At 33.4% G+C, this 60,285-nt stretch overlaps 3 protein-coding genes across 5 annotated transcripts; 1 reads left to right on the forward strand and 2 right to left on the reverse strand.

The window, feature by feature from the left end:
* The first annotated feature begins 14,502 nt into the window (after positions 1-14,502).
* On the forward strand, positions 14,503-33,029 carry LOC137835446 (phospholipid-transporting ATPase 2). 3 transcript variants are annotated; one of them, XM_068643963.1, is made up of 25 exons: positions 14,503-14,602; positions 16,136-16,360; positions 17,159-17,372; positions 18,591-18,707; positions 18,883-18,975; positions 19,307-19,481; positions 19,580-19,746; positions 20,435-20,539; positions 20,839-20,936; positions 21,373-21,515; positions 22,136-22,232; positions 22,372-22,481; positions 22,566-22,730; positions 25,761-25,915; positions 25,994-26,074; positions 26,247-26,367; positions 28,042-28,148; positions 28,440-28,571; positions 28,850-29,003; positions 29,335-29,452; positions 30,122-30,295; positions 30,433-30,484; positions 31,352-31,479; positions 31,780-31,930; positions 32,481-33,029. In XM_068643963.1, the coding sequence occupies exons 2-25, from the start codon at positions 16,236-16,238 to the stop codon at positions 32,811-32,813; spliced, it is 3,315 nt and encodes a 1,104-aa protein (XP_068500064.1). In that variant the 5' UTR covers positions 14,503-14,602; positions 16,136-16,235; the 3' UTR covers positions 32,814-33,029. The 3 variants fall into 3 exon arrangements, with proteins under 3 accessions (XP_068500064.1, XP_068500065.1, XP_068500066.1); XM_068643964.1 differs by having other exon boundaries at positions 14,565-14,643; XM_068643965.1 differs by having other exon boundaries at positions 14,595-14,891.
* A 2,983-nt stretch (positions 33,030-36,012) lies between these two features.
* LOC137835447 (zinc finger CCCH domain-containing protein 2) lies at positions 36,013-37,493 on the reverse strand. Its single transcript, XM_068643967.1, has one exon. It carries the CDS (start codon positions 37,391-37,393, stop codon positions 36,218-36,220), a length of 1,176 nt encoding a protein of 391 aa, XP_068500068.1. The 5' UTR covers positions 37,394-37,493; the 3' UTR covers positions 36,013-36,217.
* A 12,867-nt stretch (positions 37,494-50,360) lies between these two features.
* LOC137834323 (uncharacterized) lies at positions 50,361-51,137 on the reverse strand. Its single transcript, XM_068642382.1, has one exon. It carries the CDS (start codon positions 51,135-51,137, stop codon positions 50,361-50,363), a length of 777 nt encoding a protein of 258 aa, XP_068498483.1.
* Positions 51,138-60,285: the final 9,148 nt, after the last annotated feature.

Here is a 60,285-nt window from a genome sequence, read left to right on the forward strand (position 1 = left end):
GATAGTTTTCCAGCCATAGAAATTTTTTTTTAGATCAACTTGAATAACTTTCAAGAACCAAGCTCTTGATGCCAATTGTTAGAATATATGGCCTTAAACGAAGGGGGGGGGGGTGAATTGTTTAAGAAAGATTTTTGTAAACTTTTAGCCTTAGAATGAAAATTCTTCAAAAGAACCTTGATTAAGGATTTAGTTTTTCAAAACAAACAACAAAAGCACAAAGCTGGAAAAATAATCGGTTGTTTTAGCGAAGATGTATATGGTCCAAGAATAAAATGTTTTTCATCTGGTCAATCTATTTTGAAATTGGTTAAAAAGTTTTTCAATTGATTTAATTTTGTTTTTCAGAAATTTATAGTTTTTTAATCTGTTATCTTTTAAATAATTGATTGAAAATACTAAAATGTTTTTAGATTTTTCTATAATATGTTCTATATACTGAAAACCATATTTTGATATGTAAGATAATAAATATTTTCAGTTTAAGTACATTCTATTTGAGAAAAATCAGTTTTTATAGAAACTACAATTTTAAGTAAAATCAATAGATTGTTTTAATTTTTAATTGATTGATTTTACTAATTGCACCATTTTTGTTTTAAAATAATTTTAGTTTTAACTTCTATAAAAGGAATTGTTTGTTTTCAAAAGAATGTTACTTACACAGTTTATACTTTTGCAATATGTGAGAACCTATATGTGAGTAGTTTTTGAAAGAGTGAGTTTTTGATTGATCTTTGATAATTCTTGGAGCCAAATTTTTATCATCTAAATAGAGGTAAAAGATTCTTCAAGTGTTGTTTTGAATTGAGAGATCCTGTTGCATTTCTTGGTTCACAGTTAAGGTTTTTTCTTTCCTTTATTACTGTTTTGTAATTATGTGTTTGTTGGTGATGGAAGAAGGCCAAGCTCAGGCCCAACCACTAGGTCCATGATAAGGAATATTTTAGAAGACTGAGACTCTACTACTGATGGCAGAGACAACCTTCTATACATATTCAAAAATGCCATAACCTAGTGTAAAATTTCTAGAGTATAATATATTTTCTTGCTAAAATTAGAATATGAATTTTACTTGTAATTGTTTCTTAAATCAAATTAGGGTTGGATTTAGACATCTAAACACCAACCTAAGTTAAATTAGGATTTCTAGAAGACTCCTAATTAACTTAGACCGGTCGTTTAGACCTAAAAGAGTAACATGAAACACAACTTGTCATGCTTTCCTTATTAGGTCATTTTAGGCGCCTAATACAAACTTAATTGGTTTGAATTTTCACTCTTTTCCTTGTACAATAGTTGGACCTCATCACTATATATTTAGGTGCTTGACTGTCATTTTTCTAAGATCAATATATGAGTGAATTGCTGCCAAGTTTGCAACCTTCCTCACTCTCTTGTTTAGACCTCTCTAGGATAGACACCTTGATCTTCTTCTTCACCTCTCCAAGTGATATGACCCAATCAATCACTCTCTTTACCTCTCATGCACCTTTAAGAAAACCATAACTCCATTGGAGCCCTCCATGTTCCATCTCCTTCATCAAGCTTCCTTCAACTCCAACAAAAGTTCTACAAAACTAATTGATCATGAAGGAAACACCATCATTTGGTATCTAGAGCTTTGGTTCTTCAAGAGATAAGTGTCTTCTCTTCATTTTATTTTGCTTTTTCTTCATTTCCATGTTGTTCATATGTTGTTTTGATTGTCTTGTGTTTTTAATTCAAGTTAAAAATCATTTTATGATATTTTTTTTTTGCCATTTTAATCAGTTGAAACTCTTCCAATTCTTGAACGGTCCATTTCTATGTGTTTTAGGTTTCCATTGAGTGAGTTATGTTGTTTTTGCTTTTATTTGAGTCTTATTGTTAATTCAATCAGTGTAATTAAGTGTGGTTGAGTCATTTTAATTTTTGAATCCATTCAAGTATTGTAAATGTCATGTTCATCCAAAATTGTCATCAATTCTATGTAGTACTTTTGTTGCTAATTTTGGTTTCCTATTTTTAATTTGAGTATAAGTTATATTATGAATTTGAGCTTTGGTGAATTTTAATTTTTCCAAATTTGAGTTCATACTTCTTGTTAGTTCCATAAAAGTTCAATTTTCATTAAATTCCATTATGTTTTTGAAGTTTCTAATGCTGTTTTTAATTCTAGTTTAGGATTTCCATGTTTTCCAGTTTTTGTGCTGGTTGAAAACGTTTATAAAAAATAATTGTGTTGGTGTAAAATTATGACATTCTGGATTTGATCAGTTTGATGTGTTAAGAAAAAGTGAAAAAAAGTACATCAAAATTCAAAATAGAAAAAAAAAATGAAAAACAGACAAAGTGTAAGAAAAATCTAACTCTGGAAAATTTGAATCGGCAGTGAATTTGAAAAAATTATTCAATTATTTGGCGCACTGTTTTTGTGAAATTCCAGCGCCTATTTTGAGCTTAAACATTGAAGTTTTTGTGTTTAAAATTCAAATTTTAAGTAATCTCTTTAGCATAAATTCGACAAGTTGAAAAAAAAATTACATAAAAATTATGTAGTGTTGTTTTAGTTTTATTCATCTAATCTAGTTCCATTGTCTAGGATTCACTTTGTTTGCTACCTTTTTCTTGTGAACTTTAATTTTTTTGCTTGTCAATTTCTTGATCAATCTTTCAAGTCATGTCAATTACCAACTCCATTTGTAGTAGTCTTTTATTTTAAATTTGAGTTTTGTTGCTTTGAATTTGTTTGACCTCTCTTGGTGGAAGTGAACTAAATTGCTTTGGTGAGTTGTGGAGCATAAATTTTTTGGTGCAAGCTACATTACTAAAGAGGTAAAAATAGAATACCTAAGGTTGAATATCCTAAAGAGGAAAAGCAAGGGAGAACATCAACCTCATACATAAACATACACAAAATACCAACAGGAGCTACAAGTGAAGGAGTGCATATAATGGACACTTAATTTTTGTGCATAAAAATTTGTTGCCTAATTTTCTTTGTATTTCTTTAAGTTATAATTTGCAAGAATTTGATTAATTAGTGGATTAAATTCATTTTAGTCGATGAGTGTGTTTTCAAGGTTCAAAGTGCCAAAAAGCTTCACCTTAGGAATCACCTAGTTTAAAAGCTTTCAAGTTTAGCAATTTCTTTCAAGTGCTTTATTGCTTTGCATTTTTCTTGCATAAAATTTTGTAATCTTTGATTGTGTTCTAAGTAAATTAAGTAGAGAAAGGTTTGTGAAAGTGTTGTGGGATAGTATCTGGCAAATAAAGGTTTGGTACTTAAGAAATCCTAGTGATCCACCTCCATTTCCTAGGAAATTACCTACGTCCCTCCACTTATTTTTCTCTTTGGGAATTACTTTTATCACATAACTCTAAACATGTCTACTCATTCTTCAAGTCATAGTGAAAGTAATAGAAAATTTACAAAATCTCTTTTGAAACAATTGGCTAGAGATTTTCAATCACTATCGCTAAGACAATTGCAACATGAGGCTCAAAATTTGGAAGAAAAGAAAGAAAGAGATGCTCATCTTGGAATCTTAGAAGAAGAGCTGAAAATTGTTAGAGAAAAAGATGAATGCATAAGGAAATTAAAAAAAAAATCTTCACATGCCTCTAGTTATAGGTCGAGTGACTCACATGCTGAGGGGAGTCTTAGAGTAAATGAATACTATCAACCTCCACCAAGAAGAACTAGAAGATAAAGCACACCTAAAGAGACTAGGGTAGACCTACCTTATTTTTATGGGAAGGAAAATGTTGAAACTTACTTAGATTGGGAAATGAAAGTAGTGTTGAACAAGGTGCTTTGATGTCTCCAAATCCAAGAGGAATGCATGAAGACGTTTCTGTTGGTTGTGTGTGTCTAGTAGTCTTTGAATTTGTTAATCCACTCATTATGATGATCCAAGGTTAATGGAATCTTAATCCTTTTGAAAAAAAATGAGTTTTCTAAAGAGTGTGAGATTTCAACCTGTTGAATGTCGATTCAATCGGTTGTTTGACACTTAGTGGATTTTAAAATGAGTTTGAAAAGCTTGGCTTTGTTTTGACTTTGCTATCAAACCAATTCAACAGTTTTTTTTTAGAATTCAACTGGTTGTTTTTTTGAAAACCTTAACATAATTTTGTTAAGTTGTACCAATTTGTTTTAAATGATTCAAACCGATTTTGGTTCTTGATTTAACTGCTTTGACCATCTAATTGGAGTATAAAAAGGTTGTTTTACACTCTTGGTCATTAACTAAGAAAGAGAGATTAATCAAAAACAGTTTTCAAGATTTCAAAGAGCTTTTGGATCATCTCAAGTGTGGAATAGGATTGTCTTGTTATTCTGAACTTTAATCTTTGATTTACCCAAGTGTATTCTATTCCCTTCTTCTCTTAACATTATATTTTTGTGTGATTTGGTGTGGTGCAGTTTCAAAGGGTTGTTATGAAAACTGTGTGTTTTTCCAAATAGTAGTGTGTGTTCTTGAGGGGTTCAATATCGTCACTCTTGATGTGTGGTTTGTAATCTAGGTTTGATTACATAGTGAATTCTCAGTGGTTAGCTGAGGACTGGATGTAACTATTGGTTAAGAGTGAACTAGTATAAACATATTGTGTGAATCTCTCTATCCTTACACTCATTAAACTGCTTTAGCTTTGATATTAACAACTAGTTGATTTTATGAAATCAAACCAAGAAAACAATTTTCTTTTTGGCTGAACAGTTTTCTAATTGATTGATTCTTCATAGTCTTTCACTCTACCTTCAATACTTGCGAAAATATTTCAAAAACAATTCACCCCCTCTCTAATTCTAACAAGTAGAACAAATTTTTTGCTTGCCATCATGTTAGTGAGGAAAGGAAGGTACCCCTAGCCACCTTAAGTTTTCAATCTAATGCAATGTATTGGTGGACTACCCTAGAGAGAGAGACGTCTCCACAAGGACCCTCCCATTACATATTGGAATGACCTTAGGGGAACCTTGATACGCTGCCATATTCCCTCATACTACAATAGGGAGAGTTTGGACAAGCTCCAAAGACTCCAACAAAAGAACATAAGTGTAGAGGAGTATAGGCAAAAGATGGAGCTTTATATGATAAAAGCCTTTATTGGGGAGGAAAAAACCACCACCATATCTAGGCTCTTAAGTGGTCTCAATCTTGAGATAAGAGACAAAGTTGAACTTTTACCATATAGAGATTTAAATGACTTGATTGAACTTTGCATTAAAGTTGAACAACAAATTTTGAGAAAAGAATCAAGTCAAAAACAAAGTTCATACGTTGTACCTTATGACAAGGGTGAGTTCCAAAGGGGGGGGGGGGTATGATGCAATCCTAACTTGCATCTTCATTTGTAGATCTTCTTCTTCATTGTTTTGATTTGAATATCTTCTATTCATGATGAAGACTACTGCGGAAGCATGAAGAATTGTAGAAATTTGGAAGAGATGAAAATTATGATTGTGAATCTAAGTGAGGTTAGACCAACACTTAGTTTCTAGAGTGAGGTTAGGCCAACACTACTAGAAGGAGTCTAAAAATTTGTCTAGCAAGAAGACAACTCTAGAGAGAACTTTGAACAAGTAAAAGTGTCTCAATTGGACAACATTTCATTACTCAAATCAAAGTTAAAAATCATGTACAAGAGACTCCTATTTATAGGAGAAATTCTCTCAAAACCTCTCAAACGAGAGTGTGACAAGTGTCACAACCTTATTGGTGCAAATCCTCTCCATTGAAGAAAAGACATGTGGAGCATCATGCCTTCCTTGCCTACATTTCTATTTGCACCCCTCTTTTACTATTTTACACTTTACTTTCTTTTCTATTTACATCATTATCTACTTTGGCCCAAAATACAAGGCCCAAAACTTCCTAACTACTCTATACAATTTTTACAAGGCTGAGAAGAAGAAAAAGACTTTACAATATCTCCAGTAAGTCTCAATCTTCGTCTATCTTCTTAGCCAAAAGTTTCTAGGCCGGATGGTTTTCATTAGGGTAGAACATATAAAAGAAACCTATCTAAATATGAGCACATCTCACACACTCGAACTAGAGAAATTTAGTGTTTTAAGTGTCTTAGTAGGGGTCATTTAACATCTCAATGTCCCAATATAAGAAATATGATCTTGAGGGACAAAGATGAATATAGTAGCCAAGAAGAAGAAACAAGTAAGAATGAAGAAAATGAGGATAAAATAAGTGAGAAAACCTATCCTTGTGAGGGTGAATTACTCATGATTTAGCTTAACCCTGACAACAAGTCTAGTCCTCTATCTGATTCACAAAAAGAGAATGTATTTCATACACATTATAAAAGTTTAGAGAATATTTGTTCTCTCATTGTGGATAACGGCTCGTGCTGTAATTGTTGCAGTACTAGACTGGTTGAAAAGTTAAATTTTCCTGCCATTCTCCATAAGCTTTAGTGGCCAACACCACAAAATGTAGGAGATGTTAGGAGCTTTCATGGCTTAACAAGTTTTTATAGAAGATTTTTCCCTAACTTCTCAAGTCTAGCTTCACCACTAAATGAGTTAGTGAAGAAAGACACTCCATTTTGTTGAACGGAGAAACATGAGAAATTGTTTCAAATGTTGAAAGCTCAACTCACTAATGCACCCATTCTAGCTTTACCAAAATTTTCAAAAACCTTTGAACTACATGGTGCAACCCTTAATTACCCCACTTGTGACAAAGAGCTATATGCACTTGTGAGGGCCCTACAGACTTGGGAACACTATCTAGTTTCAAACGAATTTTTCATACGTAGTGATCATGAGTCTTTGAAATATTTGAAGGGTCAACACAAGTTGAACTAAAGACATGCAAAGTAGATGAAATTTCTTAAGCAATTTTCATATGTTATCAATTACAAGAAGGGCAGTACAAATATTGTGGTGGATGCTCTATCTAGGAGACATGCCCTCTTTTCTAAACTTGGAGCCCAAATTCTTGGATTTGAAAACATACCTGAACTTTATAAAGAAGATCAGGATTTTGCACCCAATTTTGCTAAGTGCCAACATAAAGCACAATGAAGTTTTTATGTTTTTGAGGGGTACTTATTTAAAGAAGGAAAACTTTGCATACCTCAAGGAACACATAGAAAACTCCTTGTGAGAGAATCACATGAAGGAGGACTCATGGGGCATTTTGGAGTTGATAAAACTTTTGAGCTTTTAAAAGGAATTTTTTTTTTGCCACACATGAGGAAAGAAGTTCAAAGACATTGTCATATATGCATTTCATGTTTAAAAGCTACGTCTAACACAATGCCTCATGGACTTTACACTCCTTTACCTTTTGCAAGTGCTCCTTGGGAAGATATAAGCATGGATTTCATATTAGGACTTCCTAGGACACAAAGAGGTTTTGATTCCATCTTTGTGGTAGTGAATAGGTTTAACAAGATGACTCATTTTATACCCCCCCATAAAGTGGATGATGTTAACAATATCTCTAGACTCTTCTTTAGAGAAGTAGTAAGACTACATGGTTTGCCTAAGACCATAGTTTCGGATAGAGATCCTAAATTTGTTGGCCATTTTTTAGAACTCTCTAGGAAAGGCTAGGAACTAAGTTAAACTTCTCAACTTGTCATCCTCAAATAGATGGACAAACTGAAGTTGTAAATAAATCTCTTTTCGCTATGCTTAGGTCAATCATGAAGGGAAACCACAAATCTTGAGATGGGTACCTTCCACATATTGAGTGCATATAATAGAGTAGGTCATAAAACTACTAATATTTCTCCATTTGAGGTTGTGTATGGATTTAATCGTTTTACCTTTTTGGATTTGTTGCCTTTACCTAATTCACAATAATTTGTGCATAAGGAAGGAGTAACAAAAGCCGAATTTGTAAAGAAAATTCAAGAGAGGATTAAAAACCAAATAGAGAAATATATGAAACATAGCAATAAGGGGAAGAGAGAGATGACTTTTGAAGAGGGAGACTGGGTTTGGCTTCACCTTAGAAGAGATAGATTCCCTAATTCGAGGAAGTCTAAGCTTATTCCCCGAGGAGATGATCCTTTCCAAGTCCTCAAGAAAATCAATAATAATGCATATTAATTAGAGTTGCCTAAAGAATATGGATTACATGCTACCTTCAATGTTATGGGTCTAACCCCTTTTACAGAGAGTGAAGATGAAAAGGAAGAAGCATGTGATTTGAGGACAAATCCTCTTCAAGAGGGAGAGGATGATGGAAGAAGGCCAAGCTCAAACCCAACCACTAGGTCCATGGCAAGGAAGATTCAAGAAGATTAAGACTCTACTACTAATGGTAGAGACACCCTTCTATACATGTTCAAAAATGACATAACCTAATGTAGAATTTCTAGAGTAGAATTTATTTTCTTGCTAAAAGTATAATATGAATTTTACTTGTATTTTTTTCTTGAATAAAATTAGGGTTGGATTTAGGCATCTAAAAACCAACCTAGGTTAAATTAGGATTTCTAGAAGACTCTTAATTAACCTAGGCCGATCATTTAAACCTAAAAGAGTCACATGAAGCACACCTTGTCATGCTTGCCTTGTGAGCTCATTTTAGGTGCCTAATTCAAAAATTAATTGGTTTGAATTTTCCCACTCTTTTCCTTGTACAATGGTCGGACCTCATCACTATATATTGAGGTGCTTGACTCTCATTTTTCTAATATCAATATATGAGTGAATTGTTGTCAAGTTTGAAAGTTTTCTCACTCTTTTGTCTAGACCTCTCTAGGATAGACACCTTGATCTTCTTCTTCACCTCTCCAAGTGATATGGCCCAACCAATCATCCTCCTACCTCTCATGCACCTTCAAGGAAACCATAGCTCCATTGGAGCCCTCCTTGTTCCATCTCCTTCTTCATGCCAACTCCATAAAAAATTCTACAAAACCAATCGGTCATGAAGGAAATACCATCAGTTGGGGGCCAAGATAGGGTTTCTTGGTGGGAATCACAACTATGACAGGGTGTTGTAGTGCGTGGTTTGGTTCTTGTAGTGTTTAAGAACTGTTTTTGCTTTTCTTGTAAAAGAATTGTGTTAGTTTAGTGAATTCCATCTTGGTGTGAGGTGGAAATAGATGCAACTTTGTTGTGAATGAACTAGTATAAAATATTGGTGTCTTTTATGCTTTCTTTGTCACTGCATTTTAATTTTTTTTTGCATAATATTTTGTTTTGGTTTAATCAATTGATTATTTGTAAAAATCAATTTGTTGTTTTGTTCTTTGTAGATCTGCTTGTTTTTCTAGAATAACCGAAACAGTTGTGTTAAACAATATTGAGTTTTACATTGAGAATTGGTTTTGTTTGTGTTAATTAATATTCATTATTGGTTAAACAAGTTAATGGTTTCTTGAAAAACACTGTTTAATACCTTTTTTGCATGTTTCTTGAAATTTGTAAAATCTCTTTTATGTCATTGTTAATCAGAAAAACAATATGTTATTTCCAAATATAATTTGTTAAAAATTAATTTAGAAATTTATTCTTAAAACAAATTCAAATCTTTTTAAACTGTGATTTTGATTTACAAGATCGTGCTTTAAGATTTGTGTGTTAAAAAATTAATCAATTATTTTTTAATAAAACAAATTCTTTTTTTTTCTTAATTAGTGCACTTCTGTAAAAATAATTTGTTGTTTTAAGAAAACAATGAGTTAAAAGTTCGTCAAATTTGTTATAAACCATTTATTGCGAAAATCTAACGTATTTCGTAAAATCGTGGCAAGTCCTTTTTTCAACTTGTGTTCATAAATTGGGGCTTTTTGATTGGAGGTGTGGTTGTTAGGGTTTAAGATAATTGGTTCTTTGTCTGGAATGACATTTCATTGAAAATGTATGAGTGTTAATAAAGTTAGCTTTTTTGTTTAGGTTTGTTCTATTTTTTTGAATGACATTTTAATATAAATGTAGGAAATGATGTTTTCACTAATTGTTCATCATATTAGAAAGTTTATAACATCTCTGGTGTTGCACTATAAGAAAGGTGAAAAAATATATTTTTCTAGGTCTGATTCAGATAGGTGGTCATATTTTGAAGCACCTATGATAGTTAAGGAGTTCAATTATAATTTTGAGGTGCAGTTGTGGTGGAAATCTAAGAAAGGTAGGATGAACAAAGATTTGAAACAATTATGTTTGGATAGAGATGCTACGAAAGTGACTAACTATGCAGAATATAGAAAAAAGAAAGTATAAGTTTATGTTAAACACATTCTTGTTAGTGAAACACATAAAATTAAGTACGTTAGACCAATTGAAAAGTGATAGAATGAAGGGCGATGGGGGTGATAATATGAAAGGTTTTGGAACTAATGTTGTGGATGGTATTATGGAGGACGTTGAGACTGAATTTCATGGTGTACCTCATGAACTGAAGGATGTTGGGATTGAAATGCATGGTGTAGGTGATGATGTGGAGGATGTTAGGATTAAAATGGATGAAGAGGGGGCTAGTGTGTTTGTGAGGGTGGTCAGTCAGGAATGGAGAGTGAATAAGGTGTTGATGTGAATATTTATGAGGGTGGTCAATCTAGAATTGAGGTTGTCAGTGAAAATGATGGGTTTGTTGAAGATTTGGAACTTGATGATAGTGAAGAATATAGAAATGTGGATGAAGATGATAAATTTTGAATGGAATGTAGTGCATACAAAAATATGGATGATGTCAGCAAAAGATGAGAAAATTGATTAAAAGAGGACAAGAAAGGAGTGAGTAAAGATACCAGTGAAGCTAGTTTCAAGAGTAAAACTATTGATAATCATGAAATAAACGAAGATTATAGTAATGAAGACTTAATGATGTCGATGTTGATGGTGATTATGTGGAGAAATTTCCCAAGTTTTGACATGTGCAAGAACTTTAAATTCAAATTAGGAATGAAATTTTGTTTGTTGAAGGAATTCAATGCAATTATGGAACATTCTATGTTGAATGGAAGAGAAGTTGAATTTGTGAAAAATGACCATGTCAAAGTTAAGGTTGTATGCAAGAAAAGGTGAGTTTGTTATGTTGGTTAGTAAGGTGGGTGATAGTCATAATTTTAGAGTGAAAACAATTTTTGAGACTTATAAATGTGGGAGAATATTTGTGAACAAAAATGCAAATAAGGAATGGGTGTTAGAACTGTAGAAAACATGATAGCTAATGAAATTAATGATGATGTTAAAAAATCACGCAATATTTGAATCACTATATGGAGGACTTTGAAAGCAAAACATAATATTCACTGCAATTTGATTATATGAATAAATTAAGAAGGGTATGTTCATGAAATACTTGTCAAGTTCTACTCAACCAATCTAATCAGAATTTACAACCACGGTTTGGAAGTTTTTATGTGTTTGGATGGTTGCAAGAAAGGTTTTTTAGTTGGTTATAGACCTTTTATTAGGGTTAATAGGTGCCACTTGAAAACTAAATATGGTGGGCAATTGTTGGTAGTAGAAAGAGATCCAAATGACCAATATTTTTCGCTTGCATTTGCAATTGTGGAAAATGATAGCAAAGAAACTCGAAGATGGTTCCTTACCTTATTATTAGAGGATATTGGTGATATCTAAACCAACCATCGGGTGTTTATATCTAATCAACAAAAGGTACCAAATTTGCGACTATATAGTTACTAGTGATTATACTTGCTAAAAAAGATACATTAATTACAATTTCATCATTTTCATTTTACAAGGTGTGATGTCCTTATGAACAACCTGTCAAATTCCTTTAATAATACCATATTGTTAGCTATAGATAAACCAATAATTACAATGATGGAGTGAATTAACACATATTTAATGAGTAAATTTACAACTTTGAGGGAAAATTATGTAAACATATCGGTAATGTAATGCCAAAGGCAAGGAAAAGGTTAGGTAGGGAAGTTTTTTTGGTTTGGATTGGAGAAGAAGTTACACCTGATTTTACTTTTAAAAAATGTGTAACTAACCTTAAACACCATACTTGTACACGCTATTTTTGGGACTAAGTGAATATACCTTGTAGATAAGTTGTTGTTGCAATTAACTATAAGTTAGAACAACCTGAAGATTATGTGCATAAATACCATAAGAGGGATGCATATGAAGCTTGCTATAACCAACAAATTTTTGCCATAAATAAATAGCAGTTGCGGCCAAGAAATTTTTTGCATGAAATCTTACCTCTCATATAAAAGACCCCCAACAAGGCCTAAAAAATTAAGGAGGAAGTTGATGAAAATGTGAGTCGTTTGAAACTTATCAGAAAAAACAAATGTTAAGATGAAGGATAATATACGTTAATAGTATGGTCACAAAAGTAGAGACGGTAGAAAGTCACGTGGAAACGAGACTAAAAAGCCTGCATTATGGAGAAGTTCCTTGTTAATTTGAAATGTTTTCATTAACAACTAATTACTTGTATTACTATTTACATTTTACTTATTCAAATGTATTGCCTAATATGATCACAATTAATAATGATTTCGTTAAATGGGAAAAACATGTACTTCAACTTAATACAATTTCATTCATAACAACTATTTCAATACAATTTTTTTAAACTTGCACTTAAAAGGGGAAAATATTACATACTACACATTACAATTGCTTTTTAGTAGAAATATGAAACAAAGCATAAATGTAAATGTCCAAGACACAACCAAAAAATCATATTCATTTTCTTCAATTTTTTCTTCCTATCACTAATTTTTGCTTCAACCTTAGAATTCTTGCTAAGCAATTCCTCTATCATTTGTTCAACAAGAGAGGAGAAAAAAAATACATACTACACATTACATGATAACAATATTAGTTTCTGTTATTTAATAATAACAATTTTTGTTTATTTTTTGTTATAACAGTTTCTTAGTTATGGGCCCATTAGGTTCTGTTTATTGTACCCTTAGGCCCAACTCTATTAGCAAGAGTCTTCCTTTAAATCTTCTTTACCTTGTAATGAAAGACACGTAATACAATCTTCTCAGTTTTTTACTTTCTTCTCCAAAGTTGTGCCTATCTCAATTACGTGCCTTTGTCGGTTCACGCTTCTCTATCACTTATCATTCTGCATTCATCTAATGGCACCGCTATGTTAGATAGCTTAAAAGTGGCTACCGTGTTATTATTACAATTGCATTTTAGTAGAAATATGAAATAAGACATACTTGTAAATGTCCAAGACACAATAGAAAACATATTCATTATACTTGTAAATGTCCAAAACACAATAGAAAACATATTCATTTTCTTCAATTTTTTCTCTTTGTCACTCTTCTTCTTAGCCGTCAGACAAAACATATGAATCAATTTAATTTAGATTGAGGTTTAACTTGACTTGTTTTATAAATTAGTCTATAAATCAGTAATATTAGAGAAAGAAAAAAACTCACTAATAACATTCCAGTAGTGTATTATTTATAGTTTTTTTATTGTTTATTATCTCATACTTACTTATTTTGTGATATTTAGTTTATGTTATTTTGTACTAGTTTATCTTATATTGATTTTTTTTCATAGAATTGTCTATACTTACTTGGATGTATTCTATATTTTTGTCTCATTTTTATTTATCAAATTATTCAAAAAATAAAAATTAGTATCAAATTTAAATTAAGTTAATTTATATTTATTTATCTTATAAAAAACTATTAAAATAGTAAAGATATTTTAAAAAATACATAAAAATGAAACGAGTTTCCATTATTATATATTTAAGTCAAAGTAGACCACATGGAATTTCTGTTGCGCAGTATTTGGCACGGGAAACTGTCAACCAAAACATTTTAGTTTTGTATTTGGACGATTCAACCACTATTCTCATAATTGTTTTAGGAAAATAAATACTTTTTTTAATATTTATTACAGTTATAAAAAATATCTAAATGTATTAAAAATTATGAATTATATACGTTTTGAAGGTATTATAGGAAAATATGTATTTATTTTAAATGGAATATTCTAAAATATTTCATAATAAGATTTATTAGTATAGAATTACTTATTCAGAAAAAATTAAAATGTATTAGGAATATATTTTTTTATCAAAAGTGTAAAAATAAAAATAAAAATCGAAATCGGTTTAAGCGTTAAGATGAAATAAAAAGGTTTTGGAAGAAAATATGATATTTCTTCCTGTACTCCTACATTTATCTCTCTGCACCCTTATATTCTTTGAAATATAGAATTATTTTTAATAATTTTCGATGATTTTGGAATAGACTTTTTGTAAAATAAAATGTGTTTATGGAATAAGAGTTCTGTAAGCAAAGTGTGTTTATGGAATAAAAAATCTGTTGGGACAAAAAAATTATTTTGAAATATTTTTTCTAAAACACATTTTTTTAATTTTCAAAACGTTAAATCCGGAATTCATCAAATGTGTTCCAAAAAATATGGTCATTTCAGAAATATTTAAAAATAATAATTTAAAAATCATTTTTAAAAAGGGTAAAATAGTCATTTATGAAAATGATGGGTGCAGGGAGAAATTTCCGGATATTAGTACAGCCAATTATTCATTCTAACGGCCCATTAGGAAAATTTGAAATCGGATCATATGTATTGAATACGAATCACGCGTATACTATTTCGTATAGGTGCAGAACAGAAAGGAAACAAGGTCCTTCACAGGTACGGTATCTCATCATCTTAGAACCAACTCTCTCTGCGATGTAAGCGAACCAGTTTAGGGGCTGTGATTTCGATTTCGACTTCGATCGCTCTCCATTTTCGTGAATTCATAGCTGATTGACACTTCCTTGAAATTTCGTTTATATGTTTCTGATGAGCAAAACGACTTCACTGCTGATTTCATTTTCATTCGTATTTGGAGCTTTGAGCTTCCCAATTAGGGATTAGTTGAGATGAACGCCGAAGAAGTTTCATATCGTATTATTATTCGTAGATTCATAGCTGATTTGTACGTCCTTCGAATTTCATTGAAATATGTCTAGGATGAGCAAAACGACTTCACTGTTGATTTCATTTTCCTTCACATTAGGATGTTTGATCTTATCGATTGGGAATTAGTTTAGACGAGCACCAAATGAGTTTCATATTTTATATTATTATTCGTAGATTCATATCTGATTGGTACATCTTTCGAATTGCATCGATATATGTTTAGGATGAACCAAACGACTTCACTGTTGATTTCATTTTTGTTCATATTAGGAAATTTGAGTTTTCAATTTGAAATTAGTTGAGATGAGCCCCGAAAAACTTCTATATCATATTAATATTCGTAGATTCATTGTGGATTGGTACTTTCTTCGATTTCTTTGATATATATTTAGGGTGAGGAAAGCGGTTTCACTATTGATTTCAATTTTGTTCGTATTAGGAAGTTTGAGGTTTCAAGTAGGAATTAGTTGAGATGAGATGAGCACTGAGAACATTTTTTATCGTCTTACTATAGTAATTATCCTTGTTGACCGAGTTAAAATTGGTGCCATACAATCTTGGGGAGAGTTAGTGTTGATCCCCGGGGCTAGTTCATTTTCGATAATTTTTTTTATTGTTCTACTAGCATACAATTTTTCAGTCTTGTAGGAATTCTTCCTCAGTGTACGACAGTTGGAACACTGAAAAGGAATAAAAATAATATCTATTTTGCTATTGTAATGTTGGAACCTTGTGCGTGCTGTCTTCGCAGCATGTACTCAACATGATGGTTATTCGAGTGATTTCTTAATTTGTTTCCTCCATAAAAGGATTAAATGTACTTTATGTGATATGGCATGCATGACATGCTATGAATTATGGATGCTATTCTTCTGCGATACTTACTGTCTTTGTTATTCACTGTGAAGCATTTCTCTGATATTTAGTTGACTATAAGATTGATCAGTACCTTTTGCATGTTAAATTACCTGTTTCTTTCAATGAATTTTGTCATTCGGTGGTGCTTGGGCATAATTACCATAAGATAAAGGTATTACACACAACATATTTTGATTTGCATGCTGAATATTATGATAGTATTTGCATTTAGATATGTCAAGAACGTATTGAGATGCTCAGTTTATTTTGAGAGTCAGAAAATGTATTTTTTAATTGGGTGCAATCCTTTAATCTTGTTATCTTTGTTTGGGGATGTTTCTTGGTTTTATTTTTCATGATAGCAAGTTTTATCTGAAATTCTGAATTTTCTCTCTCTTGCAGGATGTGACTGGTTGAGGTTTCTTCAAAATCGTTTTATTTGAGCATTGCAATGAAGCTGTAGAAGATAATCTATACACAAACAGATGCTCATAATTCAACAATGAAGCGTTATGTTTATATTGATGATGATGAATCATCTCATGATATATACTGTGATAATCGTATATCAAACAGAAAATATACTGTTTTAAACTTTCTTCCAAAAAATTTATGGGAACAGTTCAGGTAATCTTTCCCTTGATGCTCTTTGTTTCTCATTTTGTTTTTTAATTATGTGTCATGATATGATGCACATTCTTTTTCACACCTTTAAGGTTCTTCTGTTTGATCTCCTTCCCTATCTTCTTTGATATTGAATAACAAAGGTTTGTCTGCAAGGAGGGAATTTCATTTTGTTGGATATTCTGTGCGATTTCATAGATTCTACTTTGTAGACATGAATCATCATATAGTTAACACTAGAAAAAGAGAGTTCAGAAGATTAGTTAGTGGACAATGCCATTAATGTGGAGGATCCAGACAGTTTTAATTTGACATTTGTGTAACTCACTCATCCTATATTCTAGGGATTCAGCCTTTTTTTTGTGTGGTTGTTGATAGAAAACATTGATGCACTGATTTTATTATGTAAAGAGAAAAAGGTACAAAAAGACACCGAGATTCTGTTTACAGAAAACTATATAGACAGAGCTCAGTCACAAGTTAGTTATAACCTTCTAACTAAAGCTGTTGCACTAATTAGAGAAGAAACTAAGTATGGTAACTGCCTCACAAACGGTTACACTAAACAAATCAGAGACCAACAGTTGTAGCAGCTAACCAACTCAATATCATTGCCTAACAGAAGTATAACACTCACAGTTGTTTTGTTCACTGTGCAAGATTCCTTAAGTGTTCTGAATTATCAAGGAACTTTTTTTTTTATTAAACAAAATGAGTTTTTCGTTGGTGTTAAAATTTGAGGTTATTTTTCTAATTAAACATAACTATCTTTAATCCATCTGATTTTGCCCTTTTTTCCAGCCGGTTCATGAATCAGTACTTTTTGCTCATAGCTTGCCTACAGTTATGGCCTCTCATTACTCCAGTAAATCCTGCCAGTACATGGGGTCCACTTATCTTTATTTTTGCTGTCTCTGCATCAAAAGAGGCGTGGGATGATTACAATAGATATCTTTCAGACAAAAAGGCAAATGAAAAGGAAATCTGGGTTGTGAAGAAGGGCATCAAGAAACATGTATGAAACGTATTTAATTTTCTTGAATATATATTATGCTGTGTTTCCAGCCATTGATCATCATCATTTGAATAACTATGCATGATATTGACCTTTATTATTTACAATAGAGTATAATTTGTTTATCTTTTCAAGATATTGTTACCTTTTCATTTCAGATGATGGTTTTAATTTTAATCTAAATTCTATACACAAAGTATGAGGTACCTCTTATGGTTTTTGAAATATCAGGATATTGTTTATAGGTATACTTTTGTGTCTGAGCAGTTTAATTATGCATACATGTGTATTTTCTCAAACCTTTTGATATTCCTGGTCTTGCTTTTTTTCTTTTCTTTTTCCATTCCCATTTTTTCAGAGACGTGCATGTTTAGTTGGTTCATTCTTGTAATGATTACTTGCATAGTTATTTTCTCCCCTATATTCTTATAGTTTATACATATACCACAAAATGGAACTTTTAGTTTTTAAGAAAGGCATGGACCATAAAATGGCTAGTGCTCTGACAGATATGGGATGCTTACAATTGTTTCTTCATTCTAATGAATGAGGCCATAGGCAACAATGAATGACTTTATCTCTCACCCAACTACAGATGAAACTCCAGCATGAAGCTTCTAGTCTATGTATCTACTTATTGGCCATATAAATTTATGTGTGATGTTCATTGTTACCTATCCTGCCAAAATATTATGTGATGTTTGAGCACATTTTGACACAAAATTTTGATTTACCTGTAAGAACCAATGGTCATATTTATCTATTAGAAGGTTATTCCTTACACTTGCTTGAAGCATCAATTTGTATGATAGTGATTATAACTAGACATGCCCAAATCCTGCTTGTGCCATTTAAACGATAAACGGTCTGTTTTTTTTATGCCTATTTAGAGAAAAAGTGCTATACCAATTAAAAATGTCTAAAAAATATGATAATTAGATAAGAAGCTGTTTTATTGCTTTCTTAAAACACGAAGAGCTTCTGAATAACTTTTAAAACAAGCTATATCTTAAAAACACCTTTTTAAAGAAAAAAAGCTGAAGTTGAATAGACTTCAAGCTTCTACTTCATATCCCATACACAACTTGGTCTGCTTCATGTCTTGTAGGCAGGAAGATTTACATAAGCTTTATCACTTGATATTATATGGTGTGTTCTTTTATCTGTAGACCTAATGATTTTTTCTGGGTGGGGGTGGTACCGTTGGTGGTTTTGCAGATTGAAGCCCAGGATATTCATGTAGGTAATATAGTATGGCTACGTGAAAATGATGAAGTGCCTTGTGACCTTGTTTTGATAGGCACCTCTGATCCTCAAGGAGTTTGCTATGTAGAGGTAATTATGTTGTGAAACATGCTAAAGTTGGTCTTCTCTCTCTGTAGCATTGCAGGGAATTGGAACGGAGTTCCACTACTTTTCTTCTTCTAAATCTTCTTCTCTTTCTCTCATTTGGGGGGAGACATTTCATTATATTCATTTTAAGGATCTTATAATGTGACATGTTATTCAGACAGCTGCATTGGATGGTGAAACTGATCTAAAGACACGGGTCATACCTTCTGCTTGTGCGGGAATTGATGTTGAACTATTGCACAAAATTAAGGTAAGGTTTTATCTACAGTAACTATACTTGGTCGAATTTAATTGTGAAGAGTAATTAGATAAGATGTTTGAATGATGTAGGGATATCAGCTTATGCCTTTAATCTTGTGGTGGTTGTTGGCATAAACAACTATCATCAACTAGGGATATCATTAGTTGTGTTATAACTACTATTGTATAAATTGCTACAACTGTACAGTTACTGGTGTGAATGAACTCATTTTTAGTTTATCAGAATCATTTCATCTTCTATCTCTTAATTGTCTCTCAATTATTAATCATTAATATATGAAACTACTTAGTTACTCTATTCTCTATTTGTGTGTGTCTAGGGTGTAATTGAGTGTCCTTGTCCAGATAAAGACATAAGGAGATTTGATGCAAACATGCGGTTGTTTCCCCCATTTATTGATAATGATATATGCCCTTTAACCATTAAAAACACCATTCTTCAGTCATGTTACTTGAGAAACACGGAGTGGGCTTGTGGAGTGGCTGTCTATACAGGCAAGTCCATGTAGACAATCTATTAAATTCTTGGAACTGTGTATACCTTTTCAGCAATGGTTTAAATTTTGTATCTGGCATGTATTGTATTTCTTCAGGTAATGAAACCAAAATGGGCATGAGTAGAGGTATACCAGAACCAAAGCTCACTGCTATGGATGCCATGATTGACAAGTTGACTGGCGCTATATTTATATTCCAAATTGTTGTTGTTCTGGTTCTTGGCATAGCAGGGAATGTTTGGAAGGAAACAGAAGCTAAGAAGGTATGTTACAGTTTCTCAACATAAGTTTCTTGTCAATTGTATCAAATCTTGTACCTATCAGGATATGTTCACTAGTGTTTATTACTTTGGTTTTGCTATATTGCCCTTTTGTTTACCTGTATTTTCATGGTAGTAGCGTGCACCCATTGCAATTTTAATTTTGTTCCAACAAAGAGCATATCGGCTTGGCTGGTTGCTTCCTTTGTGTTTTCACGTGGACTATTTCGTTGAGTGTAAATTTTACTCTTTGGTGCTTTGGTTTATTTTAGGAAATATTGCTCATAATCTTTTAGTCCCTTTGTCAATGGATGCTCAGGCATCGTGTTTTTTTCTTCTTCTTCTTAGAATAACCACTAATTTTGTAATTTCCTGTGTCATCATGCTATTTAATCATTAAAAGGTTTATTTATTTATTTTCTGGAATCTTACTTTTATGGGGTGCTTGAAACAGCATCCAAAAACACATTTTCTGAAAACCATGTCAAAATTGAGAGAAATACACAGAAACGGATTTATATTGATTATGTGTTCACTGTTTTGGATGGGAACTGAAACATGATAGTAGACTTTTGACCTGTTTTGATGCCGTATCTTTCATAATTCCATGGAAGTTTCTGTGTTTTGTAGTGATCTTCAAGATTCATGTTGGTGGATCCTCATGTTTTTTTGTTTCTTTTGTTTTTCAAAGCAATGGTATGTTCTTTACCCTCATGAAGGTCCTTGGTATGAACTGTTAGTCATCCCTTTGCGGTTTGAGCTTCTCTGTTCCATCATGATACCCATTTCAATTAAGGTGAGCTGATGGTAAAGATTTTGGCATACATTATATTATGATATAACATGCTTGTCATTTGGATAACAGTCATGCATAGATAGTATAGTGGAAGTCCTTTGAGGTAAGAACATTTATGACCTTAAGAACTAAATTAAAATATCATTAAAACTTAAGTTCTAATTAAAAATAGGATTTCCGACTGATAATCCTATGCTAATACCAATTATTATTATTTAACTTTAAAACATTTCAAAATTGTGTAAATATTGAGGCTAACTTTCTAAATTTGATAGAGCCAACTATTTCATCTCTGGCAGGTATCTCTCGATTTGGTGAAGAGCCTGTATGCAAAATTTATTGACTGGGACAATAAGATGATTGACCTCGAGACTAGCATTCCATCCCACGCAACAAAGTGAGTAACTGAATGATCCTATGACTAACTACTTTGAGGAACTTGTACATTGAAGAATTTAGAAAAAGAAAATTTTTGTTAGCTGTAAAATGTCTTGTATTATTAAGGATTGAGTTTCAATACTCAAGTATTTATATAATCAAATAGCATGACCTGCAAGCTAGTCAGTTAAGATTGTTCTACACTAGACTCCAGCAGTCCTAACATAATTACAGATGGATAGCTCGAGATATAAGCTAGTAAGTTAAGATCTAACTGTTCTACAACATACTCCAGCTCTCCTAACGAATAACAGCTGACTAACTAACTATTAAAGGATGCTGACTTAATGCTGAGTTTGCTTAATATACTAGCAGAGAATAGTCTAATAGCACAAAGTATACTATCATACATTAGCACACTATTTTTTATTAATGATGTTTGTTATATTTGACAGTACAGCGATAAGTGAGGACCTGGGACAAGTTGAGTACATTTTGACTGACAAGACAGGCACGCTGACTGAGAATAAGATGATATTTAGAAGATGTTGTATTAGTGGCAATCTCTACGGAAATGAAAATGGAGATGCATTGAAGGGTATGGTTGCTTGGGGAAAACTTTTCTTGTTGCCTTGTTAACATGTAATAGTTGTATTTAAAACTTTTCCTTTGCCATGGAAATTGTGTGGAAGATATATTGAAATTTGTCTAAATGAGTTGGCTTCTTGTTTTGAGCGTGTAGTGTATCTAAGGCATGGCTAATACCATTGATCTTGTGAACATATATCCTTAACATCTCCAATGGTTTCCTTGATTCACTTAGATTTAGAGATTTTAGTTTTCTTTTTATTGTCAGGTACCATTATTTATTTGAATTGAAGATTAATTTTCTCAACTAATAGGAATTAATATCATCTGACATGAAGAAATGGAACATTTATTTTCATCGAAAGATGGTTTTGGAACATATTATGGATCTATGGGGAGAAAGTGTAAATTTGAAGATTGTCTAAATTAGTACATCAGGAACATGAAATGATTCATATTTGTTTATGAACATGAATGAATTCACTTCTATTCCCTTTCTTCCTCTACTGTTTATGCATACACTGATTGTTTTTTTTAATCACTGACTATTTTCCGAAGATATATTTTCTTCTGTAATTGTTTCAGATTTCAAGTTTAACCACCTGATTAGTTACATCTTGTGATGTGCAGATGTAGAGTTTATCAATGCTGTGTCCAGTGGTTCTTCAGATGTTGTACGATTTCTTACAATTATGGCAATATGTAATACTGTCATACCTACACGAAGGTGATTCTGCCTTTATCTTTGCTAGGTCACCGGATATGACAACTGTTAAGACTAACAAATTTCTAAGTTGGGATATTTTTTAGTAAGCCCTTTGTAGGAAGTTATTAATTTGTGCTTGTTTTCTTGTTGTCATACTTAGCAAAACTGGAGATATCTTGTATAAAGCACAGTCTCAAGATGAGGACGCCCTTGTTCAGGCTGCTGCTCAAATGCACATGATTTACTTTAATAAGAGTGGAAATATTCTTGGTACTGTGATTGCTGTTACTTTTGAAAGCATGACTGACTATTTGGTTACATAAATTCATATAATCACTTTTTTTAATATTTCAGAAGTCAAGTTCAACTCTTCAATACTTCAGTATGAAGTCCTGGAAATCCTAGAGTTCACCTCTGATAGGAAAAGAATGTCAGTAGTATTGAAAGATTGCCAAAATGGAAAGATCCTTCTTTTGTCAAAAGGTGCAGACGAGGCTATTCTTCCGTTTGCTCGTGCTGGTAAAGTTATTTATGTTTTCTGTTCGTTTGTATTTTATGGTATTCAACTAATGTTTACACTGGAGTTTTCTTTCAATTCATGATTCCTTATACTTCTCCTTTCTTCTCACGAATATAGTTGGCTTAGAGTCAGATAGGAGTATAGTGATTTCAGATGAGTGAAATATTGAGATTAAATAGTCATGCACTATTGTCGGAAAATGATGTCAGTTCATTTAATTTTGTTTTTCCTTTTTTTTAAGTGTCCCATACTTTTACTCATACCTGTTTGCATGTATTGGAACTAACTTTTCAAATCTGATCCGACCAGAATTGATTATATGATTTACATTAATTGAATGACTTTTAACTGAATCTGACTTAAAATGATCCTAGGATCTGGCTTTGGCTATGAACTTGTGAATTTTTACGAGGCCCATCCCTCTTTAAAGGCTGAAAAAAATCTACATTAGATAAAGGCAAAAACTTGGTTCTGTGTTAAGGACTTACAACCGCAACCAAATTGAACAGTTCAAAATTTAGGGGGAGGAGACAACACTTCAATATATGGTAATGAAAGCTTTTGAGGCTTAAAGAGAATTTACAAAGGAACTTATATCTACCCCATCTCACCCTACAGAGACAAGTGGGCCTTGAACTCGTGATCTATCAAATGTAAGATATGCCTTGTTTCTCTCGGGCAAACCCTTGGGGTTATATAAGTCTGTTATATCGGTTAGTTTTTTGTTGACTTCTAAGGCCTAACACGATCTTCTTCCACTATCTGGGTTTGGGATTGGGTCTGAGACCATAGACGGGGTTATATGATTTTACATAGAAGAGATTGGTTTTGCGTCAATTATGGAAAAATAACAAGGAATCTCCAGGTAGTTTAAGGTGTGTGCAAAGAAGGCCCTGAGAGGTAACAGTAAGAAAAGTTGATTTTGTTGAATATTCTTTTGTCAAGAATTGTATGTGCAGAAGGCTTTATTTTATTTATATGGAAATCAACATATTGATAGAACATGAGCAAAACAAGAAAACTATCAGCAAATGAACTGATAAAGATAATGCCCAAAAAAAATAGGATAAAGACATTTATCCTATCAGTTAACATGACTTTTATTTAAAATAAAATAACATAGAAATCCAATATATTCTGTTTCTTAATTAATTCCAACAGTTATATCTTCAATACTCCTCCTTGACTCTGGAACTACAAATTCCAAGTTTTTTGTCTCAAGTATTCAAGTCTTGCTTTTGAAAGTGCCCTTGGTCAAAATGTTAGCGCTTTGATTCTCTGTTTTGTAGTATAGTAATTTCACTCTTCCCTCTCTTTGAAATTCTCTTAGAAGAAAAAGATTTATCTTTTAATATTTAGTTTTCCATAAAAAACCGGATCATTGGCAACTGAAATTGCAGCTGGTTGTCTATAAAAATCTGTGTACTATCTTCTTGTTCCATATGCAAATTTGTCATGATTGTCCTGATTCAAAGAGTCTGATTCACCGTGGAAACAGCAACTACATATTCTGCATTTGTAGTTGATTGAGCTATAACATGTTGCTTTTTAGAGTACCAAGAAAAAACTCCAGAACCAAAAGAAAAACAGTAACCAGATGTGGTTCTCATCACAACCTATCCAATCACTATCAGAGTAGACATGAAACTTAAACTTATGAGAATGAGAGTACATCACACCATATTCTAAAGTTCCTTTAATATATTAACAATTTGTTTGGCAGGCTCAAGAGTGAACATTAGCACAATGCATGAACCTTGAAAGAATACTTATTGCAAAAATTACATTTGGTCTTGCAGCAGTAAGTTATATTAGGCAACCAATTAAGCTTTTGAAATGATGTTCATCTATCTTATCGACTCCATCATCTTTTCTAAATGATTCCTTCTGGTGTATCAATGCTTTTGCTGTCCTCCATTCAGAATTTCTTTAGGATTTTCTGTGCATATTCTTTTTGACGTAAAACTCCATCCTTATGTTGCTGTACCTCCATTCCCAAGAAGAAGGACAATAAACCAAAATCTGTCATTTCAACTTTAAACTCCGTTATTAGTTTCTCATCAATGTCAGTCACAAGTATGTAATCAACATAGCTAGAAACTATGATTAAATCAACACTGACCATTTTCACTTATAATGTAGCTTTGCTTGGACGTTTAACAAATCCAAGTTTTTGAAGATAATCATCAATTCTACCATACCAAGCCTAGGGGCCTATTCAAGACCATACAATGCCTTCTTTATCTTGTACACGTTGTCTTCTTGTACACGTTAACTTTAAATCCCTCTTGTTGCTCCACAAATATCTCCTCATGCAAATAACCATTTAAAAATGCATATTTTACATCTAAATGATAATTTTCCATCCTTTGTGCAGCCAAAGCAAGCATCATTCAGAATGTAGCAATGTCCAACATGAGCTAATTCATCCTCTTAAAACAGACTTAGTACACTGAGATTTGCCCCTTATATACTATTAATTGGTCTTCTCTCTGGCTAATGTGGGATCTTTAACAGTTCTGTAAACCCATTTGACTGCTATAGGTTGTTTGTGTTGAGGGCTTTCCACCATCTCCCATGTGTCACTTTTTTCAATCATTTTGAGCTCTTCCTCCATAGCTTTAGTAATCAAATGTGTGTGTTATATATACTGTGGTAATGTAGTAATTGGATAATAATAATAATAAAAGGTTTGTTTGGAGAAGCTTCTATAGAAAAGAGAAAAAGCAGAAAAAATTAAATGAACTTTTCTGTAACAAAGCATAATAAATTAAAATAATAGTGATAATTTAAACATAAGCTAGTTAGTAATAATTAGAAATAATATAATAATAAGAAATAATAAGAATGTACATATATGTGTGTGTATGTACGTGTATTTGTATATATTAAAACATTGGATAGGTACCAAAAAAAATCAGAGTAGCTGTCATCTCAATACCACTACCTGCTGTCGAGTTTTTATTTTCTTTGGGGGGCAACGGGGAAGGGGGCCGCTGCTCTGCTATTGACACCATTGATTATTGCAGGGCAACAGACTCGACATTTCATTGAAGCTGTGGAACAATATGCTCACTTGGGATTGCGTACACTATGTTTGGCTTGGCGTGAGTTAAAGAAAGATGAATATCGAGAATGGTCTTTAATGTTTAAAGAGGCCAGTAGCACTTTGGTTGATAGGGAGGTAAAGGGCATATACTTATGGCTTATTTTATGTACTTTAACTCAAAAGCTCTCTTTCTCAGTTTAATATCTTTCACAGTGGAGAGTAGCTGAGATTTGTCAACGAGTAGAACATGACTTGGAAATTCTCGGTGTAACAGCAATAGAGGATCGTTTACAGGTGAAAATTAGCTGTACTTGCAGATAACAATCTATAATATATAGTAATACTTTTAAATTCATGTAATTTTACTGAATCCTCATCTACTTTTGATGAAATGAAAATATTAAAGAATTTCCCCAGTGATTTAATGTGATGACCATTATGATTTATTTTTATGTTTTGCTTTTAGGATGGAGTGCCTGAAACGATAGAAACTCTAAGAAAAGCTGGAATAAATTTTTGGATGCTAACTGGAGATAAGCAGAATACTGCAATACAAATCGCTCTGTCATGTAATTTTATTTCTCCAGGTGATTCAGATTTGGGATCATGTTGTAGAATATAGTTTTCTTCTTAGTGATGTGAAAATAGTACAATTATTGTATGTCTTCATAATCAAGCAGCATTAGAATCTCGAAATGACCCCCATAGGTAGTCTGCCATTATCTCTGTTTATATAAAATAGATAAAAACTTATGTTTGTGTCTTGTTTTTCTGCTGTATATATTCTTCCATTTAGTAGGGGGGTAAGCGTATGAGTGGTGAAAACTGTCCCAACTGTACAAAAGGAGGAACACCTGATGGTTGTTCTCAAGACTCCATTTTAGTGCTAGTAGTGGGTAGCGGAGCTTAATTGTTCTATTTGGGGTAGCCAAAGAGATAATATAATTGAAGGTCTTAGAAAATTGGTCTTGGTCTTAAGTCTAATTAAATTTCACAAAACAACCTTGCAAGGTAAGGTTTGTACCACCTATCTACTATAATTTAATCATATCTCTAGTCGATATGAAATATCTAGCACATTTCACACCGAGGACTAGACATCTAAAGTGTGGGACTAAATATTGATTAGTAGTTTGATAATGGGTGACAACAGGTCCAACAAATCTCAATAAGATAGATTTTGATACCATCTTAGAAAGTGAACTTTAAACCTAATTCAATCTCAACAAAATAGTTTGTAAGGTGAGGTTTGCATCCACTTATGCTCTATATGTTACAAAACACTTTTTATCCATATAGTTTTAATGAATGTTAAATAAATAATTAAATAATGTAAATAGTGATTAATTGTGTAGAGGTTTAATATAATGATCATTCCAAAACATCGTCATTTGAATACCTCATTTGAATTTAAAAATATCTTGATATCTTATTCAGAATCCATATAAATTTAATAAATAATGTAAATACTGATTAATTGTGCTCTGAAGTTTAAAGCCATAGTAAAGCTTGATATGATGATCATTCCCAAATGTAGTCAGAAAAGCACGCATTTATAAGTTTTACTAATCACTAGCTATCTGAAAACACATTGATAATAGGAATGACATAAATCAGGAAATATCTAGAATACCTTATTTGAATGCGTGGCTTCTGGTTAACAGCTTGAGCTACCAACATAAAAAAAATACTTTTCAACTTTAACTTACTATCTCTTGTGCATATTATCCTGTTTTAGAATGGCTTGGCTATGTTTGTGTTAAAATTTGCTTTAAATTTTACTGTTTGATTAGTGTTATTCATACTTCATTGGAAGGCTATTAATTTATGTTGGTAAAACTGGAGAGGATTTATTCTTACAATTCACTCTCCCAATGGATAGCTTCTATCAATTGATGGCCATAAAATAAATTCTTTTCAACTGATAAAGGCTTTGGTAATTGAAATGATGTAAAAACTCGAATAAGGAAATATCTAGAAGTATACCTTCTTTGAGTTTGGAAATGTCAGAGTCCTATTCTGGATGCTTCAAAGATTTATATAGCTGGGCTTACGAACTTAAACAACACTACCGTAACTTCAACTCAACTATCTGTTGTGCATAGTCCCATTTTTTAAGAGCTTTTCGATGTGTGTGCACAAATTGCTTTAAATTTTATTGTTTGATTAGTACTAAGCATTCTTCTTTGGAAGGTTTTTAATTAATGTTGGTAACATTGAGGAGCCTTTATTCTTACGATTCCCTCCCCCAAAACAAACAGAACCAAAGGGACAGCTTCTATCAATTGATGGAAAAACAGAGGAAGAGGTTTGTAGGAGTTTAGAGAGAGTGCTACGAACTATGCGGATAACTACCTCAGAACCCAAGGTATTGCTTATTAATTTCTGTATTATCTTAGAATCCACTAGTTTTGTTTTTCTTGACCATTCTTCATTCTTTTATTGTGTGGTTTCTATTTTGGAGGATATGTTATTATCCCTTTGTCTTCTCCAACAAATTTATTGTCATATCTAAAATAAGTAAATAAATCTAGTAATGAGCAACTTCTATGGACACATAGGGTGTTCTAACTAGGACACTCTTTTTAGCAAACATGTGGTGAGATCAAGATAATTTGGAAGGTTTTGGAATTCATCTGATCATTCTTCTCTTAAACAGGATGTGGCTTTTGTTGTTGATGGTTGGGCACTTGAGATTGCACTTACTCACTATCGGAAAGCTTTCACCGAGTTGGCAATTTTGTCAAGGACTGCTATATGTTGTCGTGTGACGCCATCACAAAAAGCACAGGTTTTTTCTTTTTACCATTTATCTGCTTACAATAATATGTTGCTTCTGTTTTTATGAGGCTAATGCATTCCTTTCATTTTTAGTTGCCATCCATGTTAATAAGGGGTGTCTTATCTCCTTTTAATTAACCTATTACAATAAGAAGGGGGATGACACGATCAACATCTTATGTTTTCCTCTAATGGGAACCTAATACTTCTATTTGTATTATTTCAATTCTAAATTATCAGAAAATAATGGTTACTAATTTGTCTTGTATACTATATTCCTTGTTGCAGCTTGTTCAGATCTTAAAATCATGTGATTATAGAACATTGGCTATTGGTGATGGTGGAAATGATGTAAGGATGATACAACAAGCTGATATTGGTGTGGGTATCAGTGGCAGAGAAGGATTGCAGGCAGCAAGAGCAGCTGATTACAGTATTGGAAGTAAGCCATTTTACTCCTTTGCTGGTGCAATCATGATATGTATACTAGTCCTTTGACACAGTTCCCCAAGTACCATCTGTTTCTTGTATTTTGAATTTGTCAGATATTTCACACATATGGTTCAATTTCTAATGTTGTTCTGTATCTCTATCAATAACTTTTCTTTATTATTCTTGACAACCATAATTTGATTCAAAGCTCTTCTACTAATTAATCTTTTTCAGTATTTGGAATAAGACAGGGCAGACTAGTGTTTTCCATTCTTTCAGTAGTTGCTTATGACTACCAGATTTCATCTCTTTAATGTTATGATTATTCTGTTCATTTTCAGAGTTTAGATTCCTGAAGAGATTAATTCTGGTCCATGGCCGCTACTCATACAACCGTACAGCATTTCTTTCTCAATATTCATTCTACAAGTCCCTACTGATTTGCTTCATCCAAATCTTGTGAGTTTCTTTGACAAGGTCTTGAATTTTTTTTTCCTGACAAGCATTAAAGATGTCCCTAGCCAGAAAGGGCTGGGTTGCTATATACAGTAAGTTTCACAGAAACACCCACTGATAGCCCAGAAAAAAAGGAAAACAATGTCTGTTGTTTTTCCATTCTATTTCTGTGCGGTTATTGCTAATGATTATGAATATGATAATCAAACAAGCACTTCAGGAACCTACCCTTAAAAGCTAGTTTTTAAGGGAGACAAATGAAATACTTAAATATTCCACTAAACATCTCATATTTGATGTAGGACTTAATAACTCGTAGTATCCAACTCCCATCATAACATCGTCCCTGGGTGCTAATGTCTCGGCAGATTTCACTTTATGACATTCTACTTAATAACACTTCAAAGTTTTTTTGTTGGTCGGAACCTATATAGTTAGTCCTTTTCAAAATATCAACAATTAATTCTGATACCAAATTGTTAAGAAGCAGTCAAGCATTTGAGGAACCCACTCTAACTGTTAAGGGGGGTGGGGAACCAAACAGACTCCACCAAACATTTTATATTACTCAACGTGGGACTTAGACAGCCCATAATATTGAAGTCCCTATTAAAATGTTGTGATGAAAGAAATGCATTCCAGTCTTCTTTATATTGATGGTTGCATCTCCAGTTTTTCATTCATTTCAGGTGTCTCTGGAACTAGCCTCTTCAATTCTGTCAGCTTGATGGCTTATAATGTTTTCTACACCAGTGTTCCTGTTCTAGTCAGCGTGCTCGACAAAGATCTTAGTGAGGAAACTGTAATGCAACATCCGCAAATTTTATTTTACTGCCAAGCGGGAAGGTTTGTAATTGTGCTGCTTTTTGTTATAGATAGCAGAACTATCAAAATGTATAACTGAGTAACCCTTATATTAGTAAAAGGAAATTTTTTTATGGCCATTTCATTGGGTAAGCATTTGACTATAAATATTGAAACAGGCTTCTGAATCCTAGTACATTTGCTGGATGGTTTGGGCGATCTCTCTTCCATGTGAGTTTTATTTGATATTAACCAATTGTTTATAAATTACTGAGATGATGAGTTTATAGGAAGCTCATAATGTTGTCAAGGGCGCTTTGGGCCAAAATTATGCCATATGCATATGGTGGATGGTTTAGCAGCCTATGCAGGAGCCAAGGTGGACAACATAAAAATAATATAAATATATAGTAATTAAGTATTAAAGCAGCTATTAAATTGATAAAGAATAATAAAAATATAAAAATGGTGTCACGGATTAGAAAGGGGAGTATAAATATTAAAAAGAATAACTAAAATAGTTGAAAAGGGAAAAATATAAAAAAAAACAGTATAAATATTTAAAAAAACGGAATTGAAAAAGTATACTTAAATAAAAGATTAAATTGACAGATTTAATAGAATTGAAATTTAAACAACAAAATAAATAAGAAACAAAATAGACAGTAAAAGTTCACCGGAGATGGAAAAATCATACACCAAAGGTTGTTGAAGCTGAAGCTGGACCTTGCCGAAGATCAAGGTTGTTGGTGGTTGGATGCTTGGGGGGGATAGACAGGTAGTAGTGACTCATGAGGGAAAAATGGGTTTTAAACCCATGGCCCAAATACTATTTTTGTTTTTTCCACCATGGCCACCGTGACTACCGCAGGCATGTTTATGGTAGGTGCCATTTAAACACAACCCTACCATGGTGCCACCATTGCTGCTGTTTAATAACACACTCTCATGACTGATGTTTAATAACACACTCTCATGACTGATGTGTTGCTCCACGAAAAAAAACTGAGTTACTAGCTTTACTTCAAAATTATGTAGTTCCATGAACATTTTATCTGTGCCTGTTCATTTCTCATTGGTATCGATTGTAATTTGCAGGCAATAGTTGTATTTGTGATAAGCATACATGCTTATGCTTATGATAAAAGTGAAATGGAGGAGGTTTCAATGGTTGCACTTTCCGGCTGTATATGGTTACAGGCTTTTGTAGTAACAATGGAGACCAAGTAAGCTTTAATATTGGTGGTCACTGATGCAACTGTTACTTCCACTTAGAGTGCTATGCTATTAGTAATGAATTGAAAGAACTATCTGGTGTATAATGTTTCCATTTTTAACGAGAAGAGTTTAATTTTTTGTGGTGATGGAGTGGGTGGGGAGGATTATTGCTTTTTTGGCTTGGTTGCAATTGTTTGGTTGGCATGGAAATTCCGAAAATAAGTCATTTTAGTTCAAAGCATTTGCTTCAACTCGCTGGAGAAGTTTTCCTGGTTTGATCGCCTGACTCTTATTTTTTATGCCTACAGTTCCTTTACTGTATTGCAACATATGGCTATATGGGGTAATTTGGCTGCCTTTTATGTCATTAACTGGATCTTCAGCGCTCTTCCTTCATCAGGGATGTATACAATTATGTTTAAGTTGTGTCGACAGCCGTCATATTGGATTGCAATTTCTGTAAGTAGCTTCTCACCTCTTGCACCTTAATGAAGTTCTTCACTCTCAATCTCCTCCTTCTCTTTCCTTTCTACTCTCATCAGATGCATTCAAGATTATGTTTTTCTATTTTTTGTTTTATACATTTAAAATTGGAAACATGATAATAATAGAGATTTTTGTGATTTCCAGTAAAACAAATCGAACACATCCATGTTATTTCCATGTTATCTCCATGTTATCCTTTCCAGTGTTAGATCACGAGATTTCACATTCTACAGGAATCTTGTCCCAAAACTGTATGGCATTGAGTTCCTTTTTTACCTGATAAAATTCACGTCTATTTCTTTGCCTGTGAAATAAATCAACGTAGATTGCATGGCCCTGGCGATAAGCCAAATCCATTCACATTATGACATACATTATAAATTTTGTTCACACATCTATTTCTTTGCCTGTGAAATAAATCAACGTAGGTCAGATGGCCCTAGCGAGGAGCCAAATTCATTCACATTTTCTTTTAGCAAAAATACGTTGATTATGGTTTGATGGAAACTATTATTCCATACAGCTCATGGTTGCGGCAGGGATGGGTCCCATTCTAGCTATCAAGTACTTCCGATATACATATAGATCGAGCAAAATCAATACACTTCAGCAAGCTGAACGTCTGGGAGGGCCAATTATGTCTCTTGGCCCCATTGAGCCTCAACAGAGATCTATAGAGAAAGATGTTTCTACCCTGTCAATAACACAACCCAAAAGCAGAAATCCTGTGTATGAACCACTGTTGTCAGATTCCCCGAGTGCCACCAGAAGATCTTTCGGATCAGGAACACCATTTGATTTTTTCCAGTCACAATCAAGATCATCGATGTCTAACTACACAAGAAAGGACAACTGAGATTAAGGGGCAACTGGAAGAGCACCAGATGCTGCACCTTAGTTGTATACCCCTTTTGATCAAAATTAACGAAGTGCATTGTTAGTTACGTGTATACTAATGTTATTTTTGTAAATTGGGCACCTCTGAAGTGCCATTAGATAATTGTTGATATAAAACGAAAAGGAAATGAATTTTCACAATTCAATAGATTATCTGATTGTTTTTGTATTACTATTACTATTTTTTTCCAACTTCTGGTTGGAGACATATTTGATTTCTTTCCCATTGAATTACATTTTTCACCGTATGTTATCCTGTTGCATTTATTAAAGAGTAATACAATAGATGGCCATTCAAGAATGTGGTCAGGTCAAGGAATGATAAATTCATAGTTTTTCCTTTGTGGAAGCCTCTGGAAAATGATATTTCGTAAAGAGACGTTAACACGCTAATATGTAGGTTGCAGATGAATACAAGTTGTGACACTTTTAATGCTCCCCCAGGGGAGAACTTAAATCCCCTATATGTTCCTCACCAACCGGCTCCATGAAATAATTAATATTTTCTTGACAGTGTTGTTTGAGCATCAGTTTATTTAGCGTTAAGTATTAGGGATTAAATCAATTGGTAAATGAGAAATCCATACATTAAATTTGGCAATGATTGTTAACTTCAATTAAATTAACTGGTGTTGATTTCGGGAACTAAATTCTTTGACACATCTGGTAATTGAGGGTTAACTTTTTTATAATATTAAAAATTAAATTGACTGATTTACAGCTTTGAAAATTAGTTTGTTTTGATGCATTTTTTATTGAAATAAATCAAACTGCATATGAAGACAAGAATGGAGAATCTGTTAACAACCTAGGCATTTTGCATGCAGTAAGAGAGCTGCATAGAATTGCCCTATCACAAAAAAAGGACCCATTTACAGGTAGGTACAAACAGTTATATCTACTGATTCACGGGTCAAGAAAACCGCAAGAATGATAAGAGCTAATAGTCCCAAACACGCTCGCTTAATACCATTTGGTGTTAGTTTATGCATGACCACCTAACCCAAGCTCACAAACCAGCAAATCCCGCCATAAGAGTTATTCCAAACAAAACACCATGGATCCTTACCCCACCACCCTAGCTGTCTTTGGAATTAGTCTGCATGATTGCATCCTAAGACACTATCAACAAATGTTATGTTGTCCAAGTTTGCACTATCAATTAATGTCCCTTTTTTCTTCAAGCAGCAAAAATAGGTAGTTAACAAAATTAATTGGCTTACGCATTTGGATCTCAAAATTAACTGATGAAATTGAATTTCATTTCGTAAGTGGCATTGTAGGCCCCTACTACCCATCTCCATTTTAGTACCACCCTTTTACTTTTAACTTCTTTAACTTCTTTCTCTACATCCATCTTTATCCTTATTTTACTATCAAATTAACTCAACTATTAAAGGGTTTTTAAAGTACCTCTACCATTTCTACTACCCTGGGACCACCATGCTATATCACTGCAGGTGTAGAATCTTATGGCGTCCAAAAGTAATCCCAGACCACCAGTTCCATCCATTTAACATCAAAAATTATTATTTTATTATCATCTAATATTTTATTTTAAAAAGTTATTGCTATTTTTTACTAGTGTAAAGAAACTTTATTTTAAATACAATAATAAACTTTCAAATATTTCCCAATATATTTTCCTTTTTCAGTCCAAGCTCGACTTGAAATTGCTTATATTTGTATGTGAATCTCGAATTGGTTTCTCACTTTATTATTTACAGCATTCTGAGGTACCTCTTTCAAGATTTAATTCTTTTGGTGCAAGAATTATTCCATTTAAACCTGCATTCTTTAAAACCCAACTCTGCACCCAAACAACAGTTAACCAAATTCTCTATTAGTCTTTAAGAAATGGAGTTGAAGAAATATTCAGACTAGTGAGGGGAACACAAATGCATCTTAGGTAGCTACAAATGTATTGTAGAAACATGGTTAAATCTTCTCTCTTAGAATTATTTTTTCCTACCCCTGTTTCTTAATGTAAAAAAAATACAGATTGAGGTAAATAATGTAATAGAGATAACAAAAAGGTAGCTTAAATTTTTGTATAGAATATAATAACGTCTTTTCCATGAAAATATGGCTGGACAACATAGATATGCTAAGCATATAACATATAAATGTATCTTGGTTTCAATTTTATTGGATTGTTTTCTAGGTTTATCTAAATGTTCAAAAATATTTAAATACGCTACAAATGTCAATCTAAACTCATCAAAAGCTTATCTGATCCGAAACTCCAAAAAATTTATTCGAGTTGAAATTGAGACTAACTTATCAATGAAGTTTTTCGTTTAATTATTACAGTTAATGAAATCAAATGACTGTTATTTTAATATAAACAGTCTTTTGTCTGTAAAAGAATACTGATAAAAAAACAGACTAGACAAAAAATAATTATGCAGAATATCATAGAACCTTTTCTTTATCATATGTATAAGGTATATAGAGTAGATCCAAATTATAACATGTACAGTTCTTAGTTGGATTCTAATGAGTTATGGAAGATCAATAGAGATGAATTTGTTTGCTATCTAACTTTTCGCTTATCCATAAACTTGATTGAAAACAACGTAATTAACCTTTCATATATTATACAAGGGTTAGCAGTTTAATAAACAAACGTAATTATTGCTAAGTAATTGATGGAGCAATAAAATAGCAAAACTTGCTAGATTTTAGGTTTTAGTTGGTTTTCTATTTCTTCCTTGCTAAAGGACAATCTTTACTAAATAAAGGACATCAATGTTTAAATTTACACCTGTAAAGATACTTTGATTTCCCTTTTCTGGGTCTCAAATTTAATTTTCAATCGACTTCAGAAATTCAAAGTGCATCACTTGAAAAACTGGTATTCAATCCCAAACGAAATGCTCAAAGAATATAAAATTTCCGAGATTTATCCGTGATTATAATATTGATTGAATGTGATGATGTGTTGCCACGACAAAGATTGCATGCTTGCCATGTCTTGGAATCCACTTTCTGCACTTGTAAAGGCCAACATAACATGAAAATATCATGATTTGGCATCCCAAAGATTTAGCTTGTTGAGGGTAGGTTTACCACGTAGTTCTTACCACCACGCCATACTCGGTAGAGAAAATAAAGCTAAAGAATTTTTCATTATTAAAAGACAATACCATCACCAATCAGTCAAAATATTCCCTTATGCATTAAAACAAGATGAAATCCAAATTACTTAAAATTGTCACAAACTTAACAAATTCAGAAAGCAATGAACCTGCAACAATAATTAACAATAGCAATAGACTCCAGAGACACGTTATGTTTCTACGCGCTATTTACACTTTCATTCACTGTATTCACTACCATTTTCGTCACCATCTTCACCTTCTACATCAGCAACTCATTCACCCACGCGAGATCTGGGACATTTGACTCACCACCGACAACCTTGTTGTCGTTGCCTATGAATCTGTTGCTGCACAACTTAACATTTGTCGGTGTCCGAGTGGACGGTGGTGAATAAATAAATTGCTGCGGATCTTCGCAGCCAAAAGAAGAAGCACTGAGCGGTTGTCGTTGTTGTTGCTGTTCCTCGCAGTTCAGAGAAACATCAAACCAAGGCAAGTTCAATGGTTTGGCACCAGAAACAGGAGAGCCCTCGTTCAAACTCAAACCCTCCAAGGAGTTCACAAATTCAGCGAACGCTTCTTTGTAACTCACCACCCCATGATGAGGGTTTACATTCGCAGCACCATATCGGGAAATTGGAGAAACAGAAACCCCGTTTCGGGGTTTCAAAGGAGAAGGAGGTGGTGAGGAGGAGGACGATGGTGATAGCGGTGGCGAGTAATGAGAAATGTTGAAGAGGGTTGAAGTTGGAGAAGCGGTGGTAGAAGAAGAAGAAGAAGAAACACAGTGGCAAAACAAACAGCAGTTGTTGTTGGATCTTGAAGCATGGTTGAAGAGCTTGTTAATGCTCTTGGTGCATGACATGTCATCTGAAGAAGGAGAAGTTACCGGTAAAATTCTGAGCTGGCGAGGTGTGTGTGCAAAGAAACACACCTTTCTCTTGCAGTTCTTGCCATCCTTACAGGCCTCTGTCCTGTATTTGGCAGGGTGCAGCCAGCATTCAAATACGCCATGAGCGTATTCACATGCATCACCACGATTGCACCCTCCACGGCGATAATCAGGACATACAGTTCCCGAGTAGTGATACCGCCGAGGGTCGCGGCGGCGAGCCTTTTCGCCGGGGTGGGCAAAAGGGCAGTCAGTCCAGTCGTGACTCCGGCTTCGAGTGCACCGGCGGACCTTGAACTCAAACATCCTGAAGTGGTCGGAGGAGTAAGGGTCGTCCTCATCGGAGTCATCAAGGTTGTTGGAAGGCAGGAACTTTTGCAGCATGGTGTCGTCTGAGAACAAGTCCGATATGCCGCATGCAGCGGTGGCGCGGCGAGTGAGGAGCTTCCTTGGAGGGATGTCAATCTCTCTGAGGGTTTTCTTTGGAGAGAGGAATTGGTGAGAGGGGTGAAACTTGTGCTGCTGGGCACAGACACTGGTCATGTTGAGCACCTTGTGTGTGGTTTGAGTGAATGATGAAAGAGAAAGGGAATAATAAGAAGAAGAAAGAGTGAGTGAATGTGTTAATATGGAGGGAAAGAAAGGGGTGAGTTATATAGGGTGGTTGGTGAGAGAGAAAGTGAAGAACAACAAGGATGGGGTGTGGGGACAGTGAAGGAGGTGCGTGGCTGCATAGCATTTGGGATGAGCATGCAAAAGAGGGTATGTGGCAGTTTGATAATTCATTGGGGGCACCAACTTTAGCTATGTGTAATTCTCTTACAAGTTCTCTGTTACACATCTCATCACATCTAACATGACAATTCTAGATCACGTTAGGGTCTGTCCAAGAGGGTCCATCTAACTCACTTTCTTCTCTACTACTTCTTACTTCATTGCACTTGTTTCTCTTTATTCCTTTTTTCTTTCTTTCTCCTTTGACTCAAAAGAAGTGTTCATCAAATTTTTGACCAATTGTCCCTGCCTAAACGTTTCATTACAACAAGTTTAATTAGCACTCCTATAACGCGTGATTATGAGTCTGACAGTAACAAAAGGGATATGAAGAAAACTCATGTTCTCTTTGTAAAATAATGGTTCAACTACTGAAGAAGGGAAGTGGTTGAACCTTAAAAGAGATGTGATAACATATATGACGGATGAGAAACGGTCAATTATACTACTGCTATTGATTGCAGCAATTCAAAATTAAACTCTTTTGAATAAATTATAAAATAGTACTTCATTTTTTATCTGCATCATTCATCAATACAAATATGTCATGCTTTTTTGCTCACAAAGACTCATCTCTTCATCCTTTCAAACTAATGACCATAACATTAAACATAAAAGAAACTAATAATTAATAATCTTATATTAAAAGAGAGAAATAAAACATTGGAAGGAAATACAAGTACAGGTTTCTGAGGTATCCATGTCCATCCTAGAAAAATGAGTTTTTTGTGATCATTATTGACATGTTTTAAGGTAAAGTCATTTTGTCTTTGCTGCAATGTAGTAAGTAATGTAATTGTTATGTCAGTTTCAAGGTGTTGATTTGAATGAATAATGCAAATAACGTGAGCTTTATTAAAAGAAACTAGTCCCTGGTCATCTGGAAGTTAAAATTTGAGGGAAAATGAAGAAGCAGACCAAACTTTATGGCTTTAAAAAATTTCTGAACTTTCTTTCCCAATAAAGAATAATCAATCCACATAATGGATGAAATCATAACTGACACTTCCTCAATTTAAAGTTTTTTAAAGAAAAATATTAAGTTTTCACAACAATAAATTAATTAATATTTTTATTAATATAATTTATAAATAGAAAGTAAAAAAAAATGTGATTTGATCAATATAATTTTATAAAGTATTATATTTAATAAATTCTTTTTTTAGTTATAATTTATATCTTTTATATATAATGAGGATTTTTCTTGTAATTGTTCTTTTATGTACATATTTATTTATTTTTATATTAATATTTATATTTTATTATTTTAGAAATCTATAATAAGATACTTTTTATTTTATTATTATTTTGGACATTTTTGTTATTTCAATTTTTTGGTATTCATTCTTTTTTTTTTAATTTTATAATTTAAAAACTAAAAGTAACTTAACAACTTTTCACTTTTCTCTCTATAAAAAAACTTTTCACTTCTCTCTCTATTCAAAACTTCTCACACTTTTCTCTCAATTGCACTTAAACTGATGAACAATATTAATGTATCTGAAGTCTCACTACCTTCTCTCATGTTCTTATCTCTTGGAGACACGCGCTTCTATTCTCACTTTTTTTTTTCTTTTCTGTATGTACTTTCATCCTCATTTTTTCTATTCTAGTTTTGTTTCAAATTGTTCTATCTTCTTTACATGCATTGCATTTTTGTATATATAATTTTGTAAATAGTTTTTGTATTGGTTTACAAATGTCGTGCATGAAATTTGATCTCTTAGTTTAATTAAGACAAGTGACTCTTCTTCCAACGTGCTTTCTTCAATTCCCCTCACTCACTCTGTTTCCTTTGGTTCCAAATGATTAACTTTCTCAATTTCTTTTGTTTATAAGCCATTACAATTGTAAGCCTAACAACTCTTTTTTTTCTGGTTTCAGATATCCAACATGGCGTTGTTGTTTATTTCTTTACTATTTTTCTCAATAAAGAATAATCAATCCACATAATGAATGAAATCATACACTTCCTCAATTCAAAGTTTAGGAAAGAAAAATATTAAGTTTTGACAACTATAAATTGATTGATATTTTTATCAATATAATTTTATAAATAGAAAGTAGAAACTAATATGATGTGATCAATATAATTTTATAAATTATTATATTTAATAGAAAGTTATTTTTTAGTTATAATCTATATTTTTTAAATATAAGAGGATTGAGGATTCTATTAGTTTTTTTTACACATTTATTTGTTATTTTATTTTTATATAATATTTTATTTTATTATTATTTTTTACATTTCTGTTATTTCAATTTTTTGGTATTTACTTTTTTTTAATTTTATAATTTAAAAACTATAAGTAACTTAACAACTTCTCACTTTCCTCTCTATCAAAAACTTCTCACTACTCTCTCTATTAAAAACTTTCCACACTTCTATCTCAATTGCTCTTAAACAAACCGATCAGTTACAATATTAATGTTACTCCCTTCTCTCATATCCTTATCTCTTGAAGACACACCCATTCTCACTTTTTTTTTTCTTTTATGTATGTCATTTCATCCTCATTTTTTTCTATTTTTTCTACTTTTATTCCAATTGTTCTATCTCCTTTACATGTATTGTGTTTTTGTATATATGATTTTGTATACAGTTTTTGTATTGATTTATACATATGTCATTATTAAGCGCATGAAGCTTAATCCTTAATTGAATTAAAATGAGTGACTCTTCTTCCAACATGCTCTCTTCTCCAATTTCCCCCACTCACTATATTTCCTTCAGTCTCAAATGATTAACTTTCTCAATTTCTTTTTTATAAGACATTACAATTGTAAGCCTAACCATGTTTAGTTTTATGCATTTCAGGTTTCAGATGTCCACATGACATTGTTGCTTATTTCTTTACTATTTTCTCCTTAAATCCTTAACCATTCACTACTTCTTTTCTATCTTCAAAGTTAATTTTTGTAAGCCTTTAAAACTATAAAAAGATAAATGTTTTATTAAGCTTATTTACATGCTTTTGTTTTGTTCTCAAGCTTCTTGGATACGAAGGTGTAGAAGTTATTAAACCAAAATGATAAAGAAGACCAGAGGAGGGAGATGGAAACAAGTGTTTATTTATTCCCATTGACTCTCTTATGTAAAAAAAGTAAAGAAATGTTTACTAAAAGATGATGTTTATTTGTTCTGATGTAACATTAATGGTGACACTGAAGTTATTAATATTCTTTCTCATTTGTATATTTAATTGATGGATTTAGTTTTAATAAATATTATTAAATATATAATAGATATATGATCTCTTTTATTCAATTTTTAATATTAAGCGTAACTATATATAAATAATAAAATAAAAAATGTGAATACACCGGTGCAACAACAACATGTGTTTCCGCTAGCAATAATTGATAGTTATAATCTGAAGTGATACATTATTTTTTTTTAAACAAATAATAGAATATATGAATACCATATTGAAAGATTTTCTCAACCTCTATTTAAAAAAACTCAGAAAACATATTAAATTCATGAATTAACAATTCTTCCATATTTTAATTTGGTATGGTTTCAAGAAAAGGGATTCAAGTTTAAGTAGTTTGATTCATTTCCAACATTGTTTTTAAATACTATAGTAGTTGTTTTTAGGAATATTATAGTATTATCTATTTAACAAGGATTGTGATTATTTATAAATTGATTTTTTTAAGGAAATACCACCATTTCCCAAATTTAGTTAGCCAAGTTACATTATATGCTTTCTTAGACCCATTATGGTCTAATGTAATTTGTTTTTTCATAAATGTTATCTGAAAAAGAAAATAACTTGTCAAAGAAATAAACATATTTAGTTTTCTACGAATTAAATCAATGTGCATCTCAAATTTTGAAAATCTTCCTCTTTAACTTCTCTACGAGTGTTTATCTAAATTTATGAAAACTGAATCTAAGTTTGGCATTGATTTTGAAATCCAAGAGATGTAAATTGCAAAAAAGGATTCATGTTAATGCTGCAAAAATTTCTACTAAATTTCGTGAACTATTGATTTTAGCACATTTACATGACCAATTTTAAATATTGAGTTTAGCACATTTATATGACCAATTTTAACTATTGATTTTAGTACATTTAGCACTTACACGACCAATGTTTTCATTCTTTAAGATATCCTATATTCAGGAGTTCAAAGAGTAAAAAAAAAACACTCAAAGGAATCTCCTGAACTTTTGCTCCAATAATTAAGACAAAAAGGTATACGAAATTGTGAAAATTTCTTATTTCAAAATATACTTAAAGTCTTTTTAAATACAACTTGTTATAGTTAAAAATGAATGATATTAATTAGAGTATTCACTTTATATATATATATATATATATATATATATATATATATATATATATATATATATATCAAGCATCTCTTATATGCTCTGTTCCCCCACTTTTTTTTATTGTTTTTTATTAGATCATATTTTCAAATTTCTTCAATATTAAAGTTTAATTCTTCATTCAAGACTAATTTCCTAATTTTCAATTTAGACAATATAATAATATACGAAGAAAATAACATTGATATATTTAATGTTTATTCTTTTACATATCAATTTTTATCTTGTCTACATATACATTTAACTAATCGGATTCAACTTATGATGACACTATAGCTCTCGATCTTAGACTCAAGTCTTAGAGACTAACTAATCAGACCCAACTATTATCATGACACCATACATCTTGATAAAAAAATTGATTCATTACAAGAAAATTATTAAATAACAACTAAATTTATAGACAAAAAATAATTAGTTACTATATTGACTAAAATAGATATTATTTTACAGACTAAAAAGTTATTGATATCTGAAGTTGTTTTTATTATTAATAAAAAACTTATAAAATAATTTCTAAATTGATATATAAATTAGCTACCAAGGTTTTAACTACTAATATTTTATATTAGTTTATAAAAAACTAATAAAGACTAATTTAGGATATAAAGTAGTTAGTAACTAAAACCTTGGTAGCTAATGGTTAGGATATCAATTTAAAACTATTTTATAATTTTTCATTAATAATAAAAATTACTTTAGATACTAATAATTTTTTAATTTATAAAAGTATCTCTAATTTAGTTAATACAATAACTATTTATTTTAATTTCTTAAATTAATTTTTATTTAATAATTTTTTATAAAGTTTATATTCAACACAAATTCTAGAAAGTCGACATTAGATCTCTTCTAGAAAAAAATTGACATAAAAACTAATAATATAATTATTTATTTCTTTTTAAATATCAAAATATCACTTTTTTTATAATTTAAGTTAAAATATTGTGTTAAAATATTTCGTATTATAATACATGAAAAAAAACATATTTCATATACATAAAATTATTTATATTAATTTTTCACTTTTAACTTACTAAAAATACCTTTTAAAAAGCAAAACTGTGATTAAACACATAAACAATATAGAGTGATATTATGTACGTCATTGTTGACTTGGTAACATGTTTGTGTGGTATTAGAGTGAATAGTTTGAAACTGATGTTATCACAAGTTCAAGCTCACTCATTTCATTCAATGCAAACAACGTCACCTCCAATAAAACAAGGGAGAAAGTAGAAACGGCAAATAGTGCATTTATGATAGTAACAATTCTTTACAAATATATTAAATTCAAATGAAGATCAATAAATAATTAAATATAAAAGAGTCAGGTCAATAATGGGGTCTATTTATGAAAACTTCTAGAATTATTGAATAGCAGACTAAAACTAATGGACTTTGTTTACAATAATAAAAATGATATTTTTTATTAAACCATATGAACCCTCACTATTTTAACATCTTAAGCTTGGTATTATTAAATGAATATCTATATAAAAAAATATAAAAATATGTTAGGTGTAAAAATTAGTAGGGTTGTATACAATATAAAAAGGAGATGTTAGGTATAAAAGTTATAAAGTATAGATATCCTAACTTACTTGAATTATTTGAATGGAGAGATTGTTCATCCTCATAAATAAAATAAATGAGTAGTTTGAAGTTATTTAATAAATCTAACTTCCTTATAATGATTTTTAATATTAAATTAAGAAGTAAATTTAAATTTAAGTCATTTTTATAAAAAAAACTGATATATAAAATAATATTTTGTCTTACTTATATTATTTACTATTTTTTTAATAAAAAAATTAAGTAAGAATGATAAGAGTTAAGTTTGGTAAAAAATATTAATAATAAGTTGAGTATATATATTTTTTAAATTATTTTTATAAAAAAATTATGTTAAGTATTTGATATATCGGTTAGTGACGTTTTAAGTAACAATCATCTCTCTTATGAAAAAAAAGTATTATTGAAAAAAAAAAATCTTATATAATCTATAAGTAATATGATTATCTAATAACAGGAAGAGAAACATTTAGAATTATTTGAGTTTGGAAATTAAGTTTAAGCAGTTTGGTTTGAATTATTAATTTTAGGTTGTTATTATAGTTTGTAAGTGAAAATCAAAAATATTTTTTTATTAGAATTTATATTTTAAAAGTATTAAATATTTAGTTTAAATTGTTTATGACGTGCACTATTTTTATTCGTGATATTATTTTTCTGAAAAGGATTTTATTAAGGAGGAAAAGTGTAAGGATTTAAGAGAGTGGACGTGAGAATTTGAAATAAAAGTATGAAAAAAGTGAATGTATTTGGATTGATGTATGTTAGAGTCAATTTGTGACAAAAATTTATTGAAATTTGTGAGTGATGTGATAGTTGTGAGAATATTTTGATTATTTTTAAAGATGTAAAATATAAAATTATAAATTTATCCTTGTCTTTAAAAAAATAGAATAATCAAATATTAGTTATTTTTGTGTAGATTTGGGTGAATTAAAATTATGTAAGTTATTTATGATATCATTGAATAATTAATTTCAAAAAAATACGATTACTTGATGAAAAATAATTTACATGTAAAATTATCAATATATGTAAAAATTGTAAATTACTGTACATAAATAAATAATTTAAATATTCATAAATTTAAAAAATATAATTAGAAAATAATTTTATATTAAATGTAAATAGTACTATTATTATATAATTTTATTATTATAAATAATTGTTCCTGCCGGTTGACTCGAAACGCCTTCGTGCATCTACGTCACACTCACACTCAGAGTCCATGCGTTCGCTGTCGTGGTTCCTGTAATGAACACCTAAAACACAAAGACAATGGGCGCGCTAGCGGTCGTTTGCACTCCGACGCTCAAGTCAGTACTAGGGCTAGGAAACACCAAAAACTGTATACTCTTGCTTCTGTGTGTGTTAACGACGCAAGAGGATTCTTTTTTTCTGGACAAGCTGTTTAACTTACTATTTATAGACTGAAAACTAGGGTTTCCTGTTTACCTGAAACAGGCCTTTCTGGTGGGCGGGCCCAGCACTGTTGTTACCTTACTCTTAGGATAACCTAGCGTGTGGGGTCCTAACTGGAGTGCAACCTCTGACGGGATGACCACCTGGATGCCTCCTCATGCATCTCATCTCTAGGGTCACCCGCCTCTGGGAGTGCCCTAGCTGTTCACGTACCATGCATGCAGCTCGCCCCTAATCGTGGCCCATGCTGGTCATATCCTTTCAGTGGCTTCTATACTTCGTGTCACGCCTGAACACGTCGTCCACTCTGCACGCATGACACTCGTGATCTAGGCTTCTCCCTTACTGATAACTGGCGTGTGATCTAGGATCCACTTTCGCGGCCCATCTCTACTATATGGACTTCTGATGTCCGACCTCTCCACACTGCTAAGTGGCAAGTCGGTGCATCCTGATGACCGATGTCTGACCACTCTCCGTTCCTTTGGCGCACGTGTTTTGCGAAGTACTGGCTCGCACTGCTCGTGGGACCTGCTTACGTGGCGCCAACATCACTAGTGGTTTAGTCAACGCCCGGGGACTGATCAGTACATAAGCCCCCAGCCTCGAGCTGTAACTCGTTCAACGAAGAGGCTAAGTCTTCGCCTTGGGTGATCTACGTGGCTCTGTGCAACAGAACGTAAATGCGGCGCCAAAGTGGTGTCTTTCTGGGCCTGTCTTATCTATGCACACGTGTCTTGATCAACGGCTAGGGTTTAACGTCGCTTACGCTTCTTCGTTTGCCTTTAAACTCTGGAAAACGTGCGCGTCTAATCGCTTGTTACATCATCCTCCGAAACTATTATCATTTCGCCTTCCTCCCCAAGCATTCTCACACTCCTTCCGCGCGTTTCTGTTTTCATTCGCTATCGTTTGCAGGTATGAACACTGACTCTCATTCACCCATGTTTACTTGGTTCTGGATAACTGCCTGTTTGCTTTAATCTTCGTATCGATTACTTTCTGTTTCTGGGTTCCCTTTTGATTTAAGAACCTCTGGACTCTAGGAGGTGTTGTTTCTTGTCACCGTAACGTCGTGTTTGCGCTTTTCTTTCGTGTATTCGCATGGTTTATATCTCCAAATCTCTTGAACTTTGTATGCAGGCATGGGTTTGACCGAAGAGAAGCGGGACAAGTTGACTGACATTCTCACTCGTCTTCACGGGGTTTCTAGGGACGTGGGCACTTCCCTTCAGCACGCCCGTGCCCTCGCCGCCTCTGCGTCTTCACCTGTTCCCTCCAATCCTGGGGTTTCGGTCTCTCTTCCCGCCGTTCAACCATCTCCCACTTCCCTCTCCTGTCGGGGTAAAGCCGTGGTGATTGAGTCGGACGAGGATCCTACTGAGGGGCCAACCTTCAAAAAACCCAAACCTACTCCAATGACGGTATCACACTCTTCTTCCTCTGGTCGCTCTGCCTCGCCTCGTGGTTGCTCGATGACTGGTGCCCCTACTCTTTCTGCCCCTAAACTGCCTCTTGTCCTTCAACATGTCATCAAGGGCTTTCAGCAAGAGGCAACTGTGGACCTAGATGGAGCTGCTGCCAGGGAGAAACTGGGTTTCAACTTCGGGGGGCTTCTCGCTCAGTTCAATGTCCTATTGTCCAAGGCTGAATCTGGGGACTCCTCGACAGCTCGCTCGTTTGCTGCCCGCAAGGCGACTCTGAGAGAATAGTTGGTCCACTTCTTGAAGCTTCTCCACACCAAGCGCCAAGGGGTTACTACGCTGGAGGCGAAAGTTCTGTCCCTGCGGGTTCAGGTCTTTGAGCTGGAGGAGGCCGAGGAGGAGTCCAAAGCCAATATTACGGAGCTTAAACAAAGGTCCGCCAACCTTGAGGTGCAACTGGGTCAACAGGCCAGAAGGTTCGAGGAAGCCGAGGTTGACCTGACCGGAGACGTCCTGGATGCTTACGAGGAGGGTTTCAAAGATAATCTCGCTCAAGTTGCTTGTGTACATCCAAGAATGGACACTACACCCTTTTCCACGTCGAACTTGGTTGATAATGGGAAGATTGTTCCTAGGGTCTTTACTTGACTTGTATTGACGCGCAAAATCTTTTATCTGCTTGCTACTTTTACTATCCGAACATATATCTGCTTTTATTTCTATATGTTGAACCGCATTTCGATTTTACAACTGCTCCTGTCGTGGTGCCTGGCGCCACGATATTTCCTTGGATGTTTTGTTGCATGTTCCCCTTATCGTTGGGAGGGTTTTCACTGTGAACTAGGTTGTTTCGCCCTAGCGTTCTTCGCGGGGGAACAAACTCTTAACTATCCTCGTCTTCGCCCAAAGGCGCAGAGGGTTTATCTGTCAAATTATTTTGCTTTCTGTTGGCACTTTCACTCACGAGGGGAGGTGTTCTCTACGAACCTACCTTTCTGCTCGCAAGACTTCTAGCGCAGGAGAAATTAGTTTTGAACTGACCTCAGCTTCGCTCAAGGGTGAGGAGGATTTGACTAATAACTGACCTCAGCTTCGCTCGAGGGCAAGGAGGATTTAACTATTAACGTTTAACCCTAGCGCTTTCACTCAAGAGGGGAGGTGTTCTCTGCGAACCTACCTCTTCGTCTACGATACTTCAAACGTGAGGCAAACAAATGTTTAACTGACCTCAGCTTCGCTCGAGGGCGAGGAGGGTTTATCTGGTAATTATCACGTTTAAACTTGGCACTTTCACTCGAGAAGGGAGGTGTTCTCTACGAACCTACCTCTCCGCCCACGAGACCTCTAACGCAAGGTAAACAAGTTCTGAACTGACCTCAGCTTCGCTCAAAGGCGAGGAGGATTTAACTGGTGAACTATTTCGTTCAACCTTGGCATTTTCACTCGAAAGGGGAGGTGTTCTCTATGAACCTACCACTCCGCTCACAAGACCTCTAACACAAGGAAAACAAGTTATTAACTGAATTGTACATAACTCGGGAAAAATGCTTCAATTATTCGGGGACCTCATTAAAAAACCCTTGTAAGGGAAAAAGGGTGTCCTCTAATACCACGTACAATATTCCTGTTTTAACTGAAATACACTTGTAGTCGACTATGTTCCGTGTATGAGGAACCGAGCCTTGCTTATGTTAGAATGTATGGCTTTAAACTAGAGGGGGGGTGAATGGTTTAAAGAGGAATTTCGAAAACTTTTAAGCCTTGAATGAAATTGCTTCGAGAATATCTTGATAAAGAAATCAGTTTTTCAAAACACAAAGCAAAAAGCACAGCACCAGAAAAAAATCGGTTGTTTCACAGAAACAATCAATTGTTTATACCATTTTACAAAAATAAAAATTGAATTTAAAGAGTTAAGGGATAGAGAAAATGCACACAGAGATTTATACTGCTTCACTTTAAACCCAGAGCTACATCTAATCTTCTCAGAAACCACTGAGGAATTCCACTAAGCAATCAAACCTAGATCACTTACAACACAACCAAGAAAGTGACCGTGATCCCCTCAAGACACACACTTCTCTTGGTCAACACACCAACACTAAGAATGTTGATCTTGATCCCCTCAAGAACACACAACACTTCTCAGCAAACACACAAGGTTTCTTTCAACAGATACAAGGATTACACTTATTACAGAAGCAAATCTGAAATCAATACAAGAGAAAATCCTAGCTCACACTCTTTGATCAATCTCAATCTCTAAGCAATCTCAACTTTTCAAAAACTCAAAATCAGTGAAAAACTCAAATCTATTTTTCTGTATATATCAAAGTTGTTGTTTGTTATCAAATCTTAACAAACTATTAATTGCCTTTAAAGATTGGTCAAAGCATTAAACACTGGAGCGTAAACAGTTAGAAAATCATTTAATGCTCAGTCAAAGCACAAACCATTTTTCTGTTATGGTACCAAAACAAACAATCGGTTGTTTCCACGAATCAATCGGTTGTTTTGGTTTTAACAGCTCAACCATTTGAAAAACAGTTTTCAACCTTTTCTAAAAACTCCTAAGTATAAAACAATCGGTTGTTTTTCACTTAGTTTGAAAAACACTTTTCTTTTAAAAAGATTGAGAATGCCTATGCTTTGGATTCAATCAATGAGTGGATTACAATACTCAATCTACCTCAGATCCTATCTAAGACAGCTCAGCAACAGCAAGCACAGTCTAGTCTTCAACATCCTTCAAAGGGTTTGGATTCTTCAAAGCTTGAACATCACTTGGTTCAACAGCTTCCACGCCTAAACATGCGCGCGTCATTCCGAAAGATCTTTATTTTCCTGGGAAAATTGGTCCGCACGGGGGAGAGCGGGTGTGATGGTACCTGAAGTTTTTCTCCAGGCTCTTAGCATACTCTGCTTCCCCTGGGCGTAAGAGCTTGAAACTGACCATGCCTTTGTTCAGGGTCGAACCGATCGCCTAGTCGATCATCATTGATTATCCCGGTTCTGGACTCTACGATCTTCTCAACCGGGGCTTGCTCCGTTTGACCGGGGGCGTTGCTTAAGTTGGAGACTCTCTCTCCAATCTCTCTATCTCTGAAGTTTCCAAACGGATCAGATTTGGTCCTGCGGGCGATTTCTGCTACATGTCCGTCGGTCTTGGGGCGACTGACCTCATGAAAGGGGGCTCTCTCGATATACGGTGGTCCACTAGCGACCATGGACACCCCTCGCCTCGTTTTGAGGCTATTCTCGTAGCACCGTCGGGCCTCCTTCTGATCTAACTTGATCGTAATCACCTTCCCTGTTAGGTTTGGTAACTTCATCTTCATGTGCCTTGTTGATGGCACCGCCCCTAACCTGTTTAGCGTTGGTCTACCCAACAACATATTATAAGCAGAGGAGGCGTTGACGACAAAGTACCTGATGCTCTTCGTACGTGACGCGGTGCAATCCGTGAAGGTGGTCCTTAACTCCAAGTATCCCCGCACCTCTACCTGGTCTCCTGTGAAACCGTAGAGACAGCCGTCTTAGGACCTTAGCATGTTGAGAGATAGTTGTAGCTTGTTGAAAGTCGTCCAGAACATTACGTCCGCCGAGCTTCCCTGATCTACTAGCATGCGGGGTACCTTCCTTCCTATGGTTACCGCTGAGATCACCACTGAATCGTTGTCATAGGGTACAACGTCCTCTAGGTCGGCCTTGGTAAAGACCAGGTTTACGTCGAAGGCTTCGTCGGTTCTTGGTGCTTCTACCGACATCACCGTTCGCACGTATCTCCTTCGTTGAGAAGCGGTACAGCCTCCGCTTGAGAACCCTCCTACGATGGTGTGGACCTCACCATGTACGGGGACTTCGTGCCCCGGGCCGCCCCCTGTTGCCGCTGCGTCCTTGGTCCTCTGTTTCTCCAGCAGATAATCTCTTAGGAGACCGCTCTTCACCAGCTCATCTAGCTGGTGTCCCAGCGTTAAGCAATTGCGTATGGGTGGTCGTACGCTTGGTGAAACTCATACCATGCATTCTTGTTAGGCCCGAGCTTCTTGTCAGTCTTGGGAGGCACCTTTAGTCTCTCCGCTATGTTTGGGATAGCGATGAGATCTTTCAGCTCTAATATGAAGTCGTGCCTTGGCGGCACGTTATCTCTACCACGCCCCCTCGTATTGGGCCTTTGATAGGGTTGCTGCTTCACGGGGGTCGTCATCTTTGTCGTCGCCTCATGGACCCTTGGGGCTTGAGGGCGACCTGCTGCGCGTGGCCGCATGGGGACCACGCATGTGCGCTTTTCACTAAGTTCCTCCTCTGTCGTGATGTGTGTCATCGTGCAGCGCTTTATCTCAGCAAAGGTCTTGGGGTGGTTCCGGATGAGTGATTCGCTGAAGGGTCCCAACACGATGCTCTTCCTAAACGCATGCACCATCATCTTTTCTTCTGTGAGGTTCAACCTCACCACATGTACCTCAAAACGGTAGAGGAACTCCTTCAAAGACTCTCCTTGATACTGTTTCACATAAAAGAGGTCGTAGGAAACAGACCGGGGGGGGGCTCGATTCGCGAGGTATTGCGCCTTGAACAACTTCGTGAGTTGCGGGAACGACGTTACATGGCCGTCAGGGAGGCTCATGAACCACTCCATCGCCGTTCCTGCCAAAGTGCTCATGAACAGCTTGCATCGCACCGCATCGGAACCCCCAACCAGCAGCATCTGTGTATGGAAGGTCACAAGGTGGGCATCTGGGTCTTCCATACCGGTGAAGGTCACCTTGGGCCCCACAAGCGTGGCTGGTATCACTGCATCCACAGTCTCTGTCGAGAACGGTGTTGGGAATTCTCTAGGTGACGTCACAGGCCCCTGATCTGCACCCTCACGCTCAGTCGTGTGGGTTTGCAGGTTTCTGCGCAGCTCCTAATTCATGGCCTGCGACGCTACCAAATCAGCTTGGATGCATTCTTGGTTTGCTCTTGACATGGCCACTTCCTACTGAAGGGCCCGCATCATCTCCATGATTTGTTGCAGGGTGAGGGCCTCACCCCCGTTTGGCGCAACAGGTCCTTGCCTCGTACTTCTCATCTCTTTGGATTTTTCTGGTTCTTGCAGGTGGGACAATGTTTTGTATCGTGCCCCACGGTGGGCGTCAAATGTTCCTTCTAGTTGACTCAAAATGCCTTCGTGCGTCTACGTCACACTCACGCTCAGAGTCCCTACGTTTTTGGTGTTCGTTGTCGTGGTTCTTGTAATGAACTCCTGAAACACAAAGACAATGGGCGCCCTAGCGGCCGTTTGCACTCTGACGCTCAAGTCAGTATTAGAGCTAGGAAACACCAAAAATTGTATACTCTTGCTACTGTGTGTGGTAATGGCGCAAGAGGATTCTTTTTTCTGGCCAAGCTGTTTAACTTACTATTTATAGACTGAAAACTAGGGTTTCCTATTTACCCGAAACGGGCCTTTCTGGTGGGCGGGCCCAACACTGTTGTTACCTTACTCTTAGGATAACCTAGCGCGTGGGGTCCCTAACTGGAGTGCAACCTCTGACGGGATGACTGCCTGGATGCCTCCTCGTGCATCTGATCTTTAGGGTCACCCGCCTCTGGGAGTGCCCTAACTGTTCACGTACTATGCATGCAGCTCGCCCCTGATCGTGGCCCTTGCTGGCCATATCCTTTCAGTGGCTTCTATACTTCGTGTCACGCCTGAACACATCATCCACTCTGCACGCATGGCACTCGTGATCTAGGCTTCTCCCTTACTGATAACTGGCGTGTGATCTGGGATCCACTTTCGCGACCCATCTCTACTATCTGGAATTCCGATGTCCGACCTCTCCACACTGCTGAGTGGCAAGTCGGTGCATCCTGATGGCCGATGTCTGACCACTCTCCGTTCCTTTGGCGCACGTGTTTTGCGAGGTACTGGCCTGCGCTGCTCGTGGGACCTGCTTATGTGGCGCCAACATTACTAGTGGTTTAGTCAACGCCCGGGGACTGGTCGGTACAATAACTAAATATTTTTGTATTAAAATTTTATTTTATTATTAATTTTATTAATTATTATTTCATTTTGTTAGAATATTTGTGTTAGTTAAATTTATGTAATAATTAATATATGTAAAAAAGATAAAATTGGAAAAATCATAGTGGTAAGCTAGCTTTCCCTAGCCTTCTCTTCATTTCAGATAAAGATGATATTTATTATTAATGGATATATCTTTCTCTTCTCTCCTGCACAAATCCTTGGATCCAAATGAATGATATACTCTAATTCCCTACCCGTGAACAATAAATCACTAGAAACAAACACTACAAGAAATAATGATGGTAGAGTCCCCATAAGAGCGACGCAAAGAGCAGAAGAGATATACGCTACATGGGGCTAGTCTGGGCTTAGCGTCCCAATAGAAATGGAAGTTATTTTTTTGGTGACTATGCATTAGAGACGGCCTCTAATAAAACAAAAATTTACAAGGTAGTGTTGACTAAGCCTACATAAAGAAAATATATTATCTAACTCAACCTCATAAAACCGGTTTATAAGGTGAGGTTTACACCCACTTATATACTAATCTCTAGTCGATGTGGGATCTCCAACACACCCCCTCACACTGATGCTACCAACTTGTGTGTGAGACTGTATATTATGGGTGGTCGATAATGGTGATCGATAGCAGGTGGCCTGATAAGCCTGACAAAGAATCACTAGGATAGGCTCGAAATGGCTATGATACCATATTAAGAAGTGGACTTTAAGTCAAACTCAACCTTATAAAATCAGCTTATAAGGTGAGGTTTGCACCAACTTATATACTATGAAACTTAGCATTGCCGTCGAGGACACTACGTGAGAAAGCAAATGTGAGTAAATTGTCGTCATTGGAAACACTACCTGGGAAACAAATATTAGTGTCACCTAGACTTAAGTTAAATGTAATAAAATATTAACTTGCATTCACTTTGTGTCCCTCATTCTAGACGCTAACTTATTATTATTATTTTAATAATTTTTAACTTGTATCCACTTTATGTCTATATTCTACACTCAATATTATTTTGTCACTTAATTTTTTTCATTGCATCTACTTTGTGTCCCCATTCTAGTATTATTATTTTAATAATTTTTAGTGTGAGTTAACGGTCTCCATTGTGGACACAATATTTGACATTTAATTTTGTGTCCAACTTGAGTAGACTTCACCTTTGCTAGTGACTTCTATTTTGTAGCTTCTGCTTTTTGTTGACTATTAAAATGAATTTTTCTTATAGTGAAACAAGCCCTAAACATGATAAAAAGTAAAATATTTTAATTTCCTTAAGTCTATTTAGATTAGAGAGGGATGTGTGAAAATTGAAAAAAATAATTCAAATATATTTTATCCAACCACATTACAGCCAGATCCATAGAATAATAGTCTATTAATCGTTCAATTAATTTTATTTATTTATTTTAATTATTTCTAATTTACAATGTAATATTAATATACTAAGAATATTTTTTTTATTATTTTTATTCTCTTAATAATATTCTCTTAAATATATATTATGAATGTTTTAATAAAACTAATATTAGATCTTAATTTACATTACTAACTTGTAAGTTACTTGAACTAATAGAAAAATATTTAATAAAATGTTCTAAAGAGATTATTTTGTAAACTTTTAACTTATAAATTAAAAAGCTACCGTTTATAAATTAAAAATTACTTAACTTTGAACTTATACATTATAATTTATTTAGTTTTATTTCTTTATTATTTTTATATTTTAATTTTTAAAACTTTTGAATATTTATTTTAATGATGATATAATTTTTAGTATATATTGTATTTCTTAGTTCTTTTATGTAGTTCAATTTTTTATTTAAAATTAACATTACAAATTTAAATAACTAATATTTCATTACATATGAAAAATATATACAATATTTTAAAAAAAGTATTAAATTTTTTTAATACTTTTATTTATTTTTTAAAATATTTTTAATACAAATTATTTTTAAATATGAAATTATAATAATTTAATAATTTTTTTTTTTTAATTTTTTATTTATTTATATAAAAAAAAACTTACATAATTACCTTTTTATGCTATTTTATATTTTTTTAATTAGTTTATTAACTAATTTTATCAAAGATCTCTAATAAGCTAATGTATTATCTTAGAATTTATAAAGACTTATCAATAAGCAATTAACTTATAACTTATAATTTAACACCATAAAATAAATCCTAATTTTTTTCTTCTTTCACCCATATCAGGGAAACCTCCATTACAAAAATAATGATTTTAAGACTTAAATATTACAAGATCTTTCTATTTTAATATCTTAATCTTACATAATTAAAAAATTTAAAATATTAATATAAAACCAAGTTATAAGAATAAAAATATTTTGAATTAAAAATAATTATATCTACTAATTATTAAGTGTTTTTTTTTCTTTTTGTCTATTTGCAATGGTGGCTAACAAATTGTTTTTGTTGTTGTTGGCTAGTTGATGAGAATGGATATTTTGGTGTGTCTATTGAGATAGGTTCTCTTGGACATTGATACTTTATAGGGTTATTCAATACATATAATCTCATTTTTTAATAAGGTTGAGATCCTTAAAATATTTTTTTTTCTGAGAAAAATATATTTACTAATACTTAAATATAAATTAATCATTTATTAAAAAGTAAACATTATAAAAAATATTACAAGTGATTTAACATAAGATCCCCGAAAACTAAATTAAAGTATTATAAAATGTTGATTCAATTACATTGCTGTTAAAAGTTTAGTATTAAAGTGTTTGTATATTATAGTTTGAAGGATAATATTTAAATAACATGGGTTTGGCATCACCCCACAATCAGGTTTTCTTCCTTGGCATGTCAGAAGAAATTTGCAGAGCAGTGTGGTTGTTCAGGAATCTATCCGGAAAGAATATGTGCTGGAGAAAATCTGAAATAAATCAAGATTTTTGCATGTAAAAAATAACTGTATATTTTAACCCTTTTAATTTTTAATTTTTAACTCATCTCATCATGAAAATAAAAATAAAATTCTTGAACTCTCTTTATATTTAATATTTTGTATTTGCAAATATATATTTATATTTTAAAATACTCACAACTATTAAACAATTTTAAATATGACAAATTGAAAATTGAAAATTAATTTCACAAAATTACATTAATTATGTATAAGGGATTGTCTATTTTTATATGAAATTGTTTATATATGTTTTTAAGTCTTATTTGATATTATTAAAATATATAACAAAGTTTTTAAATAAGATTAATGAGTAAATGATTTTGAAAAGTTTTCATATTTGAGAATGTAACACATTTTATATTAAAAATCTCAAATATCAAGTGTTTCAACTATTTGTTATTGATTATAAACATTTTCGTATACTAGTACATTAATGATTAAGTTTAAAATTGTATCTACTAGAAAGTTTTTGAAGAATAGAGCACGTGCATTTTCCATATCAAAAATTGTTTGAAATATATTTTGTGAAAAGATACATCGGTTAAAATGTAATTATACTTTAATGTTCAAACTTTGTATTAACTTGCAAAGTATTTGAAATGGATTTACGGTAAAATATTTAAGAAAAGAAAGTCTTGATAATTCATAAAATATAAAAGATATTGTTTCATTGATACCAATTATTATGTTGATTATAATGTTCACTTACATTGATATTATTTCCTAAAAGATTATAAAGACGCGTATAAAATTGATAGTCAAAGTTGTCTTATCAAGCGTTTAACGGAAAAACGATGAAGTCATGGAGCAAGATTAGTGCAAATGAAGATTAAAGTGATATCAAGTTGTTGTGAACAGAAATATATAAAAAAAGAAAGAAGATTCTAAGTATAAACAAGTGTTACAATGCAATGAAGACTCGTATGTGAATCTTCCATATTAAGTAATTGATACAAAGAAGATGATGAACAATACATATTGCATATTAAAGTCCAAAAGTGTCAAAGGTTCAATGTTCAATTTTATTCAGATAAAGAAAGTTTTTGAATGAACAAAGATATGTTAAAGGCATGCATATTGCATCAAAATGAATGTTTCCTATTCAAGTGTTTATCATGAAGAAGCCAATGAATATTGCTGGAGAGAGAAGATTTGAGTACAAAAATAAATCAAGCTTCAATGTTTGACTTATTACAGATAAAGAAAGTATTTGAAGAGCAGTCAAATCGTTTAAAGAAAGCATCAGAGCTAAATTTTCATTTCATGTGTCTACTGCATTGAAGATCAGCGTGGCAGATTTGATGAATATATTGAGTTAAGAAGATTAAAGTCACAATGTTCATATAAGGAATATAAAGAAAGAATTTGAAATGTCTTACATGTCAAGGATGTGTAAATATTAATCAGAGAAAAAATTTCTATATTGAGCGTCTAACGACAATATTGAAGAATGAAGAATGCAAAGCTTTAACAATCATATTCTGAATACTCTATAAAGAACCTTGAAGATGAAGAACACAACAAGGAATGTATATAGAACGAAACAAAATTTTGATATTTAGTTGTGTGTTAAAGTAGTGCTTATACAGTTTACATCTGTTTAGTAAAGCAATTTGTGAGATTGGGTTGTGTGCTTAACCTTTGTAAATTCTTCACACTGTGAAGTATACCCTTATAGCTTTCATTATTCTCTCAATAGAAAGGCTTCTTATATTGTTAAGAGATCTTAATCTGAGGAGGAGATTATGACAGATTGTCTAGAGAGGTAAATAATACTTTGTGTACATGGAGAAGTAGATAATACTTTATGTACTTGGAGAGATAGAGATTACTTGGTAACCTAAAGAGGTGTAAGAATATTTGTGTACTTGGAGAGGTGAAGAATACTTAATGAAATGCTTTTGAGTGGGTTGCTTGAGATGACTATACGTAGACCTTGCTGTTGGTTGAACCAACATAAAATATTGTGTCTATTTCTCTCTTTCTTTATCCTTTATTTGTTAGACTTTGTGCTTGCTTTATTCTTTTTAGGTTTGCAAATTGAGTTTAGATTTCACTCAAACCCCTATTTTGGAACCAACTGTACCTTCATGTCTTCTTCTCCTAACCATTTATCATCACAAAATATAATGTCTCTACCTTTTCCTACTTTCCAAGTGTAACCTTTATCAACCCAATTGTGGTGTTATTGGCTTCACAAACTTTCTTTAAATTCCTCCACCAAATAGAGTCACCACTCCTAGTCTTTGTTTCATCTGGCAAACCTCTCCACCTCTATACCTGGCTTCTACAATTTCACTCCATGGAATACCCTTTTGGTTGTAGAGGGTCAATCTCCATTTCTTCAATAATATCTCATTAAAGCTTATCATATCCTTAATACCTAAAATTTGTCTCATCTAGGTGTGCTACTAGTTCTCTAGTCAACTCATACTCATCATTTCTTCCTTTTTGCTCACAAGAATCTACTTTGGATACTTTATAGTTTCCTTTCCACCTCACTTGGTATCTTGAAGAAAGATAGGAAGAAAATAGGTATAAATGTCATGCATTGAATTAATGAAACATATTCTATAAAACGATGAGAACTCATTTTTCTTCCAAGAGCTTAGCTTTTTCTCAACTTTATTAATTATTGGCCTCCACATAGCCTACATTCTTGGTTAGCCCTAGTGCGTATGTCTAAATATACATAAGATAATTTCAATACCTTACAGTTCAACACATATGGCATGCTCTCTACACTTTGGTCTCCACCCACACCATACCTATTTTTGCAAAAGTTAACCTTCAAGCCTGATGCAAGTTTGAAGATACCATAATGCTTTTGATCACCACCTCATTATTCATTGAAGTTTCTCCAAGAAAAAAAATGTCATTTTAATATTGAAGCATGTTTACCTCAACTTTTCCATTTCTTACCTCGAAACCTTTGAAGAGTTGTTTTGTAGTTTTTCTCCCTTTTTAGATCACTCGATCCATCTGCCACCACCGTAAATAAGAATGCTCTCAAAGGATCAAATTGTCTCAATCTTCTTTGACGTTTGAATTCACTTGTCGAACTATCATTTACCAATATTGATGTGGCACTTGAACACACATTCTCTAATGCAAGTCACCTATTTTATTTTTTTAAATCTTAACCTCCGTGTATGTTAGATACTTCCCATAAACCAAGTCATATGTCTTTTCATACTTAACTTTGAAACTTATACAATATTTCTTTATCTTTTTAACTTTATTAATCACTGATAAGTGTCTAATTTCAGTAATATTTCATATTAAAATATAGGTACTTATAAGTATTAATTGCTAATTTACATATAAAATAATCCCTAATTTATGAATATATACATTTTTACATATTTTATGATCTTTATTTGAATAAGAGCATTTTATTTCTCAAATTTGGTGTTAATTTCAAGTTTTAAGGGAAGAATGGAGATGATTGGCCTAAAGAAGAATAATATAAGCTAAATGGAGAAAGCTGGAAGACCCATGAATGCATAAAAGCGCCAAAAAAGCCCAACTTGCAATAGGGAATCTTGATCAAGTGAGTCCATTCTCGCTTGAGCGAGAGTGCTCCAATGGCGTTTTCGAAAATATATGTCTTTCTCGCTTGAGCGAGAATGCATCAGAAACATTGGACCATTTTATGTTTTAATCAACAAGCCCATTAGCGTGACGCAAGAAGTCACCTAACCCTAGCAAATTAGGTTAAATAGGGGGCTAGAGGCTCAACCCTAGTGTGCTAGATTTAGAGGAAAACACCATTGAGTGATTTGTAACCAATTGGGAGAATGGAAGGTGCTAGAAGTATGCATGGTTAATTCTACCCTTTGGGATTGGGAGTAATCTGTTCGAACTCTTATGTATTGAGGTGATATTTAAATATGATATAATATTTTGTTCTTGATTGATTATTGGTATTGTTGTTTTGCTTCTAAATAGTTGTGACATGTTTGAGAATCTTAAATCTGACTGAAAAGTATTTTTAGAATTCTGACCTAAACAAACTTGAAATGTTCGTTGCTATTAACGTCTAAGCGTGATTATAAGTTGTTTTTATAAATATGCGAGTAATCGGTATTAGGAAACATTCCTAATAATTTTATATGCGAGGAATCGATATAAATGACTTTTCTACGGGCATCGATTTCAATCAAAGAACATAATGTTAACATGCTAATCAAAATACATAAGAATGAGAAAAGATGAAACCTAGTCCCTAATTTTCCAAATTGAAGCAACCAATTCTTTGTCTGTTTTCTCATTGATCATAGCCAACATAACCACTTTCAACACATTTTTTATTGTTTTGTTTTATATTTAGTGAATATTATAATTCAAATGTTCCTTGTGGGATCGATATCCGTCCTTAGGGATAAATTATTACTTCTGACAACACGGTACATTTGTCATAAAAAGTCATCAATCACCTCGTTTACTCTCATCACGCTCATGAGAAGGTTCCAATATTTTAAGAAAACACTCCATTTACTCAAAATGAAGTTTGTGAGGACCATTTTTTATTCTTTTAGCTAGTAACTTTAATATCACCTTCTACGTATAGCCAACCAATAAAATTGGCTTAAAATCTCCAAAACCTTATATGTGTTTTTCACCTTAGTTATCAGAGTTATGAATGATGATTCAAAAACTTCATAAAATCATCTCTTAAAAGCATTCAACATTAGTGCAAAAAAACTCATTTACAATATTTAATATACATCGATTTCACTGTCAAACGTTGTCCATCGAATTGCGGTAGCATTTTTTAAATTAAAATAGGTAAATAGACAATGGTTCCTTATACAACCGTTGTATATTCAAATTACATAAGGAATAAATGACGATTGTGAGGTGGAACCGTCGTCTATCAGTGCTCAGCGGTTTTACTAAAATTGCTATATATTCCAATA

This window comes from Phaseolus vulgaris, chromosome 5, assembly GCF_000499845.2.
Source record: "Phaseolus vulgaris cultivar G19833 chromosome 5, P. vulgaris v2.0, whole genome shotgun sequence".
NCBI classification, from domain to species: Eukaryota; Viridiplantae; Streptophyta; class Magnoliopsida; order Fabales; family Fabaceae; genus Phaseolus; species Phaseolus vulgaris.

Excerpts from the sequence above, each read along its gene's own strand:
- LOC137835446 (XM_068643963.1), top strand. The coding sequence starts at position 16,236 with ATGAAGCGTTATGTTTATATTGATGATGATGAATCATCTCATGATATA. Across the intron at positions 18,708-18,882 it reads AAGGAGTTTGCTATGTAGAG|ACAGCTGCATTGGATGGTGA; the intron begins GTAATTATGTTG and ends CATGTTATTCAG. Across the intron at positions 26,368-28,041 it reads ATGTAATTTTATTTCTCCAG|AACCAAAGGGACAGCTTCTA; the intron begins GTGATTCAGATT and ends CAAAACAAACAG.
- LOC137835447 (XM_068643967.1), bottom strand. The coding sequence starts at position 37,393 with ATGACCAGTGTCTGTGCCCAGCAGCACAAGTTTCACCCCTCTCACCAA.
- LOC137834323 (XM_068642382.1), bottom strand. The coding sequence starts at position 51,137 with ATGGAAGACCCAGATGCCCACCTTGTGACCTTCCATACACAGATGCTG.